The following is a 72,089-nucleotide window of genomic DNA, read 5'->3' on the forward strand; positions in this document are numbered from 1 at the left end:
ATAAAGATCAATTATCATTTCATTGGAACTTCGAAGACAAGATGGCTTGAAAAATGTAAGTGAAGATGTAATCCATCTTTCACAAATATGATGAGATTTATTTTAAAGAAATATAATTATAAATTTCTTTTTATTGACATAAAATTGTTAGATTACAATCAATATAATATTTCACGTATCTTCGTATATATATATATATTTTACGTATATGTATATTTTGTGTATACATATATAAATTTTACGTATATATATATTTTATATATATATATATATTTACGTGTACATATATGTTTTTAAATATATATATATATATATATATGTTTTCATGTATGTATTTTTTTTTCCGATACTATTGCTATAATATTATTTATAATATTATTATATTAATTAATATAATATTATTTGTTTCTTTTGATTTTATGATCAGTTTCAAAACTGAAAACATTTTTTATAATTCAATCTTTCAGAAAATTGGTGGTTCGTTATTGTATTATATTCTGTATGTTCAATTTGTCGAATTGTTGTTGAGCATATTCTCTTTCTGTTTTGAAATTCGATACATCGAATTAGTTACGCTAAATTTCATTCTACTGTTGACATTCGTGACGATTAGAATTTCTTCAAGTGTGCTTTATCTATTTGGTAATATTTATTTAATATTTATTTTCTTTTACTTTTTATACTATTGTTTTATAAATACATGTTTATTCAATTATTTATGGAATATTATTGATAATTCTCTAATGAATTTATTTTTTTATTTGTTTATTTGATTAGTTTATTTGATCAGTATATTAATTTGTATTATGAATTTTTATGAAAATAGAACTAGATTATTTCAATACAATTAGCTTAATTTTTGCATACATATTATTCTTTCATTGCACATATATGTATATATATATATATATACACATATATATATATATTTGTATATTTGTGTATATATTTATTTTAAAGATTCAATTTTTATGCATAATAATTGATTGTTGAGATTTTATTTTATTTTATTTTATTTTATTTTATTTTAGGTTGGAAAATTTTCAATATGGATGTCATGATATATTTTACATAAAGGAAAAAAAATAAATAAATATTTAAAATATAAATAATATAAATAAATAAATATTTTTATTGTAAAAATGGTAAGCACTTCTGCATTTTTTTTATTAAATTATTAATTATTAAGTTACATAATATATAGATATCATTTTTATATAATTCATAATTTGATTACTTACATTAATAATTGAAAATTTGAAGATAATAGGAAAGATTTTGAAATGATCTATAATTTGTTATTTTTCTTGTAAATTTTCTTGTAAACTTGTAAACATTTTCAAATATTTCTATAATATGACATAAATATTATATTATATGACATATTATATGGCAAATAAATAAAATATTATTACAGAATATAACATTATATTTTATACATACATATATTATATAGAATATAACATTTTATTATATTCGGTGTGTGAAAAATAGAATCAGTCTTTCTCTTAAGATAATAGATAATTAGAATAAATAATTATTGATCATGCAAAGAAAATTTCAATAAAAAAAATCAATCTAAATTTCAATCTTTTGTATTCAATGTTTTTGAATAGAATTTCAATGTTTATTATTATTAGAATTATTAGAAAAATTCAATTCTTTATTTTCTTATTGAAGTTTAAGTTTCTTATTGAATATAATTTCATTTTTATTATTCCAAAACTTCAATAAATACTATTTTTAAGAAAAATTATTTTACATTTTATAACAGCTTTCAAGAGACAGCTTCTCCTGCATTTTATTCTTAAAAGATGTTTGTATTCAATGAGCAATGTGGTCAGTAGAGTCAATGTTTGTCTCATAATAGTATTTTTGTTTTTAGTGCATAATAAGTTAGTTCTAAATAAATTTAATTATGATAATTATATGCAAAATTAGAGTCAATGCTTATTTATCAATTACTTAACATAAATGCACATGTTAATAGTTTCTTATTTTTATTTTTATTTTAAATATCTTTTTTTCTTTTTCTTGATATAAGAGAAAATCAATGTTTTTTCAAGAAATCATCTACTATGCAAGAAGCTAGTTATCTTTTTATCTATAAAAGTTTTCACTCTATTGTTATCCTATTGAAAAATACATTGTATATATTATAAAATTCCAACTTTTAAATATTTTCAAATTTAATTTTTTTATTTAAAGATTTTATTATTATTTTTATTATCACTTTATCTTATTATTAAGATAATAAGATAATTGTCATATTATTATCTTATTAAACTGCTGATATTTATATAAGTGCATATTTTTTATAAAAAATAGATAAACCATTTAGACAGAAATTTGTCATGATTAAATAATTCCAAAAATATTTTTATGTTGCATATTTTGCATATTTTACATATTTTTGCATATTTTCTTTATATTGTACGTATTTATATATACATATTTTTGTATATATTTATTTGTGTATATATGTTATTTCATTCGGTAAAATAAAATTTATTTTATTAATCTTACGACGAATTAATTTATTTAATTAATTTTCTTCGAAAGATAAATAAAAGAAAGTTTACACATCGATGTTCTTATCGATTCAATTTTAGATGATATAAAAGGAAAAGAATGAGGAATAGAAAGAGGATGTTAGAGCACGGATGAGTCGAAGAAGAGTCTGACCACATATAGAAGAAAAGATATTGGCTATATGCATGAATACAGTGTGTCTTCTTTGAGACAAGGCAAACAATCAACGATGACAAACAATCATAAAGGGAATAAGAATTCAATTTTCTTCAGACTTCAGCGTGAGTATCAGATATGCATTCACAATCACATTTGCATATATAATACAATATTTATATAATCTATTATAAAATATAACTTATGATCATTCTTTCTTAATTTAATTTAATTATGATTTTAATTTTTATATAGTTTTTATATTTACACGAAGTACATAATAGACGTGATATATGAAAATCCTTTTTCATATTTTAGAAATTCAAAACCTTAATTATTTTCGTATTTTTAGATTTTTTTTTTCTTTATTTTAGATTTTAATTTCGTATTTTTTAGATTTTAGATTTTTGTATTAAGATCTAGACTAAAATATTTAAAAATTTTATGATTGAGTAATGTTGAATGATGTGAAACTTAACTTTATTTTTTAATGTAAATGATATGGGTGATTTTTTAAAATGATCTATGTATGGTATAAGAATAAAAATTGAAATTAATATAAAAATTTATATACTTTATTGTATATTTTATTTATTTTATATAATTTTTATATTAATATTAAATTATATTAATATTTATATAAAATTTTTAATTTATTTTTCGGCATCTTTTTAATTTAACATTTATCTTCTATTATGTACAAGAATTCTCTTTATTCTTTTTCTGTTATACTTTGTAATTTAGATATACTTTACATTAACTTCTGTTTCATAATATATTTTTTCAAATTTTCAATTTTTACTTTAAATGTTTAATTTTACAAATGGATAATTTTTATAATAAATTAAATTAAATAATTTATTTTTATTATATTTTCAATTGACATATGTTTGTAAGATTATGATGTATTTATAATTAAATAATGAATATTTATAATATATATATTCGATTTTCGCGCGTAAAATTAAAATGAATAAAAATAAATTGAAGTAAACCACATCGCTTCAACTAATCAAAAAGGCCCAGTAACGAAACGAGTCAGTGCGCATCATAGTGCGCATCATAATGCGCATGGCAGTAGTTCATAGTTGAAAATCGTGGTGCCGGCTGGTCACGTTTTGTTCTGAAGTGCGAAATACTTAAAATTCTTACCGATAGGATATGATATTATAATTATTATTTATATTTAACAATAAGTTTTAATAAGTTTTGTATAATATGCATTTGTTTAATCATTATTATAGCAGAATTGAAGATTTTTGATGAAGATGACGAAGGATAAAGATCAATTATCATTTCATTGGAACTTCGAAGACAAGATGGCTTGAAAAATGTAAGTGAAGATGTAATCCATTTTTCACAAATATGATGAGATTTATTTTAAAGAAATATAATTATAAATTTCTTTTTATTGACATAAAATTGTTAGATTACAATCAATATAATATTTCACGTATCTTCGTATATATATATTTTACGTATATGTATATTTTGTGTATACATATATAAATTTTACGTATATATATATTTTATATATATATATATTTTACGTGTACATATATATTTTAAATATATATATATATATATATGTTTTCATGTATGTATTTTTTCCGATACTATTGCTATAATATTATTTATAATATTATTATATTAATTAATATAATATTATTTGTTTCTTTTGATTTTATGATCAGTTTCAAAACTGAAAACATTTTTTATAATTCAATCTTTCAGAAAATTGGTGGTTCGTTATTGTATTATATTCTGTATGTTCAATTTGTCGAATTGTTGTTGAGCATATTCTCTTTCTGTTTTGAAATTCGATACATCGAATTAGTTACGCTAAATTTCATTCTACTGTTGACATTCGTGACGATTAGAATTTCTTCAAGTGTGCTTTATCTATTTGGTAATATTTATTTAATATTTATTTTCTTTTACTTTTTATACTATTGTTTTATAAATACATGTTTATTCAATTATTTATGGAATATTATTGATAATTCTCTGATGAATTTATTTTTTTTTATTTGTTTATTTGATTAGTTTATTTGATCAGTATATTAATTTGTATTATGAATTTTTATGAAAATAGAACTAGATTATTTCAATACAATTAGCTTAATTTTTTGCATACATATTATTCTTTCATTGCACATATATGTATATATATATATATATATGTATATATGTATATATATATATGTATATATTTGTATATTTGTGTATATATTTATTTTAAAGATTCAATTTTTATGCATAATAATTGATTGTTGAGATTATTTTAGGTTGGAAAAAATTTTCAATATGGATGTCATGATATATTTTACATAAAGGAAAAAAATATAAATAAATATTTAAAATATAAATAATATAAATAAATAAATATTTTTATTGTAAAAAATGGTAAGCACTTCTGCATTTTTTTATTAAATTATTAATTATTAAGTTACATAATATATAGATATCATTTTTTATATAATTCATAATTTGATTACTTACATTAATAATTGAAAATTTGAAGATAATAGGAAAGATTTTGAAATGATCTATAATTTGTTATTTTTCTTGTAAATTTTCTTGTAAACTTGTAAACATTTTCAAATATTTCTATAATATGACATAAATATTATATTATATGACATATTATATGGCAAATAAATAAAATATTATTACAGAATATAACATTATATTTTATACATACATATATTATATAGAATATAACATTTTATTATATTCGGTGTGTGAAAAATAGAATCAGTCTTTCTCTTAAGATAATAGATAATTAGAATAAATAATTATTGATCATGCAAAGAAAATTTCAATAAAAAAAATCAATCTAAATTTCAATCTTTTGTATTCAATGTTTTTGAATAGAATTTCAATGTTTATTATTATTAGAATTCTTATTGAATCTTATTAGAATTCAATTCTTTATTTTCTTATTGAAGTTTAAGTTTCTTATTGAATATAATTTCATTTTTTATTATTCCAAAACTTCAATAAATACTATTTTTAAGAAAAAAATTATTTTACATTTTATAACAGCTTTCAAGAGACAGCTTCTCCTGCATTTTATTCTTAAAAGATGTTTGTATTCAATGAGCAATGTGGTCAGTAGAGTCAATGTTTGTCTCATAATAGTATTTTTTGTTTTTTAGTGCATAATAAGTTAGTTCTAAATAAATTTAATTATGATAATTATATGCAAAATTAGAGTCAATGCTTATTTATCAATTACTTAACATAAATGCACATGTTAATAGTTTCTTATTTTTATTTTTTTATTTTAAATATCTTTTTTTTCTTTTTTCTTGATATAAGAGAAAATCAATGTTTTTTTCAAGAAATCATCTACTATGCAAGAAGCTAGTTATCTTTTTATCTATAAAAGTTTTCACTCTATTGTTATCCTATTGAAAAATACATTATATATATTATAAAATTCCAACTTTTAAATATTTTCAAATTTAATTTTTTTTTATTTAAAGATTTTATTATTATTTTTATTATCACTTTATCTTATTATTAAGATAATAAGATAATTGTCATATTATTATCTTATTAAACTGCTGATATTTATATAAGTGCATATTTTTTATAAAAAATAGATAAACCATTTAGACAGAAATTTGTCATGATTAAATAATTCCAAAAATATTTTTTATGTTGCATATTTTGCATATTTTACATATTTTTGCATATTTTCTTTATATTGTACGTATTTATATATACATATTTTTTGTATATATTTATTTGTGTATATATATGTTATTTCATTCGGTAAAATAAAATTTATTTTATTAATCTTACGACGAATTAATTTATTTAATTAATTTTCTTCGAAAGATAAATAAAAGAAAGTTTACACATCGATGTTCTTATCGATTCAATTTTAGATGATATAAAAGGAAAAGAATGAGGAATAGAAAGAGGATGTTAGAGCACGGATGAGTCGAAGAAGAGTCTGACCACATATAGAAGAAAAGATATTGGCTATATGCATGAATACAGTGTGTCTTCTTTGAGACAAGGCAAACAATCAACGATGACAAACAATCATAAAGGGAATAAGAATTCAATTTTCTTCAGACTTCAGCGTGAGTATCAGATATGCATTCACAATCACATTTGCATATATAATACAATATTTATATAATCTATTATAAAATATAACTTATGATCATTCTTTCTTAATTTAATTTAATTATGATTTTAATTTTTATATAGTTTTTATATTTACACGAAGTACATAATAGACGTGATATATGAAAATCCTTTTCATATTTTAGAAATTCAAAACCTTAATTATTTTCGTATTTTTAGATTTTTTTTTTCTTTATTTTAGATTTTAATTTCGTATTTTTTTAGATTTTAGATTTTTGTATTAAGATCTAGACTAAAATATTTAAAAATTTTATGATTGAGTAATGTTGAATGATGTGAAACTTAACTTTATTTTTTAATGTAAATGATATGGGTGATTTTTTTAAAATGATCTATGTATGGTATAAGAATAAAAATTGAAATTAATATAAAAATTTATATACTTTATTGTATATTTTATTTATTTTATATAATTTTTATATTAATATTAAATTATATTAATATTTATATAAAATTTTTTAATTTATTTTTCGGCATCTTTTTAATTTAACATTTATCTTCTATTATGTACAAGAATTCTCTTTATTCTTTTTCTGTTATACTTTGTAATTTAGATATACTTTACATTAACTTCTGTTTCATAATATATTTTTTTCAAATTTTCAATTTTTACTTTAAATGTTTAATTTTACAAATGGATAATTTTTATAATAAATTAAATTAAATAATTTATTTTTATTATATTTTCAATTGACATATGTTTGTAAGATTATGATGTATTTATAATTAAATAATGAATATTTATAATTCGATATATATTCGATTTTCGCGCGTAAAATTAAAATGAATAAAAATAAATTGAAGTAAACCACATCGCTTCAACTAATCAAAAAGGCCCAGTAACGAAACGAGTCAGTGCGCATCATAGTGCGCATCATAATGCGCATGGCAGTAGTTCATAGTTGAAAATCGTGGTAACGGCTGGTCACGTTTTGTTCTGAAGTGCGAAATACTTAAAATTCTTACCGATAGGATATGATATTATAATTATTATTTATATTTAACAATAAGTTTTAATAAGTTTTGTATAATATGCATTTGTTTAATCATTATTATAGCAGAATTGAAGATTTTTGATGAAGATGACGAAGGATAAAGATCAATTATCATTTCATTGGAACTTCGAAGACAAGATGGCTTGAAAAATGTAAGTGAAGATGTAATCCATTTTTCACAAATATGATGAGATTTATTTTAAAGAAATATAATTATAAATTTCTTTTTATTGACATAAAATTGTTAGATTACAATCAATATAATATTTCACGTATCTTCGTATATATATATTTTACGTATATGTATATTTTGTGTATACATATATAAATTTTACGTATATATATATTTTATATATATATATATTTTACGTGTACATATATATTTTAAATATATATATATATATATGTTTTCATGTATGTATTTTTTCCGATACTATTGCTATAATATTATTTATAATATTATTATATTAATTAATATAATATTATTTGTTTCTTTTGATTTTATGATCAGTTTCAAAACTGAAAACATTTTTTATAATTCAATCTTTCAGAAAATTGGTGGTTCGTTATTGTATTATATTCTGTATGTTCAATTTGTCGAATTGTTGTTGAGCATATTCTCTTTCTGTTTTGAAATTCGATACATCGAATTAGTTACGCTAAATTTCATTCTACTGTTGACATTCGTGACGATTAGAATTTCTTCAAGTGTGCTTTATCTATTTGGTAATATTTATTTAATATTTATTTTCTTTTACTTTTTATACTATTGTTTTATAAATACATGTTTATTCAATTATTTATGGAATATTATTGATAATTCTCTGATGAATTTATTTTTTTTTTTATTTGTTTATTTGATTAGTTTATTTGATCAGTATATTAATTTGTATTATGAATTTTTATGAAAATAGAACTAGATTATTTCAATACAATTAGCTTAATTTTTTGCATACATATTATTCTTTCATTGCACATATATGTATATATCTATATATATATATATATGTATATATTTGTATATTTGTGTATATATTTATTTTAAAGATTCAATTTTTATGCATAATAATTGATTGTTGAGATTATTTTAGGTTGGAAAAAATTTTCAATATGGATGTCATGATATATTTTACATAAAGAAAAAAAAAATATAAATAATATAAATAAATAAATATTTTTATTGTAAAAAATGGTAAGCACTTCTGCATTTTTTTATTAAATTATTAATTATTAAGTTACATAATATATAGATATCATTTTTTATATAATTCATAATTTGATTACTTACATTAATAATTGAAAATTTGAAGATAATAGGAAAGATTTTGAAATGATCTATAATTTGTTATTTTTCTTGTAAATTTTCTTGTAAACTTGTAAACATTTTCAAATATTTCTATAATATGACATAAATATTATATTATATGACATATTATATGGCAAATAAATAAAATATTATTACAGAATATAACATTATATTTTATACATACATATATTATATAGAATATAACATTTTATTATATTCGGTGTGTGAAAAATAGAATCAGTCTTTCTCTTAAGATAATAGATAATTAGAATAAATAATTATTGATCATGCAAAGAAAATTTCAATAAAAAAAATCAATCTAAATTTCAATCTTTTGTATTCAATGTTTTTGAATAGAATTTCAATGTTTATTATTATTAGAATTATTAGAAGAATTCAATTCTTTATTTTCTTATTGAAGTTTAAGTTTCTTATTGAATATAATTTCATTTTTTATTATTCCAAAACTTCAATAAATACTATTTTTAAGAAAAAAATTATTTTACATTTTATAACAGCTTTCAAGAGACAGCTTCTCCTGCATTTTATTCTTAAAAGATGTTTGTATTCAATGAGCAATGTGGTCAGTAGAGTCAATGTTTGTCTCATAATAGTATTTTTTGTTTTTAGTGCATAATAAGTTAGTTCTAAATAAATTTAATTATGATAATTATATGCAAAATTAGAGTCAATGCTTATTTATCAATTACTTAACATAAATGCACATGTTAATAGTTTCTTATTTTTATTTTTTTATTTTAAATATCTTTTTTTTCTTTTTTCTTGATATAAGAGAAAATCAATGTTTTTTTCAAGAAATCATCTACTATGCAAGAAGCTAGTTATCTTTTTATCTATAAAAGTTTTCACTCTATTGTTATCCTATTGAAAAATACATTATATATATTATAAAATTCCAACTTTTAAATATTTTCAAATTTAATTTTTTTTTATTTAAAGATTTTATTATTATTTTTATTATCACTTTATCTTATTATTAAGATAATAAGATAATTGTCATATTATTATCTTATTAAACTGCTGATATTTATATAAGTGCATATTTTTTATAAAAAATAGATAAACCATTTAGACAGAAATTTGTCATGATTAAATAATTCCAAAAATATTTTTTATGTTGCATATTTTGCATATTTTACATATTTTTGCATATTTTCTTTATATTGTACGTATTTATATATACATATTTTTGTATATATTTATTTGTGTATATATATGTTATTTCATTCGGTAAAATAAAATTTATTTTATTAATCTTACGACGAATTAATTTATGTCTTAATTTTCTTCGAAAGATAAATAAAAGAAAGTTTACACATCGATGTTCTTATCGATTCAATTTTAGATGATATAAAAGGAAAAGAATGAGGAATAGAAAGAGGATGTTAGAGCACGGATGAGTCGAAGAAGAGTCTGACCACATATAGAAGAAAAGATATTGGCTATATGCATGAATACAGTGTGTCTTCTTTGAGACAAGGCAAACAATCAACGATGACAAACAATCATAAAGGGAATAAGAATTCAATTTTCTTCAGACTTCAGCGTGAGTATCAGATATGCATTCACAATCACATTTGCATATATAATACAATATTTATATAATCTATTATAAAATATAACTTATGATCATTCTTTCTTAATTTAATTTAATTATGATTTTAATTTTTATATAGTTTTTATATTTACACGAAGTACATAATAGACGTGATATATGAAAATCCTTTTTCATATTTTAGAAATTCAAAACCTTAATTATTTTCGTATTTTTAGATTTTTTTTTTCTTTATTTTAGATTTTAATTTCGTATTTTTTTAGATTTTAGATTTTTGTATTAAGATCTAGACTAAAATATTTAAAAATTTTATGATTGAGTAATGTTGAATGATGTGAAACTTAACTTTATTTTTTAATGTAAATGATATGGGTGATTTTTTTAAAATGATCTATGTATGGTATAAGAATAAAAAATTGAAATTAATATAAAAATTTATATACTTTATTGTATATTTTATTTATTTTATATAATTTTTATATTAATATTAAATTATATTAATATTTATATAAATTTTTTAATTTATTTTTCGGCATCTTTTTTAATTTAACATTTATCTTCTATTATGTACAAGAATTCTCTTTATTCTTTTTCTGTTATACTTTGTAATTTAGATATACTTTACATTAACTTCTGTTTCATAATATATTTTTTTCAAATTTTCAATTTTTACTTTAAATGTTTAATTTTACAAATGGATAATTTTTATAATAAATTAAATTAAATAATTTATTTTTATTATATTTTCAATTGACATATGTTTGTAAGATTATGATGTATTTATAATTAAATAATGAATATTTATAATATATATATTCGATTTTCGCGCGTAAAATTAAAATGAATAAAAATAAATTGAAGTAAACCACATCGCTTCAACTAATCAAAAAGGCCCAGTAACGAAACGAGTCAGTGCGAAATCATAGTGCGCATCATAATGCGCATGGCAGTAGTTCATAGTTGAAAATCGTGGTAACGGCTGGTCACGTTTTGTTCTGAAGTGCGAAATACTTAAAATTCTTACCGATAGGATATGATATTATAATTATTATTTATATTTAACAATAAGTTTTAATAAGTTTTGTATAATATGCATTTGTTTAATCATTATTATAGCAGAATTGAAGATTTTTGATGAAGATGACGAAGGATAAAGATCAATTATCATTTCATTGGAACTTCGAAGACAAGATGGCTTGAAAAATGTAAGTGAAGATGTAATCCATTTTTCACAAATATGATGAGATTTATTTTAAAGAAATATAATTATAAATTTCTTTTTATTGACATAAAATTGTTAGATTACAATCAATATAATATTTCACGTATCTTCGTATATATATATTTTACGTATATGTATATTTTGTGTATACATATATAAATTTTACGTATATATATATTTTATATATATATATATTTTACGTGTACATATATATTTTAAATATATATATATGTTTTCATGTATGTATTTTTTCCGATACTATTGCTATAATATTATTTATAATATTATTATATTAATTAATATAATATTATTTGTTTCTTTTGATTTTATGATCAGTTTCAAAACTGAAAACATTTTTTATAATTCAATCTTTCAGAAAATTGGTGGTTCGTTATTGTATTATATTCTGTATGTTCAATTTGTCGAATTGTTGTTGAGCATATTCTCTTTCTGTTTTGAAATTCGATACATCGAATTAGTTACGCTAAATTTCATTCTACTGTTGACATTCGTGACGATTAGAATTTCTTCAAGTGTGCTTTATCTATTTGGTAATATTTATTTAATATTTATTTTCTTTTACTTTTTATACTATTGTTTTATAAATACATGTTTATTCAATTATTTATGGAATATTATTGATAATTCTCTGATGAATTTATTTTTTTTTTTATTTGTTTATTTGATTAGTTTATTTGATCAGTATATTAATTTGTATTATGAATTTTTATGAAAATAGAACTAGATTATTTCAATACAATTAGCTTAATTTTTTGCATACATATTATTCTTTCATTGCACATATATGTATATATCTATATATATATATATATATATGTATATATTTGTATATTTGTGTATATATTTATTTTAAAGATTCAATTTTTATGCATAATAATTGATTGTTGAGATTATTTTAGGTTGGAAAAAATTTTCAATATGGATGTCATGATATATTTTACATAAAGGAAGAAAATATAAATAAATATTTAAAATATAAATAATATAAGTAAATAAATATTTTTATTGTAAAAATGGTAAGCACTTCTGCATTTTTTTTATTAAATTATTAATTATTAAGTTACATAATATATAGATATCATTTTTTATATAATTCATAATTTGATTACTTACATTAATAATTGAAAATTTGAAGATAATAGGAAAGATTTTGAAATGATCTATAATTTGTTATTTTTCTTGTAAATTTTCTTGTAAACTTGTAAACATTTTCAAATATTTCTATAATATGACATAAATATTATATTATATGACATATTATATGGCAAATAAATAAAATATTATTACAGAATATAACATTATATTTTATACATACATATATTATATAGAATATAACATTTTATTATATTCGGTGTGTGAAAAATAGAATCAGTCTTTCTCTTAAGATAATAGATAATTAGAATAAATAATTATTGATCATGCAAAGAAAATTTCAATAAAAAAAATCAATCTAAATTTCAATCTTTTGTATTCAATGTTTTTGAATAGAATTTCAATGTTTATTATTATTAGAATTATTAGAAAAATTCAATTCTTTATTTTCTTATTGAAGTTTAAGTTTCTTATTGAATATAATTTCATTTTTTATTATTCCAAAACTTCAATAAATACTATTTTTAAGAAAAAAATTATTTTACATTTTATAACAGCTTTCAAGAGACAGCTTCTCCTGCATTTTATTCTTAAAAGATGTTTGTATTCAATGAGCAATGTGGTCAGTAGAGTCAATGTTTGTCTCATAATAGTATTTTTTGTTTTTTAGTGCATAATAAGTTAGTTCTAAATAAATTTAATTATGATAATTATATGCAAAATTAGAGTCAATGCTTATTTATCAATTACTTAACATAAATGCACATGTTAATAGTTTCTTATTTTTATTTTTTTATTTTAAATATCTTTTTTTTCTTTTTTCTTGATATAAGAGAAAATCAATGTTTTTTTCAAGAAATCATCTACTATGCAAGAAGCTAGTTATCTTTTTATCTATAAAAGTTTTCACTCTATTGTTATCCTATTGAAAAATACATTATATATATTATAAAATTCCAACTTTTAAATATTTTCAAATTTAATTTTTTTTTATTTAAAGATTTTATTATTATTTTTATTATCACTTTATCTTATTATTAAGATAATAAGATAATTGTCATATTATTATCTTATTAAACTGCTGATATTTATATAAGTGCATATTTTTTATAAAAAATAGATAAACCATTTAGACAGAAATTTGTCATGATTAAATAATTCCAAAAATATTTTTTATGTTGCATATTTTGCATATTTTACATATTTTTGCATATTTTCTTTATATTGTACGTATTTATATATACATATTTTTTGTATATATTTATTTGTGTATATATGTTATTTCATTCGGTAAAATAAAATTTATTTTATTAATCTTACGACGAATTAATTTATGTAATTAATTTTCTTCGAAAGATAAATAAAAGAAAGTTTACACATCGATGTTCTTATCGATTCAATTTTAGATGATATAAAAGGAAAAGAATGAGGAATAGAAAGAGGATGTTAGAGCACGGATGAGTCGAAGAAGAGTCTGACCACATATAGAAGAAAAGATATTGGCTATATGCATGAATACAGTGTGTCTTCTTTGAGACAAGGCAAACAATCAACGATGACAAACAATCATAAAGGGAATAAGAATTCAATTTTCTTCAGACTTCAGCGTGAGTATCAGATATGCATTCACAATCACATTTGCATATATAATACAATATTTATATAATCTATTATAAAATATAACTTATGATCATTCTTTCTTAATTTAATTTAATTATGATTTTAATTTTTATATAGTTTTTATATTTACACGAAGTACATAATAGACGTGATATATGAAAATCCTTTTTCATATTTTAGAAATTCAAAACCTTAATTATTTTCGTATTTTTAGATTTTTTTTTTCTTTATTTTAGATTTTAATTTCGTATTTTTTTAGATTTTAGATTTTTGTATTAAGATCTAGACTAAAATATTTAAAAATTTTATGATTGAGTAATGTTGAATGATGTGAAACTTAACTTTATTTTTTAATGTAAATGATATGGGTGATTTTTTTAAAATGATCTATGTATGGTATAAGAATAAAAAATTGAAATTAATATAAAAATTTATATACTTTATTGTATATTTTATTTATTTTATATAATTTTTATATTAATATTAAATTATATTAATATTTATATAAAATTTTTTAATTTATTTTTCGGCATCTTTTTTAATTTAACATTTATCTTCTATTATGTACAAGAATTCTCTTTATTCTTTTTCTGTTATACTTTGTAATTTAGATATACTTTACATTAACTTCTGTTTCATAATATATTTTTTTCAAATTTTCAATTTTTACTTTAAATGTTTAATTTTACAAATGGATAATTTTTATAATAAATTAAATTAAATAATTTATTTTTATTATATTTTCAATTGACATATGTTTGTAAGATTATGATGTATTTATAATTAAATAATGAATATTTATAATATATATATTCGATTTTCGCGCGTAAAATTAAAATGAATAAAAATAAATTGAAGTAAACCACATCGCTTCAACTAATCAAAAAGGCCCAGTAACGAAACGAGTCAGTGCGCATCATAGTGCGCATCATAATGCGCATGGCAGTAGTTCATAGTTGAAAATCGTGGTAACGGCTGGTCACGTTTTGTTCTGAAGTGCGAAATACTTAAAATTCTTACCGATAGGATATGATATTATAATTATTATTTATATTTAACAATAAGTTTTAATAAGTTTTGTATAATATGCATTTGTTTAATCATTATTATAGCAGAATTGAAGATTTTTGATGAAGATGACGAAGGATAAAGATCAATTATCATTTCATTGGAACTTCGAAGACAAGATGGCTTGAAAAATGTAAGTGAAGATGTAATCCATTTTTCACAAATATGATGAGATTTATTTTAAAGAAATATAATTATAAATTTCTTTTTATTGACATAAAATTGTTAGATTACAATCAATATAATATTTCACGTATCTTCGTATATATATATTTTACGTATATGTATATTTTGTGTATACATATATAAATTTTACGTATATATATATTTTATATATATATATATTTTACGTGTACATATATATTTTAAATATATATATATGTTTTCATGTATGTATTTTTTCCGATACTATTGCTATAATATTATTTATAATATTATTATATTAATTAATATAATATTATTTGTTTCTTTTGATTTTATGATCAGTTTCAAAACTGAAAACATTTTTTATAATTCAATCTTTCAGAAAATTGGTGGTTCGTTATTGTATTATATTCTGTATGTTCAATTTGTCGAATTGTTGTTGAGCATATTCTCTTTCTGTTTTGAAATTCGATACATCGAATTAGTTACGCTAAATTTCATTCTACTGTTGACATTCGTGACGATTAGAATTTCTTCAAGTGTGCTTTATCTATTTGGTAATATTTATTTAATATTTATTTTCTTTTACTTTTTATACTATTGTTTTATAAATACATGTTTATTCAATTATTTATGGAATATTATTGATAATTCTCTGATGAATTTATTTTTTTTTTTATTTGTTTATTTGATTAGTTTATTTGATCAGTATATTAATTTGTATTATGAATTTTTATGAAAATAGAACTAGATTATTTCAATACAATTAGCTTAATTTTTTGCATACATATTATTCTTTCATTGCACATATATATATATATATATATATATATATATGTATATATATATATGTATATATTTGTATATTTGTGTATATATTTATTTTAAAGATTCAATTTTTATGCATAATAATTGATTGTTGAGATTATTTTAGGTTGGAAAAAATTTTCAATATGGATGTCATGATATATTTTACATAAAGAAAAAAAAAATATAAATAAATATTTAAAATATAAATAATATAAATAAATAAATATTTTTATTGTAAAAAATGGTAAGCACTTCTGCATTTTTTTTATTAAATTATTAATTATTAAGTTACATAATATATAGATATCATTTTTTATATAATTCATAATTTGATTACTTACATTAATAATTGAAAATTTGAAGATAATAGGAAAGATTTTGAAATGATCTATAATTTGTTATTTTTCTTGTAAATTTTCTTGTAAACTTGTAAACATTTTCAAATATTTCTATAATATGACATAAATATTATATTATATGACATATTATATGGCAAATAAATAAAATATTATTACAGAATATAACATTATATTTTATACATACATATATTATATAGAATATAACATTTTATTATATTCGGTGTGTGAAAAATAGAATCAGTCTTTCTCTTAAGATAATAGATAATTAGAATAAATAATTATTGATCATGCAAAGAAAATTTCAATAAAAAAAATCAATCTAAATTTCAATCTTTTGTATTCAATGTTTTTGAATAGAATTTCAATGTTTATTATTATTAGAATTATTAGAAAAATTCAATTCTTTATTTTCTTATTGAAGTTTAAGTTTCTTATTGAATATAATTTCATTTTTTATTATTCCAAAACTTCAATAAATACTATTTTTAAGAAAAAAATTATTTTACATTTTATAACAGCTTTCAAGAGACAGCTTCTCCTGCATTTTATTCTTAAAAGATGTTTGTATTCAATGAGCAATGTGGTCAGTAGAGTCAATGTTTGTCTCATAATAGTATTTTTGTTTTTAGTGCATAATAAGTTAGTTCTAAATAAATTTAATTATGATAATTATATGCAAAATTAGAGTCAATGCTTATTTATCAATTACTTAACATAAATGCACATGTTAATAGTTTCTTATTTTTATTTTTTTATTTTAAATATCTTTTTTTTCTTTTTTCTTGATATAAGAGAAAATCAATGTTTTTTTCAAGAAATCATCTACTATGCAAGAAGCTAGTTATCTTTTTATCTATAAAAGTTTTCACTCTATTGTTATCCTATTGAAAAATACATTATATATATTATAAAATTCCAACTTTTAAATATTTTCAAATTTAATTTTTTTTTATTTAAAGATTTTATTATTATTTTTATTATCACTTTATCTTATTATTAAGATAATAAGATAATTGTCATATTATTATCTTATTAAACTGCTGATATTTATATAAGTGCATATTTTTTATAAAAAATAGATAAACCATTTAGACAGAAATTTGTCATGATTAAATAATTCCAAAAATATTTTTATGTTGCATATTTTGCATATTTTACATATTTTTGCATATTTTCTTTATATTGTACGTATTTATATATACATATTTTTTGTATATATTTATTTGTGTATATATGTTATTTCATTCGGTAAAATAAAATTTATTTTATTAATCTTACGACGAATTAATTTATGTCTTCGAAAGATAAATAAAAGAAAGTTTACACATCGATGTTCTTATCGATTCAATTTTAGATGATATAAAAGGAAAAGAATGAGGAATAGAAAGAGGATGTTAGAGCACGGATGAGTCGAAGAAGAGTCTGACCACATATAGAAGAAAAGATATTGGCTATATGCATGAATACAGTGTGTCTTCTTTGAGACAAGGCAAACAATCAACGATGACAAACAATCATAAAGGGAATAAGAATTCAATTTTCTTCAGACTTCAGCGTGAGTATCAGATATGCATTCACAATCACATTTGCATATATAATACAATATTTATATAATCTATTATAAAATATAACTTATGATCATTCTTTCTTAATTTAATTTAATTATGATTTTAATTTTTATATAGTTTTTATATTTACACGAAGTACATAATAGACGTGATATATGAAAATCCTTTTTCATATTTTAGAAATTCAAAACCTTAATTATTTTCGTATTTTTAGATTTTTTTTTTCTTTATTTTAGATTTTAATTTCGTATTTTTTTAGATTTTAGATTTTTGTATTAAGATCTAGACTAAAATATTTAAAAATTTTATGATTGAGTAATGTTGAATGATGTGAAACTTAACTTTATTTTTTAATGTAAATGATATGGGTGATTTTTTTAAAATGATCTATGTATGGTATAAGAATAAAAAATTGAAATTAATATAAAAATTTATATACTTTATTGTATATTTTATTTATTTTATATAATTTTTATATTAATATTAAATTATATTAATATTTATATAAAATTTTTTAATTTATTTTTCGGCATCTTTTTAATTTAACATTTATCTTCTATTATGTACAAGAATTCTCTTTATTCTTTTTCTGTTATACTTTGTAATTTAGATATACTTTACATTAACTTCTGTTTCATAATATATTTTTTTCAAATTTTCAATTTTTACTTTAAATGTTTAATTTTACAAATGGATAATTTTTATAATAAATTAAATTAAATAATTTATTTTTATTATATTTTCAATTGACATATGTTTGTAAGATTATGATGTATTTATAATTAAATAATGAATATTTATAATATATATATTCGATTTTCGCGCGTAAAATTAAAATGAATAAAAATAAATTGAAGTAAACCACATCGCTTCAACTAATCAAAAAGGCCCAGTAACGAAACGAGTCAGTGCGCATCATAGTGCGCATCATAATGCGCATGGCAGTAGTTCATAGTTGAAAATCGTGGTAACGGCTGGTCACGTTTTGTTCTGAAGTGCGAAATACTTAAAATTCTTACCGATAGGATATGATATTATAATTATTATTTATATTTAACAATAAGTTTTAATAAGTTTTGTATAATATGCATTTGTTTAATCATTATTATAGCAGAATTGAAGATTTTTGATGAAGATGACGAAGGATAAAGATCAATTATCATTTCATTGGAACTTCGAAGACAAGATGGCTTGAAAAATGTAAGTGAAGATGTAATCCATTTTTCACAAATATGATGAGATTTATTTTAAAGAAATATAATTATAAATTTCTTTTTATTGACATAAAATTGTTAGATTACAATCAATATAATATTTCACGTATCTTCGTATATATATATTTTACGTATATGTATATTTTGTGTATACATATATAAATTTTACGTATATATATATTTTATATATATATATATTTTACGTGTACATATATATTTTAAATATATATATATGTTTTCATGTATGTATTTTTTCCGATACTATTGCTATAATATTATTTATAATATTATTATATTAATTAATATAATATTATTTGTTTCTTTTGATTTTATGATCAGTTTCAAAACTGAAAACATTTTTATAATTCAATCTTTCAGAAAATTGGTGGTTCGTTATTGTATTATATTCTGTATGTTCAATTTGTCGAATTGTTGTTGAGCATATTCTCTTTCTGTTTTGAAATTCGATACATCGAATTAGTTACGCTAAATTTCATTCTACTGTTGACATTCGTGACGATTAGAATTTCTTCAAGTGTGCTTTATCTATTTGGTAATATTTATTTAATATTTATTTTCTTTTACTTTTTATACTATTGTTTTATAAATACATGTTTATTCAATTATTTATGGAATATTATTGATAATTCTCTGATGAATTTATTTTTTTTTATTTGTTTATTTGATTAGTTTATTTGATCAGTATATTAATTTGTATTATGAATTTTTATGAAAATAGAACTAGATTATTTCAATACAATTAGCTTAATTTTTTGCATACATATTATTCTTTCATTGCACATATATGTATATATATATATATATGTATATATGTATATATATATATGTATATATTTGTATATTTGTGTATATATTTATTTTAAAGATTCAATTTTTATGCATAATAATTGATTGTTGAGATTTTATTTTATTTTATTTTATTTTATTTTATTTTATTTTAGGTTGGAAAAAATTTTCAATATGGATGTCATGATATATTTTACATAAAGAAAAAAAAAATATAAATAAATATTTAAAATATAAATAATATAAATAAATAAATATTTTTATTGTAAAAATGGTAAGCACTTCTGCATTTTTTTTATTAAATTATTAATTATTAAGTTACATAATATATAGATATCATTTTTTATATAATTCATAATTTGATTACTTACATTAATAATTGAAAATTTGAAGATAATAGGAAAGATTTTGAAATGATCTATAATTTGTTATTTTTCTTGTAAATTTTCTTGTAAACTTGTAAACATTTTCAAATATTTCTATAATATGACATAAATATTATATTATATGACATATTATATGGCAAATAAATAAAATATTATTACAGAATATAACATTATATTTTATACATACATATATTATATAGAATATAACATTTTATTATATTCGGTGTGTGAAAAATAGAATCAGTCTTTCTCTTAAGATAATAGATAATTAGAATAAATAATTATTGATCATGCAAAGAAAATTTCAATAAAAAAAATCAATCTAAATTTCAATCTTTTGTATTCAATGTTTTTGAATAGAATTTCAATGTTTATTATTATTAGAATTATTAGAAAAATTCAATTCTTTATTTTCTTATTGAAGTTTAAGTTTCTTATTGAATATAATTTCATTTTTTATTATTCCAAAACTTCAATAAATACTATTTTTAAGAAAAAAATTATTTTACATTTTATAACAGCTTTCAAGAGACAGCTTCTCCTGCATTTTATTCTTAAAAGATGTTTGTATTCAATGAGCAATGTGGTCAGTAGAGTCAATGTTTGTCTCATAATAGTATTTTTGTTTTTTAGTGCATAATAAGTTAGTTCTAAATAAATTTAATTATGATAATTATATGCAAAATTAGAGTCAATGCTTATTTATCAATTACTTAACATAAATGCACATGTTAATAGTTTCTTATTTTTATTTTTTTATTTTAAATATCTTTTTTTTCTTTTTTCTTGATATAAGAGAAAATCAATGTTTTTTTCAAGAAATCATCTACTATGCAAGAAGCTAGTTATCTTTTTATCTATAAAAGTTTTCACTCTATTGTTATCCTATTGAAAAATACATTATATATATTATAAAATTCCAACTTTTAAATATTTTCAAATTTAATTTTTTTTTATTTAAAGATTTTATTATTATTTTTATTATCACTTTATCTTATTATTAAGATAATAAGATAATTGTCATATTATTATCTTATTAAACTGCTGATATTTATATAAGTGCATATTTTTTATAAAAAATAGATAAACCATTTAGACAGAAATTTGTCATGATTAAATAATTCCAAAAATATTTTTTATGTTGCATATTTTGCATATTTTACATATTTTTGCATATTTTCTTTATATTGTACGTATTTATATATACATACTTTTTGTATATATTTATTTGTGTATATATGTTATTTCATTCGGTAAAATAAAATTTATTTTATTAATCTTACGACGAATTAATTTATGTCTTCGAAAGATAAATAAAAGAAAGTTTACACATCGATGTTCTTATCGATTCAATTTTAGATGATATAAAAGGAAAAGAATGAGGAATAGAAAGAGGATGTTAGAGCACGGATGAGTCGAAGAAGAGTCTGACCACATATAGAAGAAAAGATATTGGCTATATGCATGAATACAGTGTGTCTTCTTTGAGACAAGGCAAACAATCAACGATGACAAACAATCATAAAGGGAATAAGAATTCAATTTTCTTCAGACTTCAGCGTGAGTATCAGATATGCATTCACAATCACATTTGCATATATAATACAATATTTATATAATCTATTATAAAATATAACTTATGATCATTCTTTCTTAATTTAATTTAATTATGATTTTAATTTTTATATAGTTTTTATATTTACACGAAGTACATAATAGACGTGATATATGAAAATCCTTTTTCATATTTTAGAAATTCAAAACCTTAATTATTTTCGTATTTTTAGATTTTTTTTTTCTTTATTTTAGATTTTAATTTCGTATTTTTTTAGATTTTAGATTTTTGTATTAAGATCTAGACTAAAATATTTAAAAATTTTATGATTGAGTAATGTTGAATGATGTGAAACTTAACTTTATTTTTAATGTAAATGATATGGGTGATTTTTTTAAAATGATCTATGTATGGTATAAGAATAAAAATTGAAATTAATATAAAAATTTATATACTTTATTGTATATTTTATTTATTTTATATAATTTTTATATTAATATTAAATTATATTAATATTTATATAAAATTTTTTAATTTATTTTTCGGCATCTTTTTTAATTTAACATTTATCTTCTATTATGTACAAGAATTCTCTTTATTCTTTTTCTGTTATACTTTGTAATTTAGATATACTTTACATTAACTTCTGTTTCATAATATATTTTTTTCAAATTTTCAATTTTTACTTTAAATGTTTAATTTTACAAATGGATAATTTTTATAATAAATTAAATTAAATAATTTATTTTTATTATATTTTCAATTGACATATGTTTGTAAGATTATGATGTATTTATAATTAAATAATGAATATTTATAATATATATATTCGATTTTCGCGCGTAAAATTAAAATGAATAAAAATAAATTGAAGTAAACCACATCGCTTCAACTAATCAAAAAGGCCCAGTAACGAAACGAGTCAGTGCGCATCATAGTGCGCATCATAGTGCGCATCATAATGCGCATGGCAGTAGTTCATAGTTGAAAATCGTGGTAACGGCTGGTCACGTTTTGTTCTGAAGTGCGAAATACTTAAAATTCTTACCGATAGGATATGATATTATAATTATTATTTATATTTAACAATAAGTTTTAATAAGTTTTGTATAATATGCATTTGTTTAATCATTATTATAGCAGAATTGAAGATTTTTGATGAAGATGACGAAGGATAAAGATCAATTATCATTTCATTGGAACTTCGAAGACAAGATGGCTTGAAAAATGTAAGTGAAGATGTAATCCATTTTTCACAAATATGATGAGATTTATTTTAAAGAAATATAATTATAAATTTCTTTTTATTGACATAAAATTGTTAGATTACAATCAATATAATATTTCACGTATCTTCGTATATATATATTTTACGTATATGTATATTTTGTGTATACATATATAAATTTTACGTATATATATATTTTATATATATATATATTTTACGTGTACATATATATTTTAAATATATATATATGTTTTCATGTATGTATTTTTTCCGATACTATTGCTATAATATTATTTATAATATTATTATATTAATTAATATAATATTATTTGTTTCTTTTGATTTTATGATCAGTTTCAAAACTGAAAACATTTTTTATAATTCAATCTTTCAGAAAATTGGTGGTTCGTTATTGTATTATATTCTGTATGTTCAATTTGTCGAATTGTTGTTGAGCATATTCTCTTTCTGTTTTGAAATTCGATACATCGAATTAGTTACGCTAAATTTCATTCTACTGTTGACATTCGTGACGATTAGAATTTCTTCAAGTGTGCTTTATCTATTTGGTAATATTTATTTAATATTTATTTTCTTTTACTTTTTATACTATTGTTTTATAAATACATGTTTATTCAATTATTTATGGAATATTATTGATAATTCTCTGATGAATTTATTTTTTTTTATTTGTTTATTTGATTAGTTTATTTGATCAGTATATTAATTTGTATTATGAATTTTTATGAAAATAGAACTAGATTATTTCAATACAATTAGCTTAATTTTTTGCATACATATTATTCTTTCATTGCACATATATGTATATATGTATATATGTATATATATATATGTATATATTTGTATATTTGTGTATATATTTATTTTAAAGATTCAATTTTTATGCATAATAATTGATTGTTGAGATTTTATTTTATTTTATTTTATTTTATTTTATTTTAGGTTGGAAAAAATTTTCAATATGGATGTCATGATATATTTTACATAAAGAAAAAAAAAATATAAATAAATATTTAAAATATAAATAATATAAATAAATAAATATTTTTATTGTAAAAAATGGTAAGCACTTCTGCATTTTTTTTATTAAATTATTAATTATTAAGTTACATAATATATAGATATCATTTTTTATATAATTCATAATTTGATTACTTACATTAATAATTGAAAATTTGAAGATAATAGGAAAGATTTTGAAATGATCTATAATTTGTTATTTTTCTTGTAAATTTTCTTGTAAACTTGTAAACATTTTCAAATATTTCTATAATATGACATAAATATTATATTATATGACATATTATATGGCATAAATAAAATATTATTACAGAATATAACATTATATTTTATACATACATATATTATATAGAATATAACATTTTATTATATTCGGTGTGTGAAAAATAGAATCAGTCTTTCTCTTAAGATAATAGATAATTAGAATAAATAATTATTGATCATGCAAAGAAAATTTCAATAAAAAAAATCAATCTAAATTTCAATCTTTTGTATTCAATGTTTTTGAATAGAATTTCAATGTTTATTATTATTAGAATTATTAGAAAAATTCAATTCTTTATTTTCTTATTGAAGTTTAAGTTTCTTATTGAATATAATTTCATTTTTTATTATTCCAAAACTTCAATAAATACTATTTTTAAGAAAAAAATTATTTTACATTTTATAACAGCTTTCAAGAGACAGCTTCTCCTGCATTTTATTCTTAAAAGATGTTTGTATTCAATGAGCAATGTGGTCAGTAGAGTCAATGTTTGTCTCATAATAGTATTTTTGTTTTTTAGTGCATAATAAGTTAGTTCTAAATAAATTTAATTATGATAATTATATGCAAAATTAGAGTCAATGCTTATTTATCAATTACTTAACATAAATGCACATGTTAATAGTTTCTTATTTTTATTTTTTTATTTTAAATATCTTTTTTTTCTTTTTTCTTGATATAAGAGAAAATCAATGTTTTTTTCAAGAAATCATCTACTATGCAAGAAGCTAGTTATCTTTTTATCTATAAAAGTTTTCACTCTATTGTTATCCTATTGAAAAATACATTATATATATTATAAAATTCCAACTTTTAAATATTTTCAAATTTAATTTTTTTTTATTTAAAGATTTTATTATTATTTTTATTATCACTTTATCTTATTATTAAGATAATAAGATAATTGTCATATTATTATCTTATTAAACTGCTGATATTTATATAAGTGCATATTTTTTATAAAAAATAGATAAACCATTTAGACAGAAATTTGTCATGATTAAATAATTCCAAAAATATTTTTTATGTTGCATATTTTGCATATTTTACATATTTTTGCATATTTTCTTTATATTGTACGTATTTATATATACATATTTTTTGTATATATTTATTTGTGTATATATGTTATTTCATTCGGTAAAATAAAATTTATTTTATTAATCTTACGACGAATTAATTTATGTCTTCGAAAGATAAATAAAAGAAAGTTTACACATCGATGTTCTTATCGATTCAATTTTAGATGATATAAAAGGAAAAGAATGAGGAATAGAAAGAGGATGTTAGAGCACGGATGAGTCGAAGAAGAGTCTGACCACATATAGAAGAAAAGATATTGGCTATATGCATGAATACAGTGTGTCTTCTTTGAGACAAGGCAAACAATCAACGATGACAAACAATCATAAAGGGAATAAGAATTCAATTTTCTTCAGACTTCAGCGTGAGTATCAGATATGCATTCACAATCACATTTGCATATATAATACAATATTTATATAATCTATTATAAAATATAACTTATGATCATTCTTTCTTAATTTAATTTAATTATGATTTTAATTTTTATATAGTTTTTATATTTACACGAAGTACATAATAGACGTGATATATGAAAATCCTTTTTCATATTTTAGAAATTCAAAACCTTAATTATTTTCGTATTTTTAGATTTTTTTTTTCTTTATTTTAGATTTTAATTTCGTATTTTTTTAGATTTTAGATTTTTGTATTAAGATCTAGACTAAAATATTTAAAAATTTTATGATTGAGTAATGTTGAATGATGTGAAACTTAACTTTATTTTTTAATGTAAATGATATGGGTGATTTTTTTAAAATGATCTATGTATGGTATAAGAATAAAAAATTGAAATTAATATAAAAATTTATATACTTTATTGTATATTTTATTTATTTTATATAATTTTTATATTAATATTAAATTATATTAATATTTATATAAAATTTTTTAATTTATTTTTCGGCATCTTTTTTAATTTAACATTTATCTTCTATTATGTACAAGAATTCTCTTTATTCTTTTTCTGTTATACTTTGTAATTTAGATATACTTTACATTAACTTCTGTTTCATAATATATTTTTTTCAAATTTTCAATTTTTACTTTAAATGTTTAATTTTACAAATGGATAATTTTTATAATAAATTAAATTAAATAATTTATTTTTATTATATTTTCAATTGACATATGTTTGTAAGATTATGATGTATTTATAATTAAATAATGAATATTTATAATATATATATTCGATTTTCGCGCGTAAAATTAAAATGAATAAAAATAAATTGAAGTAAACCACATCGCTTCAACTAATCAAAAAGGCCCAGTAACGAAACGAGTCAGTGCGCATCATAGTGCGCATCATAATGCGCATGGCAGTAGTTCATAGTTGAAAATCGTGGTAACGGCTGGTCACGTTTTGTTCTGAAGTGCGAAATACTTAAAATTCTTACCGATAGGATATGATATTATAATTATTATTTATATTTAACAATAAGTTTTAATAAGTTTTGTATAATATGCATTTGTTTAATCATTATTATAGCAGAATTGAAGATTTTTGATGAAGATGACGAAGGATAAAGATCAATTATCATTTCATTGGAACTTCGAAGACAAGATGGCTTGAAAAATGTAAGTGAAGATGTAATCCATTTTTCACAAATATGATGAGATTTATTTTAAAGAAATATAATTATAAATTTCTTTTTATTGACATAAAATTGTTAGATTACAATCAATATAATATTTCACGTATCTTCGTATATATATATTTTACGTATATGTATATTTTGTGTATACATATATAAATTTTACGTATATATATATTTTATATATATATATATTTTACGTGTACATATATATTTTAAATATATATATATGTTTTCATGTATGTATTTTTTCCGATACTATTGCTATAATATTATTTATAATATTATTATATTAATTAATATAATATTATTTGTTTCTTTTGATTTTATGATCAGTTTCAAAACTGAAAACATTTTTTATAATTCAATCTTTCAGAAAATTGGTGGTTCGTTATTGTATTATATTCTGTATGTTCAATTTGTCGAATTGTTGTTGAGCATATTCTCTTTCTGTTTTGAAATTCGATACATCGAATTAGTTACGCTAAATTTCATTCTACTGTTGACATTCGTGACGATTAGAATTTCTTCAAGTGTGCTTTATCTATTTGGTAATATTTATTTAATATTTATTTTCTTTTACTTTTTATACTATTGTTTTATAAATACATGTTTATTCAATTATTTATGGAATATTATTGATAATTCTCTGATGAATTTATTTTTTTTTTATTTGTTTATTTGATTAGTTTATTTGATCAGTATATTAATTTGTATTATGAATTTTTATGAAAATAGAACTAGATTATTTCAATACAATTAGCTTAATTTTTTGCATACATATTATTCTTTCATTGCACATATATGTATATATCTATATATATATATATATATGTATATATTTGTATATTTGTGTATATATTTATTTTAAAGATTCAATTTTTATGCATAATAATTGATTGTTGAGATTTTATTTTATTTTATTTTATTTTATTTTATTTTATTTTAGGTTGGAAAAAATTTTCAATATGGATGTCATGATATATTTTACATAAAGAAAAAAAAAATATAAATAAATATTTAAAATATAAATAATATAAATAAATAAATATTTTTATTGTAAAAATGGTAAGCACTTCTGCATTTTTTTATTAAATTATTAATTATTAAGTTACATAATATATAGATATCATTTTTATATAATTCATAATTTGATTACTTACATTAATAATTGAAAATTTGAAGATAATAGGAAAGATTTTGAAATGATCTATAATTTGTTATTTTTCTTGTAAATTTTCTTGTAAACTTGTAAACATTTTCAAATATTTCTATAATATGACATAAATATTATATTATATGACATATTATATGGCATAAATAAAATATTATTACAGAATATAACATTATATTTTATACATACATATATTATATAGAATATAACATTTTATTATATTCGGTGTGTGAAAAATAGAATCAGTCTTTCTCTTAAGATAATAGATAATTAGAATAAATAATTATTGATCATGCAAAGAAAATTTCAATAAAAAAAATCAATCTAAATTTCAATCTTTTGTATTCAATGTTTTTGAATAGAATTTCAATGTTTATTATTATTAGAATTATTAGAAAAATTCAATTCTTTATTTTCTTATTGAAGTTTAAGTTTCTTATTGAATATAATTTCATTTTTTATTATTCCAAAACTTCAATAAATACTATTTTTAAGAAAAAAATTATTTTACATTTTATAACAGCTTTCAAGAGACAGCTTCTCCTGCATTTTATTCTTAAAAGATGTTTGTATTCAATGAGCAATGTGGTCAGTAGAGTCAATGTTTGTCTCATAATAGTATTTTTGTTTTTTAGTGCATAATAAGTTAGTTCTAAATAAATTTAATTATGATAATTATATGCAAAATTAGAGTCAATGCTTATTTATCAATTACTTAACATAAATGCACATGTTAATAGTTTCTTATTTTTATTTTTTTATTTTAAATATCTTTTTTTCTTTTTTCTTGATATAAGAGAAAATCAATGTTTTTTTCAAGAAATCATCTACTATGCAAGAAGCTAGTTATCTTTTTATCTATAAAAGTTTTCACTCTATTGTTATCCTATTGAAAAATACATTATATATATTATAAAATTCCAACTTTTAAATATTTTCAAATTTAATTTTTTTTTATTTAAAGATTTTATTATTATTTTTATTATCACTTTATCTTATTATTAAGATAATAAGATAATTGTCATATTATTATCTTATTAAACTGCTGATATTTATATAAGTGCATATTTTTATAAAAATAGATAAACCATTTAGACAGAAATTTGTCATGATTAAATAATTCCAAAAATATTTTTATGTTGCATATTTTGCATATTTTACATATTTTTGCATATTTTCTTTATATTGTACGTATATATACATTTATATATACATATTTTTGTATATATTTATTTGTGTATATATGTTATTTCATTCGGTAAAATAAAATTTATTTTATTAATCTTACGACGAATTAATTTATGTCTTCGAAAGATAAATAAAAGAAAGTTTACACATCGATGTTCTTATCGATTCAATTTTAGATGATATAAAAGGAAAAGAATGAGGAATAGAAAGAGGATGTTAGAGCACGGATGAGTCGAAGAAGAGTCTGACCACATATAGAAGAAAAGATATTGGCTATATGCATGAATACAGTGTGTCTTCTTTGAGACAAGGCAAACAATCAACGATGACAAACAATCATAAAGGGAATAAGAATTCAATTTTCTTCAGACTTCAGCGTGAGTATCAGATATGCATTCACAATCACATTTGCATATATAATACAATATTTATATAATCTATTATAAAATATAACTTATGATCATTCTTTCTTAATTTAATTTAATTATGATTTTAATTTTTATATAGTTTTTATATTTACACGAAGTACATAATAGACGTGATATATGAAAATCCTTTTTCATATTTTAGAAATTCAAAACCTTAATTATTTTCGTATTTTTAGATTTTTTTTTTCTTTATTTTAGATTTTAATTTCGTATTTTTTTAGATTTTAGATTTTTGTATTAAGATCTAGACTAAAATATTTAAAAATTTTATGATTGAGTAATGTTGAATGATGTGAAACTTAACTTTATTTTTTAATGTAAATGATATGGGTGATTTTTTTAAAATGATCTATGTATGGTATAAGAATAAAAAATTGAAATTAATATAAAAATTTATATACTTTATTGTATATTTTATTTATTTTATATAATTTTTATATTAATATTAAATTATATTAATATTTATATAAAATTTTTTAATTTATTTTTCGGCATCTTTTTTAATTTAACATTTATCTTCTATTATGTACAAGAATTCTCTTTATTCTTTTTCTGTTATACTTTGTAATTTAGATATACTTTACATTAACTTCTGTTTCATAATATATTTTTTTCAAATTTTCAATTTTTACTTTAAATGTTTAATTTTACAAATGGATAATTTTTATAATAAATTAAATTAAATAATTTATTTTTATTATATTTTCAATTGACATATGTTTGTAAGATTATGATGTATTTATAATTAAATAATGAATATTTATAATATATATATTCGATTTTCGCGCGTAAAATTAAAATGAATAAAAATAAATTGAAGTAAACCACATCGCTTCAACTAATCAAAAAGGCCCAGTAACGAAACGAGTCAGTGCGCATCATAGTGCGCATCATAATGCGCATGGCAGTAGTTCATAGTTGAAAATCGTGGTAACGGCTGGTCACGTTTTGTTCTGAAGTGCGAAATACTTAAAATTCTTACCGATAGGATATGATATTATAATTATTATTTATATTTAACAATAAGTTTTAATAAGTTTTGTATAATATGCATTTGTTTAATCATTATTATAGCAGAATTGAAGATTTTTGATGAAGATGACGAAGGATAAAGATCAATTATCATTTCATTGGAACTTCGAAGACAAGATGGCTTGAAAAATGTAAGTGAAGATGTAATCCATTTTTCACAAATATGATGAGATTTATTTTAAAGAAATATAATTATAAATTTCTTTTTATTGACATAAAATTGTTAGATTACAATCAATATAATATTTCACGTATCTTCGTATATATATATTTTACGTATATGTATATTTTGTGTATACATATATAAATTTTACGTATATATATATTTTATATATATATATATTTTACGTGTACATATATATTTTAAATATATATATATGTTTTCATGTATGTATTTTTTCCGATACTATTGCTATAATATTATTTATAATATTATTATATTAATTAATATAATATTATTTGTTTCTTTTGATTTTATGATCAGTTTCAAAACTGAAAACATTTTTTATAATTCAATCTTTCAGAAAATTGGTGGTTCGTTATTGTATTATATTCTGTATGTTCAATTTGTCGAATTGTTGTTGAGCATATTCTCTTTCTGTTTTGAAATTCGATACATCGAATTAGTTACGCTAAATTTCATTCTACTGTTGACATTCGTGACGATTAGAATTTCTTCAAGTGTGCTTTATCTATTTGGTAATATTTATTTAATATTTATTTTCTTTTACTTTTTATACTATTGTTTTATAAATACATGTTTATTCAATTATTTATGGAATATTATTGATAATTCTCTGATGAATTTATTTTTTTTTTATTTGTTTATTTGATTAGTTTATTTGATCAGTATATTAATTTGTATTATGAATTTTTATGAAAATAGAACTAGATTATTTCAATACAATTAGCTTAATTTTTGCATACATATTATTCTTTCATTGCACATATATATATATGTATATATGTATATATATATATGTATATATTTGTATATTTGTGTATATATTTATTTTAAAGATTCAATTTTTATGCATAATAATTGATTGTTGAGATTTTATTTTATTTTATTTTATTTTATTTTATTTTAGGTTGGAAAAAATTTTCAATATGGATGTCATGATATATTTTACATAAAGAAAAAAAAAATATAAATAAATATTTAAAATATAAATAATATAAATAAATAAATATTTTTATTGTAAAAAATGGTAAGCACTTCTGCATTTTTTTTATTAAATTATTAATTATTAAGTTACATAATATATAGATATCATTTTTTATATAATTCATAATTTGATTACTTACATTAATAATTGAAAATTTGAAGATAATAGGAAAGATTTTGAAATGATCTATAATTTGTTATTTTTCTTGTAAATTTTCTTGTAAACTTGTAAACATTTTCAAATATTTCTATAATATGACATAAATATTATATTATATGACATATTATATGGCATAAATAAAATATTATTACAGAATATAACATTATATTTTATACATACATATATTATATAGAATATAACATTTTATTATATTCGGTGTGTGAAAAATAGAATCAGTCTTTCTCTTAAGATAATAGATAATTAGAATAAATAATTATTGATCATGCAAAGAAAATTTCAATAAAAAAAATCAATCTAAATTTCAATCTTTTGTATTCAATGTTTTTGAATAGAATTTCAATGTTTATTATTATTAGAATTATTAGAAAAATTCAATTCTTTATTTTCTTATTGAAGTTTAAGTTTCTTATTGAATATAATTTCATTTTTATTATTCCAAAACTTCAATAAATACTATTTTTAAGAAAAAAATTATTTTACATTTTATAACAGCTTTCAAGAGACAGCTTCTCCTGCATTTTATTCTTAAAAGATGTTTGTATTCAATGAGCAATGTGGTCAGTAGAGTCAATGTTTGTCTCATAATAGTATTTTTTGTTTTTTAGTGCATAATAAGTTAGTTCTAAATAAATTTAATTATGATAATTATATGCAAAATTAGAGTCAATGCTTATTTATCAATTACTTAACATAAATGCACATGTTAATAGTTTCTTATTTTTATTTTTTTATTTTAAATATCTTTTTTTTCTTTTTTCTTGATATAAGAGAAAATCAATGTTTTTTTCAAGAAATCATCTACTATGCAAGAAGCTAGTTATCTTTTTATCTATAAAAGTTTTCACTCTATTGTTATCCTATTGAAAAATACATTATATATATTATAAAATTCCAACTTTTAAATATTTTCAAATTTAATTTTTTTTTATTTAAAGATTTTATTATTATTTTTATTATCACTTTATCTTATTATTAAGATAATAAGATAATTGTCATATTATTATCTTATTAAACTGCTGATATTTATATAAGTGCATATTTTTTATAAAAAATAGATAAACCATTTAGACAGAAATTTGTCATGATTAAATAATTCCAAAAATATTTTTTATGTTGCATATTTTGCATATTTTACATATTTTTGCATATTTTCTTTATATTGTACGTATTTATATATACATATTTTTTGTATATATTTCTTTGTGTGTATATATATATATATTGCATATTTTGATAAAATTTGTGTAAATATCTGGAATTTAGAATTTATTATTAGAATTTATTTAATATTATTTTTTATTATTATATTCATATATATATATATATTCTAACGTTCTATTTTGTGTTAAAAATTTTTTCAGTTCTCATCGAGTAAATCCCATGAACCATAATGTCATTGATGGCAGATTCTACGCATCTAATGGTGAGTCGCATGTATTTTTGTTATTCCGATCATTCAATCATGTCGTAGGATGAGAGATCCAAATCGATATGAATGTTATATATGTAGAATTTTGCACAAATACAGTGATCATGGGTATTTATTATACCCATGAGTAGTAACAGTTTCTTTTTATTATTAGCTCAGGTTAGGTCTTTTTATGTATTTTCGAATATTAATAATTTTTCAAATTGTTTGATATTAAATTATTGTTATCTTTAATTAAACATTAAGATTATTAAGAATAATCTTAATTAAATGTCAAATATTTAAATAATATGCATTTATATTATAAATTAGACGATTTAGATATATATTATAAATGCAACGATATTTTGAATATTTTTAAAATATTTTATCTTTTTTTTCATTAAACATTATAGTTGTTAATTTTCAAAATGGTATATGTAATAATTGTTTCTTTTGATTTGTTGAAAATACATAAGATATTATATATAAAGAAATACTTCGCGACAGACAAATTTTGATATCGAAGCTATAAGTTTTGAATATTTATTTCTTTTTTTAAAATTTATTTTGATAGAAAAATCATCTGAAAATATTTTCGTTATTATTTATTTTTGAGTTAATTCATTAATTTTTTAATGTTATTTTAATCATTTTTAGAAAAATTCCTTTTTACTTAGTTTATTTTGTTAAACATAAAGTAAAATTTCAATTATTAATAGTTTAAAGTAGAATTTCATTAATATTTTGATGCAATGAAATTAATACAAAAGTTCATTAGCTCGTTAAATATAAAATATTTATACTAATTTATTTTTTTAGCTTAGGATTTTCAGATAAGCCTTTCCGTATTCATTGCTAGTATCTCACTCACGTGGCTAGGTGCCATTTGAGTGAGAGAAAGTCGATGAGCATAATGATCCTAATCGATAAGTTTATTAAAATTTTTTAATGATTGATGATGCGTTATCATCAAATGTATCGTGCACAACATATTTTTCACATTCTGTATGCGTTAGGCTGTGGAATTCGTTTTCACTATTAATAATAATTACTTCAAATTATAATAATTATATTTTATTTTATATTATCTGTCTGAATAACATGTTTTTTTAGAAAAGTATTTTTTTTCGATTAAAATATTTTACGCAATGATCGCTAGGTATCATCAGTTGATTTCAGAAAAATGGTACGTAAAATTAGTATTCGAGTAATATGCCAAATCCAGATGTCGGAGATGTTTCGAAACATTTTCTTAGTATAGGCTTTTTGTACCCGGATATTTATTTTTTAAATATAGGATTAGGATAGGTAATATATATCTGCACTAAAGTACGGATCGTTAAGGAAAAGACGGTCCAAAATATGGAGATAGAAAAATTAAAAAATTTGTTAAATATGTAAAATAAGAGGAAATGATCATCGTTCAATTAACTAATCCAGCATGATGTTTTCTTTTTTGATAATATATTTTACTAAGAGCGAATTTGTGAGCATTTTTATATTGTCTAATATGCATATGAAAGAATAAAAACGCTTAATATTCATTGAAAACATATACGATAAAAATCTGTAAAAAGTGATCGTTCAAACGAAAAAATAGTTAAAATTAAAATTTGTATGTTGAATTATTCACCGTCAAACGATTGACGTGGAAATAACTTTTACGGCATTTTAATGTAAAATGCTGTAGAACTATTTTTATTTTAGACTAATTTTGTCGAAATTTATAAATATTCGACTAAATAATTACGGTTATATGATCATAATATGAAACAAAAAAAAAATGTAAAAAAAATTCTTGATTATCTAGTATTGTTACTGCTTGCATTCGTAATATACATAAGTTTTATCTATACATATCGATAGAAATAAAATCCTATATTTTTGAGAATAAAATATTGTTTATACGAATCTCGTGGAATAGAAATTCTCATAAGATTTTTTATAATTTATAATTTTTTTATAATATAATTTTTATAATTTTCTAATTATAAAATAATTTTGATTTTATTTCTAAATTGCTTATGTTCTAAATTGTTCTAAAAATGATTAAAATCGATTTATTCGATGATATTTACCGAATTTTAAATTTTATCATTAATTTCCTTACAGAATTTTATTTCTGTATTATAAGAAAGAAGACGCAATATAAGGAAATTGAAAAACATATAGGCCAAACCATTTCATTGCAAAAGTGAATAAAAAAAAGTTTTTCGTTTAAATATGCAAAAACATGTATTTAAATTTCATTCTCAATTTACAAACCATTTAATGATCCACTAAAAATACTTGCAACATCCAAGCAAGGATTTTCAGGAGCGCGAAAAATTGTCTTCGCTTAATTTAGCAGTCAAATCCGATATATCTGGGTGCATCGTGTATCATCGTTAACATCATTTTAACTTTCCTCTATCTTTTATCTCCTCTCCCTAGCAGACCATGTATGCACCTACTGATAAGGTATTCTGATGGATGATTCGATGCGATTCAGGTCAACTTTTTATAAGACAGAAGAAGCTAGACATTGGACCGGTAATGGTCCCTCTTTTATATACCTTGTATACGCAAGTTGGAAGAGCGAGTCTTGCTTAACGACGCGATTCAGCGATGCGAAAGGAGGCAGAAGCGTGCAACAACCGCCTTATTGTTCGGTGTGCATCTACAAATACCCGATAGCCACGCGCGCGCCGCTCTCATTAAAGTCACGTGACCGCTTGTCACATCTTATTAAGTGGCAGGAAATTTCATTTTGAGATCCGATACTAGCGCGGCTCTAGTTAAATGCGATGTATCGCTTCATCAGTCGCGTTATAGACCGCAACAAGAGTCGGGTAGTGGTGCATGCCTCTGCAACTGGCATCATCGACAAATCATTGAGGGTGAAGTGACGTCCAGAATAAAAATTGTCGTAGCCAACTAGGTAGAGTTGTCAGTGATCGAATGGACACTTCTGATAGGCCTTTTCTCGATAAAACGACCTGTTCGTTCGGTGATGTTTCAGTGCCACATGAAAAAGCAATGTAAATCAGCCAATTTGAATATTGCTCTATTGGATGTGAAAATTTATAATGATTAGGAACGATTCGATTTGTTTATAGTCATAAGAATAGTAGTACTTTAATACTATTCTTGAAATTTGAGAAACAAGAATTCTTAAAAGTCAAAGGGAAATTTTTAGATTCAATGTTTAATTATTGTATTACGTATAAATATACTCGATTCTTCAATGACTCTCTTGCATAAACGATGCAATATATTTGATATAAAGCTAAAGAATATTCAACTTGATTAAATCTGCATGATAATTATATAGTTATTTATCCATATATCTTATCAATTTATATGTCATTTATACATAAAAGTTGGATATTCTATAATTGATACGTTATAAAATAATAAATGATATTGCGAATTTTAGTAATTACACGAAATATGAAATTTCAATAAAATCATGAATTGTTCGTATCTCAATTTGTATATTTTAATGAAATAAATTGACAAATGAAAGATTTCGCGAATAATGTGTCAATTAACATATAGATTCTATTACAAGATATTTTTCATTGTTATGCTGATAGTAATTATTCATCATTTATAAATAAATATTGTCATCAATTCTTTCACAAGTAATTGCTCTTCTATTCTCTATCTCAAATTAATCAAAGCAGTAATAATTTTGAATCACTGTATCTTCAAAGATAGTAGCGATACCTATAATTTTTGGAAAGTCATTGGAAGCGCAGAATCTTACTCTTTAAATTGCATTTTCATTTGGCACGATCCATCTTCGGGTTTCAGTCATCATCATTCAAACGAAAAGGCAATTTTCAAATTTTTATTTTAAAAATTCGGAAAACTTTGAACCATTATATCTTCAAAGATAATAGCGCTAAAAGTAATCTCTAATTTTTGAGATTAGATCGTTGAAAACGCAGAACCTTGTTTTTTAAGATTCCAATATCTTACATTACTAAAATCAAGAAATTTTATATATATATATAAAATTATATATAAAAAATAATAATTTATATATATATATATATATATATGTAAGAAATTAATCTTCACATTATATTTATATTATGAAATCAATTAGGCACTATTTATTATTTGTGTTCTGTTGCATAGAAATTATTGTCGAAATGTACTTGCTTTCTATCTGTTTATCGAGTTTCTTTCTCTTCTATAAAATGAAAAATGAATCTAGATGTCATGGAGTAACTTATTCCCGAGATAAAGCTACGTTACAGATCTATCTCTCTCGTGATAAAATTACGATACTTTCCTTATCTGGTAATTATTCAACAACTGCGAAGTGAAATAACTTAGAGATAAAAAGGAAAAAACAGAAGGTAGATAAAATGATGGTTCAGGCATAAAAACCCAAGACAAACCTGCTAGATACGAGCAGATTTCCTTAAGATGGAAACAATAGCAACAATAGGAAAGTACAATGAAGTTAAACGTGCCGTTCTGAAATCTCTTAAGGCTGTAATTTTTATTTAACGGCATTCCTTTTCTCTATCTCTTTTTCTCTTTTCTCTGTTAAAAACTTATTCGTTATCGCGTGAAATCGTAACGGGAACATTAAGGGAATTGTTTCATTCCCAACCTCATTTCATTGATTCCTGCAAAACTTTCTCACTGACAAAGGTTTCTTGGCGTATTTCGGAATATTTGAAAAATTTTAAAACTCGATTAGTTCGTTCATGAGATTGAAACACTGAAATTAACAAAATTATTTTGCATAGCATATTTTGAATAATAATTATTGATTTATAGGTATATAGATTAATAGTTTTTATTTTAAAGTAATAAAAATTGCTTTAAAAATTTTACAATTTTAAATAATTTTAAATACGAATAACTCTCCAATGACAAAAGGAATTTTTATTTTTTTATTTCAAGATTATATTTTTTTCTTGTATATAAATTGTAAATAAATTGCATAATCTGATTCTTTGATTCTTAAAATTTTTTAATTTATTTTTCTACGAAGTAAAATTTATTTCGTTTCTTTATATCTATTTAATTTTAAACATTTGAGATTAATTTTTCATGTTAAAATTATGATAAATTATGCATATTTAAATTACTGTTTCACTTTTATTTTGTTACTGCGTTAAAATATACATTTTAAAGATGATCATCATCTCGGTTACCAAGATTCTCTTCCTCGAGTAGTCCCTCGAACATTATATACACAATTCCCTATCGTACAATATTCAGGACTACGATCATGTCTGTAATCATAAGAGACCATGTTGTGGCTTGAATAACATGTATGGTGTTGTTCCAAGAATTCCGTAACAGTATAGAGAAGTTAAATAATATAAAATTGTAATTTTACATTTATGAAACGCGTTGAATAAAGTTCTTCCAATTATATTCTTATTATCTATTGGAGAAATTAAGAAAATATTAAATAGTGATAATCAAATATGAATCTATATCGACATTTTTCTGGATTTTGATGTATAAATATGTTTTAGAAGAAAAGATTTCAAACAACTTTTTCCTATACGTAACTATCAATCGATATTAGTTTTCGATAATCAAATAGTTGAATTATATAATTTTAAGTTATATATAAATAAAATTTTGATTTTATTCAACGATATATAAAAGATATATTTACTTAATCTCTGATTATTTTGATTACAAATTGAAACACAAATTGAGAATTAAATCGAAGATGATCTAATCTTTCATTTTCACGTTTTTAGATATTATCGAACCAAAGTTAATATTTAGTGTTCCTCTTATTATTAAATAATAATTGATTTAAATAAGTCTAGTTATTTTCGTTTGTTTCTCCAAAATTAATAAAACGAGAAAGGAGATGCCTCGAAAAAGGAATCTCTTCAGTTACCTCGACCTTCGTTTCACCGCAGATGGCCACTGGTTGTCCTACTTTCAAGCAGGACTTTCCTTTTATCGAATAAAGTTGGCCATTTTGTTTCCGCCAGTAGTCTCGAGTCGGTCCAGTTGTTCACAATACATTTCCGTTCGAACGATTGTCCGATAGAATTCCGGTGAATCAAAGCGAATTGCTCTTCACGTGCTCTCAAACCTTCGATCGGAATATTTTCTTTCTTTCTTTCTTTCTTTTTTTTTTTTATTTCTTTTCTCTTTTTTTTTCGCCGCGAAACTGATTATTCGATGGAAAGTGAAGTATCAGCTTTTAACACGGAACCATGAAGAAGAAAGCTTGCCTCAAAGAGATTGGGAGTCTTGGGAGTTTCGTGTCTTTCGTTTTGTCATGTCTTTTCCTCGAAACGAGCGGAAATTATATCTTTATCGTAACGTGAAGTCGATACAATCGCATCGGGAACGAGAATGTTTGTCTTCCGTGCCTCGATCCCCTCTCCCCCTCAATCGAATCAGAAATGCTTTATCGTATTTATTAAACGATTTAAATCTTTTTTCGTATCGTTCAATCGATTCGAACTCTATTTACTCGTCATTCAAGATATTTTTGCTATTTCGTTTAATTGAAAACTTATTTGTTAAATTATAATTTTTTTAAAATATACGAATAAATCTTTCATGGATATTTTTTCATTTTAACAAATATACTTTACTATGATTCTCATATAATTCATTGTGATAAACAAAGAACAAAACTGTAGGAATATATAAATATTATATATATATATATATATATGTACATATATGTTTCTATATTAGAATTGTAATAATTACCAAGTATTAAATATTAGTTCTCGGGATCTCCTTCCTGCAATATTAATGTTGATTTTTGAAAAACTCATTACGTTAAAATAATCTTCAAATATTAATTACCCCTATTCATGGCACGAATTTTTTTCCTATCTTTGCTTTCTTTTACGTGGTTACAATTCCGCGTGCTATAGAATTACAAGGATATTATATACGTTTATCTCGTTATATCGTCGGATATACATCTCGTTAAAAAATTTAATTCCCGCGTGCCGATAAATAAATTTCCTCGTTTTATTAAAATCCCGGTTAGTTTGATCAAGCGCATTTACGAAGAATGAAAATAAAAAGAAAAAGGAAAAAAGAAATGAACAATATGTCTTCTGTATTTTATTAAAGCTTCTCCATTGCACGCGTTTTATGAAATTATAAAACGACTATAAAAAGATGGTACATAATGGCGGTTGGTCGTTAATGAGATCGCCAATTAATTAGGTTTCATAGGTTTTATTAACACTATTTTATTAATGCGGCTTCGCTAATAGAAAAATTAATTGTGCAAAGTAAAAAACTTGAAATATTGAACAATGGAACACGTTAATTCATAAAAAAAATATTTAATTTATTAAGTCCTCTCCATTATCCTCTTCGTTCTTTTTATTTTAATTATATAAAATCTTTTCTAAAATGAGATATTTATCAAGATATCCATCAAATCGAACGCGAAAAATTTCCTTTCGACGAACTTAATTTGCGCTTTATAACTCTCTTTACTCGATGCATTCGAATACACTAGACTAAAAAAGAATTCAGCGAATACGAATCGTTGGAAATGTTTCCGATACTTCGTTAACATCTGTGCAACTAACTCTGAGCTAACATGACTTTCTCTATTTATTTAGTTTCCTCGTTTTACTTCCATCCTTTTTTCTTTCTCCTATTTTACATTTTCTGTCTTTTTTTTATCTAATTAACATTCAATGCAATTTTTAGATACTCTGTTTTCAATACGATACTAGAGAAATTTGATTACATATTTATATTTGAGATGTTCGAATGTCGAATGTTCCTAAGAATTGCTAAAGTATTAAGGAAATTCGTTTTTTTCCCAAGGCATTGTATGAGAAATCTGAAATTTTTTTCTTCTTTTCATATAATTTTTGACTCGATTTTTCTTGTTCATAATTTTAAAGATATCGTATGTTTCAATATAATAAAATTGAACGTTAAGAAACTAAAAAATTAATTAAAATTTCGAATAACATTATTTTAAATAATAACTTATCTAAAATATTCGAATAACATTTATTTGTAACTACTAATTTTCATATAATCTTTTTTCTTTCTTAATATTATAATTACATTATTTCAATGAATAAGTTATTTTAAGTAATTTGCTAAAATAATTTTATTTTTAATTTAACCATTAAAATTTTTTTCATCTTTGTTAAAAAAAACTTTCTTTATTAAAGAAAAGAAAATATAATTATTTTCTTAAGTGAAAATGAAGAAATATTTATTCATTACGAGCTTAACAAACAAGCGGTAAAAATCTAGACACATGGTATCGAATTTAATGAATCAATTATTCCATCTATATGCTTGCAAATGTTTCGGGAAAACGCGATAAATTTCCAAGCTATTTTCTTCTCGATAATGCCGATTTCGACAAATCGCTTTGGACAGATGCAAATTTATTTACCGCAAAGTAGCAAACATCGTCGACATTGCGTACAAGCGTTCTTTCGAAATAGAAGACGGTCTGACAGTATACTAAGCAATAGCACACACGGAACCATCGTTCCAGTGTTTCCTGCGTGACGTCCGATCCAATACCGAAACCAAAGAAAATAGAAATTTCCATTGATTTACGATTGTCGGAAACTTTCGACGGGAACAATTTACATTTAACGGCCGTTCTCGACGCGTACATCGAATAGTTTGTATTCGTCGAGGAGAATTATGATATTTGAGATTTTTGGTAGGTTCAATGCAACCGGCCGATTTCATTGAAATCTCATTGAAATCTCCTATTATGTTTATTGTATTTATCAAGGAGAAACAATTATAGAATTAGAATTTTAAAAGTATAATTTTTTATTTTTGATTAAATTTTATGTATCTATTATAGCATGTTAGGTAACATCTGAAAAAACAATCTGATTTTTTTTAATTTAAGATTGAATATGAGAAGCAAAGTTCTATAAAATATCGTGTCTATTTTTTTTTTCATTTGTAGTTCGAAATAATTTTTTCTTCATTTGTAGTTAGAAATAATTTTTTCTTCGTTTCTCCAAGTTTATTTTTTGGAAGTTTATAATATTTAAATAGGATTAAGTTGGAAATTAAAAGCTGTAGCATACTTATGAGATTACGAAAAATTGTACATTGATTATGGATTGATATTATTGATAATGGATATAGGAATTATTTGATCGATTAATTTTGAGGTTTGAAAAATAAGAAAATATTATTGTATCATTCCGGTTAAATGTTTACTATACTTTTGTTTTTCTTTTTTTTTTGTAAAAAATTTATTTAATATTATTTAAATTTATTTAGTATTTATAACATAGTATAACATAGTATAACATAGTATAACATAGTATAACAGTATAACATAATGAAAAATACAGCATTAGATATAAAATAAAAATAAAAATAGATAGACAGAAGATAGATAGGAGAATCGATTCTAGAGAAACAAATGCAAAAGTTGGCATATAAAAATATTGATTGTGCATGGAACCATTCAAATTTTAATAGTTTATAAATTAATAAAACTTCAACTGATATTTTTACATAATAATTTTTGTATTTATTTTTTGAAAGATTTTTTTCAAAGATTTTTCATAATTTATGAATATATTAACATCCTATTATAAATAATATACAATCTATAATCTATTATTTGAAAATAAAAAAATAACTTTTAATCTCGTTATTAGTTTCAATTTATTATAGTCATAAATTTCTTCTCTTTAGTTTGTACGTTACATTCTTATCTACTGTTCGTTTTTCCAATTTTTTCCTTATTAAATTATAATAATTAAAATAATTAAAAAATCGATACAACGAAGATATCTAAATAATAAACTTTAATTTCTTTAATGAAAAATAATTAAAATGCTTGAAAATACACGAATATTAATAATAATAAATTTAATAATATTAAAACAAATTTTTAGATGTAATATATATACGAATAATCGAAAAGCTTAATCTTCGATTAACGATGATTCAAGATTCTTATTCTCAGATTAAATATCGTAAATGGTACTCGAAATGATACTCGAGAAAACAAGCGATTAATACCGAAGTTAAATAGAAATATCGAAATTTCGCGAATTATCGAATAATCTGCACCATCTAATTGGAAACACATACAAATAGTGGCGTAAATCTTCTTTAATTGGCGGGAAACGAGGTTCGTAAGGAAAGGAAATCCTCGCACAGATATTATTGCACAGGGTGAAGTTGAAGAGGCGGCATGAATTGGCAAAATTGCAGCTAATAGTCGGTCTATCGTGCGTTCGATCGGAATGATTTTAACTCCGGTATTACGTGGCATCTCGAACAAAGTATCGGTCGATTGCTGGAACGGTAAATCCCCCTAGGGGTATATGAAGAGCTGGCTTCCAGAAACGGGATATAGCCGGCTTACGAAACTTGGAGCAGCCTAAACTTTTCCGGAGTTTATTTTTAATTCACTGCAACTTGTATCGTAGCCACGCGAAGAGTATATTCGAGAATATTTTACTACGTTCGCAACCCATGTATTTACCCGAAGTCATCGCTGACGGGAAACAAGGCGATCCCGATCGCTTTGAATTTACAATGGAAAATTTTCGAATAAATCGAACATTGCCATGCCCGTCTTCGTTTCGACGAAAATTTTCACTCCGTTTTCCTACGATGCTGGTTCCTTTTTATATTTTCCTAAAAATCTCTCTTTTTTTTTTTAATATTGTGTCATTGATTCAATTTCTTTTTCATTTTTTTTTCTTTATCGTTCTTCGATAAATCAAAGTAACTTTATACTTTTTAAAAATTTTTATACTTTAATTCAAGTAAAAAACGGGGAATGAACGATATTAATTTTTTATTTCAGATAATTGCAACGAGTTTTTAAATATTTTTATATTTAACATATAAACTTTCATTTCTTAAAAATCAAATTTCAAATAAGGGATTGTTAACCACTGGGCAAAATTATGCCTTAACACGAGGTTAGATCAGTGGATGCATTTGTGCAAAAAGATAATTAGAATGCTAAATTCCTGTAGAAGATGAAAAATAATCTCAAAATCAATCGTACTTCAATTAATCGTTCATTTTTCGGAAATTTTGTTGAATTATATAACATCCTATATATATATTTTCGTATATTTTCAATACACATGTTTAATAAATTCTTAAAATTACACTATCAATATCGGTATTTTCACCAGACATTTATAAAATAGATGCGATGATGAAAGGGAGGAACTCGGGAATGTCATTCCGAAATGCTATGAGGAAAAACGAAAGATGCACAGAATGACCATCAATTTTAATGGGGGGATTGAATTGATTTTATCGAAAGGCCAGCGGCGTCAGTATTACGAGCTTGTCCGTTGTTTAGTGTTTTCTTTTACGGTTGTCTATACGGCGAGAGTATTGTCAGTATTTCGTCCAGAATTCGGTCGAAGTAGTCGAACGCTACATAAAAATTTCATATAGAACGGATTGTATCGACTCTTGTTGGAACATTGCGTTGTGACTGAGTTAAGATTGTCTAAAAAATGATAAGAATAAAAATCTTGGAATCCATCGATCATTTTCTCTTTTTAGAATTCTCTTATTTATTATAACTATTTTTCTTCGTAAATTTTCCATCTTGTAATCTTGATACATAATAAATGTACAAAAGTGTTTATACTCATTATCCTACAAGAAAATTTATCCATTTTCTGAAAAATTTGATTTTAATGGAAATTTGTATACATGTATGGATCATAATGAGTTATATATAAAACAATTTATTTCTTTCGACTTTCGACTGTTTTATTCAATTGCAATTATTTAGATAATTATTTTTGAATCTGCTCGAAATTCACTCGTCGATCACATCGATCAGGATCATCTTCAAACTTTAAACATCGCTTTAAATATTTTATCAAGGAAATAAAAGAATATGACCGTATAAATAAGATGGAACAAACATCGATAAAATGCAATATAGTAAATAATGGCTCCATCGTTCGCTTCATCGATGTTCAGCTTTATCCGTAAATTCATAAATTACGACACACATAGTTTCCTTGTACAAAAGTTGTATCGTATCGATCCATATATACTTCAACAATACTCTCGTTATGTATCATAATTCACATTCCAATGACGTTTTCTCGAAATATTTAAGTATTCTTGTCATTTTTCCACGGATCTATTCGTTTCCCCACGCAACTGCGGAATTACTTATTCTGCGTCTTTACGACGAATTCTCTGATGGCATTTCCTATGAATATGGAATATTCTCTCGTCTGTTGCGATTTATCTCGATACCATCGAGATACCGTGAAATTTGAATCGATTTAGAGTTTTATCGTCTAAGCTTCTTATTATTTGCAATCGACGAATTTCGTAAAATAAGAGACTATATCATATTGAAAAAATAATAAATTTAATTATTTAATTTTTTTTATAATGAGATATTTATTATCGTAGATGTTTATGCAAAATAACATTTTTATAAACTTAACTAAAGAAATTGAATTTAAATAGATGATAAGATTTGTTCTTATTTTTTTCTTTAAATATCATAATGCGTATTATATTTGGAATATTTTGTGTTGTTTTGCATATTATGTGCATTCTGCGGATTTTTGTAGATTCAAATTTTGCATAAATGCATAAACACAGAATCTGTTTATCGTATAATATTTAGAAGTTAGTTTCTTTAAAAGTGTTATTCGAGGAGTTTCTTCTTAAAGAAAGGGACAAAAATTAAATCAATTATATTATATATAAAAAATTTTAGTTGTAGTTTTTATATTTATTTTAAATACAATAAAAAATGATATTCGATACAATAATAATTGTAGAAAATATTATTTTATTAGTTGATAATTAAAAATTATTTATCAAAAAAAAAATTTCATACTTCATAGTCCCAAACATTTACGTATGTCATAAATCATATATGATTTATCAGTTTAAAAATAAAATTTAATTCGAAATATGACATTTATCACAAAACATTCGTTTTATAATTCAATTATTTTTATCTAAGAAAAGTGTGATCAATAATGACTCGATGAACAAAATTTGTATCAAAGAATAAAGAGATAAAATTTCAAATTGGAAAGACAGTGAAGGAAAATACGCGTAACAAAAATTTGCAAAGTTGGAGAAAACGCGAGAATCGCGATATGAGATGTTAGCGAACAAAATATTCAGCTGGCATTAAAAATAAAAATACAAAAGCGGTAAACGTTTAAACTATCCTCGAAACGACAAACAATTTAGCGAACGAAAGAATAAAAATTTAAATTCTCCACGCGTGTTATTCGCTCGGGTATGTAAGAAAAAAAATATATCTTCGTTATTCGAAAGAAAGAAAAAAAGGAAGACAACGAGTTGAAGAAATGTTAAAACGTATGTACATACATTTTCGAAGGTTTTTCGAAGCGAAGAATTTCAGATTTCTGTTTTTATTCGAATCTGTACTGTTTTCACGAGGAATTAAAAAAAAAAGAGGAGGGGAAGGGGATGGTATATATAAAACGAAAGAAAAATTCCCTCCGCTCTGGTAGACACGGGAGCGAAACTTGCATGGCTGATTTGAATGTCCAATATTTAAATGCGCGGTTGACCTGTTCGAATTGGAATTATTCACATGCACCTCTATCCGCCTAACGTAAGTTGGATACGATACGGGAACGAATGTGTTAGTCTATTTGTCCATGTTCGGTTTAATCGCAACTCGTTGCCCGTCAATCGAACTATTTCTGTACGTTACGAAAATTTTTCATGGCTGTTAATGATTATTCTCGAACAAATATATTTGCATTTTTCCTGTTGGACATATAATATCATCGCGGTATAATATATATAGGGGAAATAAAAGGGTGTACGAAGAGTTACGCATTCGAATTTTTCGAATACGACGGTTGATTAGCTTCAATTGTGAATCTTTGAATTTTAATGAGAATCTGTTTTACCATCGTAGCGATAACTCGCCATTTCTTCAACCTTATATAATTCGTGATAATTTCCATAAAAATTTTTGACATGAGTTAATTATAATAGCATTTGGCGAAGCTGAAATTTAAAAAAATTTTAAGTCTTGATATATATAGTATAAGTTTCGTGACTTAATTTTCGATTAATCGAATGGTAAAAATTTCTAATTTATATAATATTCTTAATAATCAAAGTTTCAATAGGATTCAATGATAATAAAAATAGGAAAAAGTTTCTATTTGACGTATTCATTTTGAGTTTTTAAACTCGTTATACTTGTTTCAAATACTTCGAAATCGATAACGTTGAAAGAGCAAAAGTATTAATTTTATATTATTAAAACTTGTTCAATTTAAAATGTGTCCCATTTTTATATTGTTATTTTCAATAATTCAAAATTGAATGAAAATAACGAAATGAAAAAACAAGAGAAGCGTTTTATCGCTTTAAATGCACATTCGATTTCAATACATATTTTATGGTACCTATATTCTTCTTCGACGTTTTATAAAATCTTATTTTAATGGAACCATTTTTAATAATCGATGAAATTAATAAAACGATAAAATTATTTTCGAGTTTCAAAATATATTATAAATATATGAATAAAAAACAAAATTTATAAAAATATACGTAAATACGAAATGTTATCGTCCCAAATTAAGATCAATTTATATTATAAAAATATTCGTCCATTTTTTTCTTCGATATGATTATTAAGAAAATTATTAAGAAGAAATATTTCAATAAATTTATTGGAATAATAATTTTTAATTACATTTATCGAAAAAGATATGGAAACAGATCGATTTAAATGTGCCGCCGTATTCAATCGACAAAACGAAAAAAAACATGTGTAATTAACAATACAAATCCATTTTCCTAATTTGCCTGATGTATTCGGTGGAAGATCAACAGCGATTGGAAAACAAGTGCAATGATGATGATGATAAAACAGCAAAGATAACGTGAGGAGAGATTTCGACAAAGAAGTTGGAAAAAACGTGGGAGAGGTCGATCGGGCGAGTGATTAAATCGAACGAGAAAATAATCAACAGAACGTTTGGCAAATTGATTAGCTCGAATCGAGACAATCCCAGTGGCTCGATGTTTCGCTATCCACTTCGAAGTTTTCTCGAGTGAAACGGGTGAGCTTCGGCGAAATGAAAGAATATCAACCGCGAGCCGATCGACTGTTTTAATTAGTTCGACAGCGCGACGTTCGATTCGCGCGATTCCTTTTATCGACTTTATCTGACTTCGATTCTCCAAACTCGAAGATGATAGCGAACCTCTATATCGTGAAAATTAACTTTCGACCAATCTATTCGAAGGATAGATTTTACTTTTTCGAAAACTTTTACGAAAGAATCAAGTAAATAGAGTACATGTATATTTGTATTTTATTTATCGATTCGTGCAAATTAGTCTATTATTGAAAAGTCTATAAATTAATCTATTTGCTTTGATGATGAAATTGATTTTTAATCAGATTTTCGAGCATAAGATCGTTTTGCAAAGAAAATTTCACCATAAATTCAAAAAATATAAAATAATTAGATTATAAAACAAGATATATATCGATCTTTTTAATATCTTTTTAATACACGAATGATTTTAAAAACTTTTATCGTTTTGCGATTTAAATTATTCGCACGCTTGCACATACGCACGCACGCTTGCACATACGCACGCACGCTCGCACATACGCTTGCACATACGCACGCACGCTCGCACATACGCTTGCACATACGCACGCTTGCACATACGCACGCTTGCACATACGCACGCTTGCACATACGCACGCACGCACGCACGCTTGCACATACGCACGCACGCTTGCACATACGCACGCACGCTTGCACATACGCACGCACGCTTGCACATACGCACGCACGCACGCTTGCACATACGCACGCACGCTTGCACATACGCACGCACGCTTGCACATACGCACGCACGCTTGCACATACGCACATACGCTTGCACATACGCACGCACATACGCACGCACATACGCACGCACGCTTGCACATACCCACGCACGCTTGCACGCACGCTTGCACATACGCACGCACGCTTGCACATACGCACGCACGCTTGCACGCACGCTTGCACATACGCACGCTTGCACATACGCACGCACGCTTGCACATACGCACGCACGCTTGCACATACGCACGCACGCTTGCACATACGCACGCACGCTTGCACATACGCACATACGCTTGCACATACGCACGCACATACGCACGCACATACGCACGCACGCTTGCACATACCCACGCACGCTTGCACGCACGCTTGCACATACGCACGCACGCTTGCACGCACGCTTGCACATACGCACGCTTGCACATACGCACGCACGCTTGCACATACGCACGCACGCTTGCACATACGCACGCACGCTCGCACATACGCTCGCACATACGCACGCACGCTCGCACATACGCTCGCACGCACGCACATATGCACGCACATGCACGCACGCACGCGCACACAAATTTACATGCGAAGCTATTTATTTGTTTTTCTTCTACAATCGAAATAATTGATGAAAATCAATTATTCTCTGTTTAAAGTAAAATTTTAAAATTAAACGATTTTTAAATCGAATTTTAATTTATCTTAAAACACTAATGTTTAACAAATAGATTTTTTATATCGATTCATCTAGAGAATTGGAATAGATCACGATTTCTTATAAATGTCATTGCATCATGGGAACATGCCAGTTCGAATCAATTCGCAACGATCCAACGGTAGATGCATTATCAGATTTTCAAGTGACAGACCTTCTTTTCCCAATGGGGAAAGCTTCACCAAGAAAGAAGCATTATCGATTTTCTTTATATTCGATAGGACATGATTCAAATATCCGAACAATCTCCTTTGTTAGATTTCTATGATATTTTTCGTTACACGTCATTTAAATATCTTTATTCATTTTGATATGGTAAAACTTTTCGAGACGAAATTAAATTATATTTTCTTAAAATTATTAAGAATACTCTTAAGAATACATAAATTCTGCGATCTTTAATAACCATGCGTGATTACGTAAGAATCAAAGGAATTCGCATTTCGAAATGAAAATAAAATTTTTGAAAATTTAGACTACGTTGTTACATTCACTCATAGACGTTCGCTCATAGATATATACATACGATTTAAAATTTCCAATAGAAATTTCTATTAATAAGTAAATCCGTAGCGATAAACTGTTATTTGTCAAATATAAATCGTAATTCAGATTCGATATAGCGGATTTTCAGGATATGAACATACGAGATACTCTTGAATCGGGCAACATCCGCGATACAGAATTCATCGTCAAAACTTGATAACAAGACATGATGGTACTCGATATCGAAGTTACGTTAATGGGCTTATGATCTTTCCATTCGAAGTGAAATTCAATGGGTTACAGCGCTAAATACACTAAATTGGCCTACTAGATTAACTTGCACGTCAAATGCAATCTCGCTTACGTATCAAACGGATCTGATTAATAAGCTCATTACTAGATATTCAAAGATGGATTTCCTTTGGATGCTACGCAGCTGCACGTATAATGCACTCTATTTATTGATCTATTGATCTATCAAAGTGTCTTGCTTAATAGCTGTGATAATTCATTGATAATCAAGTGTGAAAAATCTGTAGAAGTATTGTCTTGAATTACAGCTTTAAAGGGGAGAATTACATTTGACTGATTTTCAAATTTAAAAATTTCGTACAATGTGGGAATTTATTATTGGGGAATTTATTATGTTGATTCGAAGAAGTATATTTATAATTTTTAATTATAAAATATTTCCAATTGTTAATAAAATATTGAATATATCGAAAATACCGAGACGAAATAAAAAATTTTTAAAGTTTTTATAAAAAAGAAAATGGGAAAGAAATTTTTCAGAGAAATTTCAAGTATCTCAATTTACAATTTTAGAAACGATATAATAATATTCAATAAATGAAGTTTTTTTTTTTTTTAAAATACAAAATGTATCTCGCGAGATTGAATCTTTCAGCAACTAACGTTGAAACGAGTAGTGCATAATTAGCATTTATGTAAAATGTTTGGATAACTAAGCTTAACGAAGAGATATGAAATTCCTCGAATATAATGGATAAAATTCAAGTAATTGCACGAACGAAAGGTATCTGGAACATCTTCGTGTATTTCTTTAGTTTAGACAGAAGTTGTAATATCCAGAAATTAATCGTAGTATTCAACATGATTCGTATAGACATATTCATTGTATAATCTTCTAATGTAATTTCATTCATTAAAGTAAGAAGTAATAAATTAACTGAAATTATATTGTGCATATCTTGATAAGTGATTGTGTAAATTTACAATCGTGTCTCAAATATATTTTTTCGTTGTATTTAAAAATTATTGCACGAAAGAAAAACGACATTTTGGAATTCATTTAAATAAATAAAAATGAAAAAATAATACAAATACTTTCTTCGAAAATAGAATATAACAGATGATAATATTTTTATTTATCCAAATCCTGCAAATCTTCTTATTAGATTTCAACGTTACACAGTTTCTTCGAGACGAATATTTTCTCGTTTTAACTCTTTGTTTTTCTTTGGCAAATACTTTTTTTTTCAAGAATTTTTTGATAATATATATTTTCTAGTTTTTCTTCAAAAAAGCAATCTCTGTTGTCTTATTATTGTATTATTGTATTATTTACAACGTTGATGATACTTACGCAACAAACATTTGATTAGTAAGCTGATTATCATGTTTCCAGGAAAGGATTTACATCAAATGCATTACCAGCCTTGCAGCACGTTCGTTCATTAAAATGATATTTGCTACTAATGCTTGACGTATCGTTCGAAGATGTGACGAACCGGTTATCACAAGTCATTGCCATAACATCATTTACATAACGTGAAATTTTGTTCCATTTACAACATGAATTATTAGTCATTATTATATTTTATTCAATATTTCAATTGCTTCGATTCCCTTGCATTAACTTGACACGTTGAGAGGGTAGCATTTTATATCATTTTATTATTTCGCAAATATGATGAAATAAAATTTTAAATATTTCTGTTTCAGATTAAAATTGTTTTAGATTAAAATTATAAAATTTAATTTTTTCTCGATAATATACAATAGCGTATAACAAGTATTGCTTGTATTTTTCTTAATGAAATTTCAAATTCATGAGCTTAAAATTTATCTAGGGAATAAATACATAGAGATGGTATAAATTTCAGTAACTTTACAGAAGGCAAAAACGCGATTATTTAGAATAGAATTTCTGTTGTACGAGAACGATACATGCCTCTGTCGTGATGTTATTGCGTAGCATGAGGAACTTGCGTGATTTGTTCGTATCAAAGCCAGTTCTTGTTTTTTGTCACCGAATAATTTGAAATCTGAATCGATTTAAATCTACGCCTGTCAAACTTATATTATATCAAGAACAAAACTTACCCTTTTCATTTTGTGTAAAAATACACAACTTGAAAATACACAAAATAAGAAAATAGTTTAAAAATGTACATAGCGATCAATGAATTATTACGATACAACGAATTAATTTAAATAATTTTTAATTTTATAAAAAAAACGAGTTTCATATTATGTAACTTATTTCACGGTTTTTATAGATTTTTTTTATTTCATTCAAATGAAAATTATTCCTTTTCGACAATCGTAAGATTTGGAAAGTTAAGAATGTAAAATTGGAAAAATCTGGGGGAGGATCTTTATCGAGTTCTGAACGATTTCTTCATTCGTAATTCTTTAAGTATAGTTTCGAGGAAGAAATCAAAACTCGAAGAAAAGCTTTAGACCGGATTTTATAGCCAATGAAGTCCAGTGAACAGGTCTTCTAAACTATTGCACCTTTAAACTTTGGAACTTGATAGACGAACCTTAGAATCTTAAAATCTCGAAGCTGCTAATTCGATAAATTTCGCAATTCGATGGATACCAATCGCCCTTGATTTTTATTTTTTTACGCGATATACTTAATAAACAAAACAAATAAATTTTTTTAAACAGTATAAAGAGAAAAGAGAGAGAGAAGCAAGAAAAAAGTAGACTTATTATAAAAATATTATAAAAATTTCAAAAAATTCTTATTCAATTTAACAATCTTCTAATTTTATGTATCAAAGATACATAAAGTTTATTTTCTTTCCTAATCTTTGAGCGAAAAAAATATTAAAGAATATTTATATTATATAGTAGATACTTTGTATACTTTGGTGTATCTAATTCGAATAAATTTATAATAAATTCTGATATAGTTGATAGTTGGATATAAAAATAGGTTACAAAGAAAAATCATATAATAATTCATTGTACGTATGTAATTTTGAACGATTCCGGAAAGAAACGAATCCAGAATCATCCAATCTCGTAAATTCAAAGCTTTCAACAAGAAACTTCGTTGCAAGATCGAAACGTCCAAAGAAATGTCAAGCTGAAAATTCAATTTCACCGCGTTGCTTCGCTGTTAAATTATTTACGGGGCGCGTTAATGATGCACGAATAAATTAAGATTGTCTCGCGAGAGGGGAGCGAGATCTTCCTGTAAACTTGTCGAGGAAACGGTGAAACGGAAGCGAGGGATGGTCGTGACGAGATGGTTCCCCGTGAGACACGAGCATACGGCTCAAACTCTGGTTCGATTCTCTTTGAGAATTACTTTCTACTACTCGGAAACTCGAACTGTGTGTTCGTTAGTGGGTTATGGAATTAACAGATTCCAGGCGTTCCATTGAAAAATTAATTCGATTCGTACGCTTCGATGATGCTTTTACATCGATTCTGAGTTTCGAGCGAAAGATGAAAAGGTTACGCTTTTCTAGCTCGATTTATCCACTTTTTATCCCCATTAATTCATATATATTGTAACGTGTTCGGATTGTACTGGTCGTAATTTTATTAATTAAGAAAGAAAAGATCTTCAATTCGTAAAGAAATATGAATCCTTTTTAATCGATTTTTCTATAGAAAATATAAAACATCATCAGTAAATATGTTCTTCATTATATGTCAAATATTAAAATATAATTAGAGTTGAAAGAAAATCCGAATGTGAAATTATTTTTTATAAATACTTCCATAATTTTAATCGGCAAAGTATAAAATGTAATGTCGCTAATTTTACAACGATTAATTTGCTAAATATATTACGTAGCAAAGTGCGTTTCTCAATAAAAAATTTTACGAATAAAAGTAGTATCTTTAATAAAAAATCTTGTTTGAGAAAGTTGATGAGTAATTCGTTCAAATGTTTTATAAAAACAATTTTGAAAAATTCAATATGAGCAATTAGATCGTTGATTTTAATTATTTTACGAATATTATTGATTTAAAGAAACTTAAACTTTTGTAAGTAAAAGATCGATCAAAATTGTACGTTAATACTTATTAGTTATTTTTACAAAAATAAGAAAAAAGTTTACTCTGTTTAGGATCGTGATCTCCCCGTTTGCAGAGTATTGAAAGAACTAACTCTTTAAAAGAAAGAAACGACGAGATTTTGAAATTAGAATAGAAAGGTCTCGATCCATCTAATAGCTTGGAAAATAAAACGAATTAATTCAGTCGGTTTCGCGTATTGTGACATCTAGCGTCTCTATTAATTATTCGAAATAAAGTATCGCACTATTAACCCACACCATTTCTCTCTCTCTCTATTGTAAATAAATGATCGATCTTAGCGAGATAGAGACCTCGGCTGGTGGAATAACGCGCGGCCTAAAATGCAACGCGGTTTGCCCGCTGAAATGATCATTGGCGCGTTTAGTTTAGTCGGTGGTGCCTTTGACCGGCGTAATCGAAATAGGCAAATAATTGAGCGAATTATCGCGTATGCAAAGCGTTCCGATGGGAAGGCCTCGACGCGACGGGACTAATATTAATGCAACTCACGCGGCCATTGCTGTTCCGCATTTTGGTCACTACCAAATCATCATCGCTACTGTTCCTATTGTTTCATGCGCTTCCCTCCACGCGTTCAACCGATCGACGATGAAAAATGGTCTCTAAGGCGACGACAGAATTAACGGTCTTTGATAAATTGGCTTGTTGTCCGATCTTGTTTTGAATGTGAATTGAAGATGAATCGAAGATGAATGTATTTTGAATGGAGTATAAATTATTATTCGAAGAACGTTCTTATCTTTTATACAGGATGTCGCGTAAACTGCTGGGTCCAATCGGTTGGGAAGTGAATTCTGTACGTAAGAATAATAATTTTTTTCTTCGAACGAATCAAGCTTGAACATTTTTCGCGTTCAAATGAAATTGGCTAATTGGTTACGTGTGAAAATAAATGGAAAATAATTGTAGAATGGGGAATTTTATCGTTTGATCTATTTTATATTTATCTTTTATTTCTGCGTCGATTTGATCTTAGATTAAAAAAAGATAATTTAGATAAAAATTTTCTGGAATAAATAATCGTTAGCGGTGTGTCATAATTCCTGGCTATTTTTTCACGATAAGGGGAAAGGTGTATGTATCGATCGGATATATGTTCTGAAATATTTACATACTTGAAACATATATGTAGGATATAGATCGTACGATAGAGATAGAGGTTCGAGATAGAAAAAGGGTCAATGTTTTATCGATACTGGCGAAGGATGGTATAAAGTATATTCTTCGTCGATGTTGAACGAAGGAGAACAAGGTACAACAAAATTTTCTTCGATTTATGTATGTATTTATTTTTTTTCTCAATCTATTCTTCGAAATTTTTATTGATTTATCAACGTTCTCAAAAAAAAGCTTTTACCAAAAAAAAAGTTAAAATCATTTATTTTATTCTTCTAATGTGGATATTTAGAGTTATGTATACATTTCAATTTAAAAATTAAAATATATTTAAATTTTTTTATTTTTTAATACAATTTGAATTGTTGGATTCTTGATAAAATCTTTTCTTTGATATTTTGTAAATCTTATCAATAAAAACAGTGTTATAATACGAAAAATTAATTATATATATAAAACGAAGAGATAAAATATGACTCTTAGGCATGTTTTTTCATGAATAAAGAAAATAAATAAATATCTTTTAATCTTTCTAATAGATAATAAAGGTAGATAATGAAGCGTAATAACATTTGAAAGATTTTTCGAATTATTGTTTTATAAAACTCGATGAAATTATCGATATAAAAATTTGAACAACTAGAAATTGAAATGAAAAAAATAAACAAACCGAATAAATTTAAACAAAAAATAAATAAAACATTACCATCTCCAAAAATAAAAATTAAACTCGACGATGTAATAAATAAATTGTAGAAATTTATAAATTTATAAAAAACTCAAATGTACAATCATCTGCGAAATGCGCATAATATATAAAAAGACATAAAATATTCAATATTTTCAATATTTTACGATATTTAAAAACTAAAACAGATCTGTCAATTCAGATTTATGTCAATTCCATTTTAGTAGTTTTATAAAAATTTAAATTTATATTAATATGAAAAATCTAATAATAAAAATGTCTCGAAATAATTTTCAGATGCCAAACTTCTAACTAGTTATATTACTATTAGCAAATATAAAACCTTTAAATAAATTATATCGTATAGCTTTTCAATTGTATCTTAATAGCACATCAAAGCATATGTGAAATAAAAATAGTCGAAAGTTTTTATTTATGATCTGAAGCAACCTTATATCGGTACATACTCTACACGTTCCAATTCGAGCGTCTCTATCTCACCTTAGTCTCGAGTCGAGAATGGAAATAAGTCGCCTGCCACATAGGAAGGAATTTACAATCAGCTCTTCCAAGAATTATTTTTGCCCCTTGTATTCTAGACTTATGTCGCGCTACATATTCCATGAAACGCGGTGAACCATGGATTCTCAAACCAACCTCGATGAATCGCCTAACTCGAATCCAGATTCGCATTTTCAATTTTTTTTTCTTTTCTTTTTCTGTCGGAAAAACGATCGAATTTGTTACGCGAAAGAATAATTTCACTTTTTATATATAAAAGTCTCTTCACCGTTGAAGAAAATCGAATTATTATATTATGCTCGAGATATTAGCAAATCGCAATTTATTAATGATTGAGTAATAGTATTATTTAGAAAAGAATAGAATGACATATCATATTGGGCGTTATTAAAAAATTCTGAACGGATGCAAAGATTTATGATCTTGTTTTCACGAATTCGATAAAGAGATAGCGATTTGTTTATTGAACAATATTGTATATATCGTAGAATTTTCGACAAAGATGATGATGTGAATTTTAGATTTTTATAATGATATTTTTTAAGTTTATACGTTTATTTCGAAAAAATAATCGTCTCTTTTGAGTTATTGCATTAGATTGTTGTTAATAAAATTTCAATAATTCGTATAATGTTTTAATAATAATTTCGAATTTTGTAGTAACTTGTTAAACTTAAACTTTGACAAAATAACTTTCTCTTATTAACTTTATAATTCAAAATATAATTGCAGAAAATTATATGCAATTAATGAATTAAGAAACATTTTTTCCCTTATATACATTTCGTCTCGTTATATAATCCGTAATTTTTTATATATTTTATATACTTCATTACTGCTAATATTATTATTTTTTTCTAAATATTTTTCTCTAAATATATTATTCTCCAAATATATTGTTCCAAATATATTATTATAATTATTCTTTAGATTTCTCAAAAAAGTAAAAGAAACATTCCATTCATAAATATGAATTAAACTTTTCTCGTTTAATTTTTCACCATGTTGCCGTAAGAAAATATGCAACTCTCGCTTGAAGTTTTTTTCCCCCTTCTCTCCATCAAACTGAATCCCCCATGCTGTTCATATTTCACGCGTTTTAGGATTAATAGTTTTAATCAGAGCGGCATTGGAATTTTCGCGTTATTACATCGAGCCACGAAATTAGAAAGCTTGAGAAGCACTGCGAAGAATGCATGTCTTGTACTTCCAACTTGTGTGCAAGAGACGTCGTAAAAGATTTCGAATACGTAGACGTCCGTATGGTGTTACAAAAAAATACCATTGATTTGGACGAATATAATAAATCTGGTTTAGAAACATATCTGTGAAAAAAATACTCGTATCGTGTCCAGTCAAGAATAAACGTTACGATATAGGACTTAGTATTGATAACCTAAACTTTTATAAACTGTTACCAGTTTCATGTAGAATAAGTTTTTTTGATTTTATGCAAAATAAAATTTGAGCGAATAATAAATAAAAATTGAAAATAATTTCTAAAAAAAAGTATAATATAACAAATATAATATATTAGGAATATTAATTTTATTTTAGAAAATTTCTATTAAATTTTATTTTTCTAGTAGAATATTTCGTTGATTAATTATTTAGTTTCATTTTTTTAGAATTCAGAAGTATTTAAAAGAAATTTACTAGAAAAAAACAAAGGAAATTGAATCTCATAAAGAAATTCCGAACAAGTTGTTTAAAATTAAATTGATATAATATAATAAAATTATAATTATCAAATATATTAATAAATATTTTAATCCTTTTATCGAAGCTTTTGGATATAAGTTATCAGTATTCTAGCCAACTTTTTCAGGGATTAGAAAAAACTCATTCATATAATGAGTTAATTGCAATTAATAAAAGATGCAACTAATTTATTCTGGATACGAATTTTGAATTTAGATTATAGAAACAGAAAAAAATTGATACAATATTGTATAATTTGTACTTTTAATAAATATTCTTTATTCCGCACGATACAAATATTTGAATGAAGTTTTATTATAGGTTAATGATAAATTAGGTTGTATTATATTTAAATTAAAGTCAAAGCATTTCCTTTGATCCAATAATTAAATAGATTTCTGTTTAATTTGGATTCGATTGATCTTTTCTTGAAATCTAATCTAATATGATCCAATCTAATATGTTAATCTCAATGATAATTGTGAAAGTGAAATCATTTTCTTCAAAAACTCGGATACTTTGCTCAAGAACTTTATTCTTACGTCTATCTAAAATATTAAGAAATTTTCCCCAAGCTGATACACGGTTTCGTGCGATACATCCTCGTATTATTCTTTCATTATCCAACTCTGTCTTTCTTCTTCTGAGCAATTTTTGTAACTGCCATGCAGGCTTCTCTCAAAAGCTCAGAGATCACTTCAAAACTTGTCCTCCATTTCCGCCGACTTTCGACGTATGCTGCACGTTTTCATTTGTAATTTGGCGCTACTCCACTGCCCAGACTTGGTTCGTCTCTCGATGCCCGAACGACCGGCTTATTAAACCCGATTTTTTCCTCGGAATTTCGACAACACGTACTTTTGAATTGACGACGATGAGCAGGAACGATTGTACGAACAAGATCCGCTGGAAGAACATCGTTACATGCTTCATTGATAACTTTTCCATTTATCATTTTCACTTTGCGAAAGGAAAAGACCGATTTTGGTTATTTCGGGGACGTGACATTCGGATATTGATGATTTTTAACGTATCGTTCCGTGATTACAAATTTCTTCAAAAGAAAACAAATTTTTAAAATTCGAAAATGAAAATTCATGAGTTTTTTTAAAGATAAAAACTTTAAGTAAAATAAATTTGTGATTTTTTTGTTATTTTATAAATCTGTTTTTCGTTGATCGGATAGTTTTATAAAATATTATACTTTTATAATATTATAGAATATTATATTATTAGTGAAATAATAGAATTTTAAAATGTAATTGATGAAAAATTTTCTTTGTTAATTGATCTTTTTTTTTATTAGAAATCATTTCTACAAAAAGTATTTTAAACGAATCTTTATCCAAAATCGATTATTTTAATTGAAATGTAATTAAAACAGAGCAAGATATAAAACTTTTTATAATAACTTTTTAATTTATTTATAAAAGGGAGGATCGAAGTTATAGTTGGTCATGAAATTATCCTGATCATGATATTATCAAGATATAGTAAAATAAATTTTTTTTAAAATTTAATTGTATTCTTCTTCTATATATAGATTTTAAATATAATTTCTCGAAGAAATTTAGATCTAAATAAATTGAAATAATTATAGATATTATATTTTAAATTTCGATATTTAATAGAGATAATATAATAAATTATTTTTAAATAATTCAGCTTGTAAGTTGAATGTTGCGCTATCAACTATATCGTGAATTTTTTAACGAAGAAACATATTAATTAGGATCAAGCTGGCTTTATGCATCACTTTGTTTGACACGTTGCGTGTGATGAAAGTGAATAATAAACTCGAGTAAATTTTCACCTTAGACTGTCGTTTTATTATTACTTGTAACAACCATGTCGTTTCTCTATCATGATGAACGCTTAATCAAGAAACTTAACGATTGGACTATCTTTTATGGTAAATTATCTTTTGACATACAATTTTTTTAAATGTAACGATAAATATTTCAATAACAAACTCTGAGCGAATAATATTTTCCACAAATATTCTTTAATAATTATTATATAAATATTCTTTAATTATCTAGAAAAAATTACCATGATCTTAAAATATTAAGTTAAATAATTAGATTAAGTTTGGTTTGGTTAACATAAGTTATTATAAAGTCTTTTTCAATTAAAATTGGTCCCAATTAATTTCATTAATAATAACATATTATAATATTCCAAGCAAATTATCGATATTATTTATTAACTTATTTAATCTAATTTGATGTAATTAAAATCTTATATATATATATATATATATATAATCTATATAAAAACGAAAACATATTTTTAGATTATCGAATGAGAAAAATCCTCTTTTGCAGATAATCATGGATTTTTTTCTTTAGAAAAATAATTTTACGTAACTTTTATATAATTTAGAAAGTACAATTTATTTCATTTCATAATATCATAAAGGAATATTTGTTCTTATTTTATTGATTCTTATCGATCACATAAAATGTTTAAGAAAAATTCTGTCCATCAGGTTCGTTGAATTCTTTATTACATTTCCTTTAATTTTTTTTTTTTTACTGAAATAATACGCGATAGATAGATTTTCCATAAAAATATCTCAATGTTCTTTTTATCATATTTTACACGAAACTAATAGCCACTACGTATCTCAGTTTCAAATTTTCAATTTCAGTTGACCGTTGCAAAATATGTAGACTTTTCTCTTATATTACTTTCCTCCCTTCTCCTCCTTTTTTCTTCCTTTTCTATAATGTTTCTTTAGTTTCGTAAAATGTATTTTCGCTCGTACAATCTGCGTTTATCCGACTACGAGCCTTTTCCACCGCACAAATGAAAAAGCAACATTTTGCGTGTGACAAACAGGAATTGGGTAAAATTGGAAAAGCAATCTTAGTAACGACGTTCTAAACCCACTTATGTATTTCTTTTTCCCGGATTCTTCAATTACATTACGCGAATTGCATCCACCGCCTACTAGATCGCCTGTAAATTGACCGACTCTTGTTTCTCACGGAATTCTTAAAAATCTTTCGATCTTTACCTCGTGGACAGTTACGAACCGTTACTACGATTCTATCGTGTACGTGATTTTATTATCTATGAAATTACGTAATATCGAACAAAATCAATCTTATTGTCGTTTTATTTTCATTAAATTGAGTTGAATTTATTGGACCTGAATATCACGTATAAAATTATATATATAGTCGTTGACCTAATTATATTAAATAATGTAATTGTAACGGTAGATGATGCAATTTATTACAATAATGAAATCAGAATCTGTAAGTAATAAACAAAATGCTATTATAATTAATAAAATCAAATTAAGAATTAGATTGATCGAATATCAAAAAATGTAGATCAAGTATAATAAAACAAGCATAAAATTTCACGTGAAAAATCAAATGATTAATGAAATTCTCGATTATTTTTAGAATTCATTGTAGAAATATTGCTCTCGTTTCGTTTGAAAATTTTAAGAGAAAAAGGTGATATTTGTGAGAAAATTTTCAGGAAAAAATAAAATTGGAGGTTTTTTTTGACACTTTAGAATTATGAAAGCATTTTTTTCCAAATGAATTGATCTTTATTATAACACATTATAAGAAGATTTATAGTTTAGCAGATGAAAAATCAAATTCATTTTTTTATGCTTAATAAAATAAAATTTTACGAATCTTATCATATAAATCTATCATATAAATTCATGAGATGCTTTGTAAATTTTAAATCGGATAGACTATTTCCAGAAAATCAAATTGGTCAAAAAAATTTTAAAGAAACAAAGAAAGTAGATTGAAGATTATAAATTGCATATTTGTTTGTGTAGACTTTTATGGATATACTTTTGAGAATTCTTTTTCTATGAAAACATTCGATCTTATTCTTGAATCTAAAGTTAAAAATTTAACAGTTTTGATGAAATGAAAATTGATCGAATAATATATATGTACAAATTGTTATCAAATTATAAACAAATTTGCGTTATATAACGCAAACATTATATAACGATGCAGAAAGAACGTGAGACTACTTTATCTCTATTATATCGCACTCTGTTTCCACGTCATTTCACGAGAACTTGAAATGTTTATATCTCATTGTTGAGTAAAATCTTGATCGATATACGAACTTTCTTCGTTTCTTTCTTTCCTCTTACGATCGAATTTTGTTCCTCACCTAAAGCTTTACATTTTCAAGAATTCTAAAAATAAACGTTTCTCCTTCTTTCTCTTCTCTTTCTCCTCCCGACATATTGTACCGGTATAAAACGAAACTTTGTATTTTGGCTCATGATCCATAAATAATGATCCAGCTGCTGACACCTGGCGGCGGATGCACGAAATCTATGGAACTGGATTCCTTTACTAAGCCAGTTCGGCTTAGTTATGGCAGGACCCGATTTCTGGCTTCAGGTATCTTGCAGCATACACGCCGCCGATACACGGCCAAGGGGTGTGCATAATTTGAAGCAGGGCGAGCCTAACCCCCTCGACTCGAATCCGATTCTGTGGTCAGCTTATTCAAGCTTTGGTCGCGCAATTGGAGACGGATCGGACGTGCCGGCTGCTGACAAGGAACTCTGATACTAGAGGCGAGCTTCAGAGGAACTAGAATGTACGGTACACTGTCTGTTCAGAGGAAAATTCGGTATTGACGTAATTAGACTACATGCTGGCAGACGTTCCACATGCCGTGACACCATCCGTACCTCCTCCTCGCTCCGTATAGCTGAGAATATCGCCGCTTGGGATTTAATACCGGCTAACTCATATCTCGGGGGCAGCCGGGTTGCCCGTAATTTCATCCTTTGAAAATTAAATTAATCATCGATCCGTAGACTCTCCATTATTCGCGGCTAACCCCGTGTTTCTCGCGTTCATTATCCCGCGATGTATTTAAGAGACATTAACCAAATAACGTCGTTCGTCGGTGACTGTCTGTCAGATTAGATGACGTTGAAAACGTCGAAGATTTTGAACATAGCAGGCCCAACTACCTATTATCGTCGTAGCGAAATTATATTTCATTTCAGTAATAGTGAAAATTTAGATTTCCCTTAAATTTAGAATCGTTAATTAAATACGAGACTCGATTCGCTAATTTAATTATCTTATATCTCTGAAATCGTCCTTTTTCGACTTCGTGAACTTTAGAATTTTTATTCTTGTGAACTCTATACATTTCAAATTAGAGAACTTTTTCAAACTGGCAGCGGTTAAAATTTAATTTTCATTTATGATTGCAAGTTTTTTTTTACCATGCACAGAAGCAAATGATTCTTTCACGAGACATCAATCGATATTTCTCTCTCACTTCTATAATCAAGGCAAAAGAGAACGATTAAATTTTCACATAGATCGACAAGCTTACTTGGTTTCGATGCTTCTTTTTGGAATTTCGAAAAAATTGAAAATAGAGGGTGAACTTAAGCGGAATGGAAAGTAGATCGGTTGTCGACGCAGAGAGACGAAAGCGAAGCAATTGTTAAGAGAATTTTACGAATTAATAATTTGTTGTTTGGAGAAATATTTTAAATAATTTCAAGTTTTCAAAGGAAAACTCGATCGATATTGACATAATGAGATAGATAATAATACAATGATTTTATAAATAAACCTCAACGATAATTTTATACGCAAATTCTTATTGGTTTTGAAATCGATTCTCCAAATGCGTCTTAGAAATATATTTACATGGTTATGGTTATAACGTTTCACGACATTGAGGATACATTTGCACATGTCGTGCGATATGACGTGCTGATAGAGAAAAAAAAATCGATCGTGCTATAAGCCAATTTTTCGCAATAATTCATTGTTCAGTTGTATCAAAGAATTAAAAAAATGCATCGATTACACTATATATTCATTTATTAATTCCAAATAATATCAACTCCATTTTGGATATTCTAATTTTAAAATTTAAATAAAATTTTATTTAAAATTTAAATAATTTTAAAATTTTCTATTTCAGCTTTATTCTTTATTCTTATTTATTATAAAAGTTCTACGAGATAAAGTAATAATTTTGAAAAATGTAAAACGATCGATCCCAATTTATGAAGCTGTAGAATATTTTAAATTATATTAAACAAAACAAAGATATTAACAAAAAATAAACAAAATTAAAATTAATTTAATGTTATTAATAATTTTCCAAAGGGAAATATATATTCTCGATATACGATATATATCGAGAAAAGTTGAAAATTTTGAAATTGAACGATTAATTACAATTAGATTTATAAATAAATTATTTTAATCGAATCGAATGTGTTTCAATCGTAATAAATCTTACTTTCAAAATAATGAAAGATTCGAATAACGAAGTCTCGTCTTTCTTATTTAGAAATACGAAAGAATTATCGAAGGGAATGATTAAACGAATGATCGTAACGTAATGGAAGATATTGGCAAATAACAGAGGGAAAACAGTCGGCGGGTAAATTCTTCGAAGAGCCTCCACGAAATCGAACACTTTAATTTCGAATTGAAAATGAATGCCAGATTCAAGCCCCGCGTACTTGATCGCGAATACTTAGCTTCTTCCTCAAATTGCACGGTATCTTGTTACTTTAAAACCGGGAACCGCTTGTGCAGCGCCGTTCCAATTTAGGAAACTGTTTCCCTCCATTTACGTAACCGAGTCGTACTTCTTGTCACGTGAACCGCTTCACGTGGGTCACATTGTTACATCTTGAACGATATTCTTCTTTTTACACATCTATTATGTAGCTTGCGTAATAATAAGCGCGTTCTCGATTAAATAATTTTTATTGTCTTAAAAAAAAAGTCTTAAATTTTAAGAAAAAGTCTGCCAAAATTAAGAAAACAAGATATAAGTTTTACTTTAATTACGTTAACTTTATTCCTAGAAAAATTCCAAGAAAATTGTTCAAGTTGGTCTAAAAGAACGTAGAACGAGTAAAATAATTAAATTTTTTTTAATTTCTATTCATCATTTAAAAAAATAATCAATTAAAGTTAAAGCCATTTGGAAAGAGAAGTAAGAGCAGATTTATATACTATATATTTACAAGTATAAATAAAAATACTTGGACCAAAAATATATAAACGATACTTTCTGTTCATCTTTAAAAGTTTCAAGTTTCGAAATGATTTCTTTCCACCGATTAATCTAGAAGAATAGGATTACGCGACGGCACGATTTCCATTATCCTCTTTTTTATCCATTTTGTAAAATGATTTTCCATTACATGTAAATCCAACGACATTATTTCGGTTTTCTTATTTCGAATCCATATTCCCCTCGTGCCGCTTCACTTTCTCGATATCTTTACGCGAACCAAAGTATTAGAAACCAAATGCATTACGTAATGCAACGTACAATGACTTCGAAACATTCTTTCGTTTCTCTCTCTTCCTCTTTCCCTCTTTTTCTACTTTTTTCGTTTACCGTTGACTTAAAGAAAAATCATTCTTCCACGATCTTCCGCAATTACCTGGAAAATTGCGCGATTTTTAAAACGGACCATCGCGTGTATTTATTTCACCACTCTTTCCTTTTTTTCACCGTTGCATTCGTGTATTTTACTAGTTTCCATTGAGCTCCCGGACACGGTGCGAATTGAGTTAAAAAAACCGTGTTATTTTGTTTTCCATTATTTTGTCTTTTTATCTATTTGGAATGACAAATTGCAATTAATGCAATTTGAGATTGTTATTCGGTAAGAATTTATGGTGATTACGAATTGTGTTTTATTCTTTTGCATCGAAGCTTTGTTCTATATAAAATATGGTATATTGATACATGAAGAATTGATATACATATTTTATTTTATTATATTTTATTTTAAAATTAATTCTTTTTTCCCTTTCGTTGCTTTTTAATAAAAATTTATCAATGAATATCATAGTTTTATGTGTAATGTTAAATAAAGTACATAAAGAAACGAATCTCAACTAATTGAAAGAACTCGTATATTTCGTTAATCGTTAGTTGTCATTGCTCGAACGTGTTAATTGTAATGTTTAATTATTAATGTTAATTATTCACAAATTAATAAATGTACAAAGTGTATACATCGTATATTATTATATATTATTCTACGCTAAAACATTTCCAAATTAACAGAATAGAAACGAAACAATCGGATGCATCGTAATGTATCAACAATGCACATAATGCTTAATGTGTACAACGTGCCAACAATGTATCGAACGGATAATTAAATTGTTGATCACGTGATTATAATAAAGGCATCGGATATGAATCGAGGTATTCAAAACATAGTAGAGGTAACTTTCAACCGAGGGGAGATATCGATGGAAAGTAATGAACAGAGGGAAGCTTAATTGCTTCTTCACGAAGAAGAATCTAATCTAATAAGCAATAAGTAAAATCCTGTAGGATGTCGGGAGACTAATTGAAGGGCCGGCTTTTTAAACTCGTCGTGATCGAATTTTAAAAGTCGTTAAAACCGATAATTGCTGAACCACTTCAAACAGAGCGAATATTCGCATCTCTCCTGTGTTTCTTTTATAATTTACACTGTTTGTGATATAGTGTGTCTCGTCATTCGACGAGATAAGTAAATTTAGTACCATGATATTTATCAAACGTTTTAATGTGCATCGTTAAAATCCACCGTGGAAAATCAATATTATATCAACCATGTTGATGTTATACCGTCTATTTTCCGATAATAAAACATTATTCCAAAGCAAATGTAAAAATAATTGATCGTGATCAAAATTTAAACATTTAGAAAGTAAATGTATCGCGTAAACATGACACGATTAACATTTGATTGAAATATACTCTATTTTATTTATTTCAAAAATAAGTTCAAATTTATACGAAAATAAGAATTTCTAGAGATTCATATTACTATACGTTTGAAAAATAGTTTTTTTTTTAAATTGTTAATAAAAGTAACTAAAGGAAAATATATATAAAAATTAATTATTCCTCGAGCGATCAATAGAAATTAGAAGGAATTAGAAGGAATTTCAGAATACATTTGAGAGAATAATTTAAACGAAAATATCACGAATGAATTATTCCCATTTATCGTTGCTATAAACTGCCACTGGAATATTTTATAACGCAGAGTTAATTTCTATCCCGAGAGAAAGGATTTACTCGGGAGGTCTTACTTTTAATGGCGTGACACGATAAATTTCGTGAATACAGCTCCTCGGAGAAGCTGGTTTAAGTATACCCTTGATCGTGTCATTGAAACGCGAACGAATTTCTCGGCTACGATGGATAAAAGGAACCTTAACGATTTCTCACGGAATAACGAACGTCTCGGATCAATTTTCTCGAATTCCATCCCTATAACGGCTAGTTTAAACGATGCGCTTATTTCTTTGAATCGGTAATAATAATCCAGGCGCACAATTTTGCGTTTTCGTCATTCGAACGTGTATTAATTTTATTCGCACTTCAGGGCAAGATCCTTCGACGAATCGATTGTTTTATCGCATATAAAATCATTGTTTTAAGAAACAGCGTCGTTGTATCTTTGTGATCGATGATGCCATGCAGATGTATATTTTCGATATACACGAGCGTACGATTTTGTAAAGATAACTTGCTAAAAGCTTTCGCGTGCGATTTAATTGTAACCATGCACTGCATTCATGTTTGCAATATTTATATCGAACATGTGATGTCGAATCGCAAAAATGTCGCCATAAATACTTAATTTCATTAAATTGCAGCAATTTTGTGTGTTTAATATGGTAAAATTATCGATTAATAATACGGTAGTGATCCGCTCATTTTTGATATTCGATGATCGATATCAGTATTATATAAAGAATGATAATATAAATGTAGAAATATTTCCATTTGAGATTAGGTATGAATCAAAATTATCGATATGTGGTTATTCTACATGAAAATAAATAAAAAAAAAAAAAAGAAATGAAGTTCAATATTTGCTTTCAATAAATAAACTCAAATTAGTTTATAAAAGTTGAATGATTCTTCGAAAAATCGAATAATGAGAATAGAAAGCAAACAATTGATAAAAATGAAATTGATTCGTTTAAATTTTATTTTAGATTCATCTTCGAAGAACTCGTATTGAATTATTTTCAAAAGTAATATTTTTTTGATTATTACGAGGAATTTTATTTATTATCTTCTATTGTTATTTGATGTAATTAAATATTTGAAAAATGATTCGTTTGAAAATTCGCAAATATTTTTATTTCTATATAAATTTATCTATTTATTTATTTGTCATTTCAAATGAAAAATGTACGATACAACATTACAGTAAGACATCAACTCAGACATCAAATAAATCATCAAAAACATCCTTCTCCTCGTGTTACGAAATCTACGTAGGGTTTCAACAAGAATCCTTTCAACGAAACAGATCGATTCCTCGTAACACAACTTTGAAAGTTCAACGACAGTAATCTTCAACGTACTGGAAAACCGCGTCGTGTTTTTGATGACGAAGGGATGAAAACGATTAATAATTATCATAGAGCTTCGGATAAATTTGTGGGGATTACGAGCGGATCGAGTCAATGAAACGAAGAGATAAATACGAAATATCAAGAATCGGATGGAACGATGGAGTTTTTCAGTTTATGTTTGAGAGAGAGAGAGAGGGAGGGAGGGTGGGAGGATGGGAGGATGGGAGGGAGGGAGGGAGAAAGAAAGAGAATATTTTCGGTAACGGGAATAGAACGATTATTTCTATCGATATTCACCAGGCTCTCTTTCGTCGACCGAAAATGTGTCAGGAATAACGAAACATCGATAAATCAGTTGCCCGCAAAACCAGAACACTTGATTCGATTCGCATTAAATGGCCATACTCTGCGAATCCTCGCGTTTCATTCGTTTCGTTTCGTCTCTTTCTATTTTTCGCGGCCGGTCGCGATTAAATTATCGGCCAACCCTTTACGACTGTTGACACTATTGCTCTCGTTCGGTGAATGGTATTCCATGGAGCGGACTAATTTCCACGAATTTGTTAATCTCATTTCGGTTATTGGCTAATTTCCCGTATGTCGTTTGACGAACTGCAGAAATTTGATAATTTTATTACAAAAATTTGAGATTTAATGCGGCTATTTGTAATAATTCGATGAATTTCTTGCTTGGAATCTGTAAAAATAAAATTGTAAAAATTATTTTTACACATTTTTTAAAATTGTTTTGTACGAGAGCAAGATCGTTTCTTTCTTTTTTTTTCTTTTTTTTTTATGATTTAGATTAATAGAGTATATAAAATCGTAGATATAAAACTTCCAAAAAACCATATAAAATATAAAATCGTATTTTCGGTGTTATTTTTAAATTTTAATCAGAAACTTGTATGAATATTTTGTTCGTGACGATTTCTGAATAAAATTTTAATATTTTTCTTGATTTGCAGCAAATTTTTTTGTCGATAATTAATAAATTGATAATATTAGAATTTAGTATAATCTAATAAATAAATTTGAATTTTGAATTTAATAGATAGTGAAACAAATCTCTATTTTATTTTCATTGTTTTATTAAAAATACGACTTCTTTCATGAAAAAACGTATTCTCACTTCTAATTGTTTTCTTAGAAAAATAAAATTGAATCGTTCTATGAACCGAAGAAAATCGAGGAAAAGGTTACGTTTATCAAAGGATAACGAATTAATTGTACGTGGTGAAGAATCGAAGAAAGAAAGTTGTTGGAATAACGGAAAGTTGGGAAATCGTTATTAATCCTAACTTAATCGAACGTAGAATGTTGGTAAAAAAATTGCGCTCTCGACTAAAAAAGAAACGAGATGTACCTTAAATTCTAAAGACTCAACGGCTTAACGGAGAACTTCCAACAACGATCCACCATCTCGACCGTAATAAAAAACCAACACCGACTAACATTTAAAATTCCATTTCAACTTCTGACTCGTTTGAACGCGCTTACAGCGCCGCTCAGCCGCTATAACATGGCTTAAAATTCAATGCCTGCTAACAATTTCTTATTTCTACCCTTGCCACGGTACAGGATTAACTATCTTGAAACGAGTTTTCGTAGATTGTTAATGAAAAAATTTATATCGAAACCTCGCAGAATATAAATTCGAGTGGAAAATAGAAGATTTGAAATTAATAACTTTTCTAGTGAAGTGTTTATTTTTCTAGTTTTTAAATAAAATATTTGATTAATCTTATTCTTTTCTATTATTATTGTATATGAGATAGATAAATTTAGTAAAATTGATAAAAACTTACGAAATACTTACGAATATTGTTAAAGCATATATTCTGTATATAGGAATCACGATAGAAGCAGGCACTAATGAAAAAGTAAAAGTAGAACCATAGTAAATTAACGAAAAAATTTTCCTTAAAATAGTC

At 24.3% G+C, this 72,089-nt stretch overlaps 1 long non-coding RNA gene across 39 annotated transcripts; it reads left to right on the top strand.

Annotated features, from left to right (window-relative positions):
• Positions 1-34,744, top strand: LOC133666193 (uncharacterized). 39 transcript variants are annotated; one of them, XR_009829951.1, is made up of 21 exons: positions 2,564-2,813; positions 3,933-4,021; positions 4,423-4,597; positions 4,977-5,094; positions 6,588-6,788; positions 7,914-8,002; positions 10,523-10,723; positions 11,849-11,937; positions 14,474-14,674; positions 15,800-15,888; positions 18,423-18,623; positions 19,748-19,836; positions 22,403-22,603; positions 23,739-23,827; positions 26,379-26,579; positions 27,705-27,793; positions 30,349-30,549; positions 31,675-31,763; positions 32,157-32,331; positions 32,724-32,843; positions 34,343-34,744. It is a non-coding gene; the product is annotated as an uncharacterized LOC133666193 (long non-coding RNA). The 39 variants fall into 39 exon arrangements; XR_009829972.1 differs by lacking the exons at positions 4,423-4,597; positions 4,977-5,094 and adding exons at positions 24,221-24,395; positions 24,790-24,909 and having other exon boundaries at positions 23,742-23,827; XR_009829971.1 differs by lacking the exons at positions 4,423-4,597; positions 4,977-5,094 and adding exons at positions 16,282-16,456; positions 16,834-16,953 and having other exon boundaries at positions 15,803-15,888.
• Positions 34,745-72,089: the final 37,345 nt, after the last annotated feature.

Source organism: Apis cerana, linkage group LG6, assembly GCF_029169275.1.
Source record: "Apis cerana isolate GH-2021 linkage group LG6, AcerK_1.0, whole genome shotgun sequence".
NCBI lineage: Eukaryota > Metazoa > Arthropoda > Insecta > Hymenoptera > Apidae > Apis > Apis cerana.